General features: G+C 39.6%; 1 protein-coding gene and 1 long non-coding RNA gene across 3 annotated transcripts; both read right to left on the bottom strand.

Moving 5' to 3' along the window:
• Positions 1-24,936: 24,936 nt before the first annotated feature.
• On the bottom strand, positions 24,937-59,236 carry CTDSP2 (CTD small phosphatase 2). 2 transcript variants are annotated; one of them, XM_075199326.1, is made up of 8 exons: positions 58,707-59,235; positions 35,271-35,419; positions 34,830-34,868; positions 31,639-31,740; positions 31,294-31,350; positions 30,547-30,639; positions 29,720-29,905; positions 24,937-27,174 (listed from the first exon to the last, which is right to left on the bottom strand). In XM_075199326.1, exons 1-8 carry the CDS (start codon positions 58,768-58,770, stop codon positions 27,049-27,051), a joined length of 816 nt encoding a protein of 271 aa, XP_075055427.1. In that variant the 5' UTR covers positions 58,771-59,235; the 3' UTR covers positions 24,937-27,048. The 2 variants fall into 2 exon arrangements, with proteins under 2 accessions (XP_075055427.1, XP_075055428.1); XM_075199327.1 differs by lacking the exon at positions 34,830-34,868 and having other exon boundaries at positions 58,707-59,236.
• Positions 54,719-55,807, bottom strand: LOC142140158 (uncharacterized). Its single transcript, XR_012688308.1, has 3 exons — positions 55,525-55,807; positions 55,181-55,223; positions 54,719-55,008 (listed from the first exon to the last, which is right to left on the bottom strand). It is a non-coding gene; the product is annotated as an uncharacterized LOC142140158 (long non-coding RNA).
• Positions 59,237-72,089: the final 12,853 nt, after the last annotated feature.

Genomic DNA, 72,089 nt, shown 5'->3' with positions numbered 1-72,089 from the left:
TGGCCCAAGAATCAGTGCAATCCTTTAACTCTCTTAAGCAGGCTTTCTCTTCTGCTCCTGTCTTCATCATCATCATCATCATTTATTTATATAGCGCCAACATATTCCGTAGCGCTTTACAATTGGGGACAAACATAATAAACGAATAAACAAACTGGGTAAAACAGACAAAGAGGTGAGAAGGCCCTGCTCGCAAGCTTACAGTCTATGGGACAATGGGAGATTGACACATGAGGTTAAGAATACATTTTGCATCTTGGCCCAGCCAGACTGCAAAGGTAAAAGTGACTCATAAGCTAAATGATCCTGTCACACAACAGTGTTGGTCAGGGGGTAGTTGTCTTGTGTGAAATTGTGTAACAGGCAGTAACAGGCTAAAGGTAGTGAGGTTAAGAGGGTGGTTGAGGAATATTATAAGCTTGTCTGAATAGGTAGGTTTTCAGAGAACGCTTGAAAGTTTGTAGACCAGAGGAGAGTCTTATTGTGCGAGGGAGAGAGTTCCATAGAGTGGGTGCAGCCCGAAAAAAGTCCTGTAACCGGGAATGGGAGGATGTAATGAGGGTGGATGAGAGACGCAGATCTTTTGCAGAACCGAGTTGCCGAGTTGGGAGATATTTTGAGACAAGAGAGGAGATGTATGTTGGTACAGCTTTGTTGATGGCCTTGTAGGTTAGTAAAAGTATTTTATATTGGATTAAGGTAGAAGACAGGCAGCCAGTGTAGAGACATACAGAGTGATTCAACAGAGGAATAGCGAGTTGCAAGGAAAATCAGTCTTGCCGCAGCATGCAAAATAGATTGTAGGGGTTTGAGTCTGTTTTTGGGAAGACCAGTAAGGAGGGAATTGCAATAGTCAATGCGGGAGATGATAAGTGCATGAATTAAGGTTTTAGCAGTGTCTTGCATTGATATGTGCGGATTCTGGAAATGTTCTTTAGATGTATGTAACATGATTTAGATATAGAGTCAATGTGGGGAACAAAGGATAGGTGTGAATCAAGGATTACACCTAGACAGCGAGCTTGTGGGGTGGGATTTATGGTCATGTTATCAATTCTTATTGCAACCCAATGTCTTATTGCAACCCAATGTTTAGCGTCCTTTATTTCTTGAGGTGGACACATCGTCTTACAGGACTGCTGCTGTCCTTACTCAACGTAACTCTTTTCGGTAATTGCACCCCTATGTTTTTTTCTCACACAAACGTCTACCTGTCGAAAAAAAAAATTGCCATAGCAGGTAAGGAGCTTCTAGTAATCAAACTGGCTCTCTCTGAGTGGAGACATCTTCTGGAAGGTGATGTGTTCCTGGTAACCATTTACACTGATAACAAGAATCTCTTGTATTTACAGTAAGCTCAGTGCCTGAATCCCTGCCAGACAAGATGGTCTCTGTTTTTCTCCCAGTTCAATCTCATACTCACTTATCACCCAGGCTCAAACAGAATATTTTTTTTTTGTACCCTGGAAGTTTGGTGGCCTTAACTCCCGAAAGATCAACCTTCTGTCCCCCAGGTAAGATCTCCATTACCCCGAAATTACATATACAATTATTATGACCCTCTCCAATCTGGATACCGTTCCCTCCACTCCACTGAAACTGCCCTGGCCAAAGTTACCAACGACCTCCTTTCGGCCAAATCTAAGGGTCACTTCTCCTTACTCATCCTCCTTGACCTCTCCGCGGCCTTTAACACTGTGGACCACCCCCTCCTTCTGCAAACTCTTCTCTCTCTCGGCCTCTCCGGTTCCGCCCCACGCCTGGTTCTGCTCCTACCTCGCTAACCGCACCTTCTCTGTCTCCACGTCTGGCTCTTCCTCCACCCCCTCCCCACTCCCAGTAGGTGTCCCCCAGGGCTCTGTCCTCGGCCCTTTACTTCTTTCGCTATACACTTCCTCCCTCGGTGCGCTCATCTCCTCCTTTGGTCTTCAGTATCACCTGTATGCTGACGACATTCAACTCTACATCTCTTCTCCTGATCTCTCTCCCTCCCTCATCTCTCGTGTATCTGACTGCCTCTCTGCCATCTCCTCCTGGATGTCCTCCCGCTTTCTCAAAATTAACATTTCCAAAACTGAATTCATTGTCTTTCCTCCCCCGAGACTCCCCTCCCACCACAACCTCTCTATCGTTGTTAACAACACCACCATCTCCTCTGTTACCGAGCTCCGTTGCCTGGGTGTCACCCTTGACTCCTCTCTCTCTTTTGCTCCCCATGTCCAATCCCTTGCCCAAGCCTGTAGATTCCAACTTCACAACATAGCCCGCATCCGACCCTTCCTCTCACAAGACGCCACTAAAAAACATCATCCATGCACTCATCATCTCCCGCCTCGACTACTGCAACCTTCTCCTCACTGGCCTCCCCCTCTCTCATCTCGCCCCCCTCCGCTCTGTACTCAATGCGGCTGCTCGACTCATCTTTCTCTCACGCCGCTCCTCCTCTGCTTCCCTCTCTGCCTTGCCCTTCACTGGCTCCCCATCCCCTACAGAATCCTCTTCAAACTCCTTACCACCACTTACAAAGCTCTCTCCCAGTCTACTGCCCCCTACATCTCCTACCTCCTCACCATTCACACTCCAGCCCGATCCCTGCGCTCTGCTACTGACAGTCGCCTCTCTTCCACTCTCATTACCACTTCCCACTCCAGAATCCAAGACTTCTCCCGAGCTGCCCCCCTACACTGGAATGACCTCCCTCGCTCCATCCATCTCGCTCCCAATCTGTGCTCCTTCAAATGAGCACTTAAAACTCACCTGTTTCTTAAAGCCTACCAATCATCCACCTAACCCATCACCTACTCTGCTCACTCTTCCCTCTCTCCTCTACCGCTCCCTCTCGTGTCTGTTTCGTCCACCCTCCCTTAGGATGTAAGCTCGTTTGAGCAGGGCACTTCTTCCCTCGTGTCTCCACACCAGTTCTTCTGCTCCGTCCTTACTCCATTTATCTGTCCCGGAGTTTCTGAAGCATTGGTACTTTGTGTTTACTGTTCTGTACTGTTTAACCCTGTATGGTTACTGTTTGTACTATGAACGGCGTTGCGGACACCTTGTGGCGCCTAACAAATAAATGATAATAATAATAATAATAATAATAATGTTGGGCCCATACTTCGCGCTCTCTGGCCATGCTGGCTTTAGGACAATCTGGGAGTTACTCATTCAGAGTTACTGATGTCCATTTCTTGATGTCAAGCAATCTTTTTGCCACAAGTCCCATTTGTGCCCAACACAAAGTGCTTTGTCAAAGTTTATATGGACCTTTGAGTTTGTTACCTGTTCCTAATCATTCTTGGTCTCACCTGGCTAGGGATTTCATCACAGATCTGCCACTTTTCAAATCCTGTACAGTCATATGGGTCATTGTAAATTTCTTTTCCAGAGCTGCTCATTTTGTACTCCTTAACGGTCTTCCCTCTGCTTCTCCCTTAGCTGATAAACTTGGAACTGGAGGTAGAGGATGGCACCTCAGAGCCGGAAGCAAAGACTGACACCTCTTGACAAAGCAGCAGGAGCTGGCACCTTGGGACAGGCAGACAAAACTGGCACCTCGATACAAGTGACTAGAATTGGCACCTCTGGACAGGCAGCTGAAACTGGCACCTCGGGACTGGCAACAGAGACCGGCACCTCGAGACAAGCAGCTGAATCCTCCAGACAAGTGGCCGAAACTGGAAACCTCCAGATAAGCGGGCGGAACTGGAGCCTTCAGATAAGCGGGCAGGAACTGGAGCCTCCAGACATGTGGCTTAAACTGGCACCTCCAGACAAGCGGGCAGGAACTTGAGCCTCCAGACAAGCGGGCAGGAACTGGAGCCTCCAGACAAGCGGCAGGAACTGGAGCCTCCAGACAAGTGGGCAGGAACTGGATCCTCCAGACAAGCGGGCAGGAACTGGAGCCTCCAGACAAGCGGGCAGGAACTGGAGCCTCCAGACAAGTGGCTGGAACTGGCGCCTCAGGACAGGCGAATGGAACGGGCGCCTCAGGACAGGCGAATGGAACGGGCGCCTCAGGACAGGCGGATGAAATAGGTGGGCTAGGCCTCATCCCAGGGAGCAGAACAGGCTGTCCTCTGGGAACATGAAGTGAAGTGCAAACAAATCTATAATGAAGAGGGGAATAAATAGAAGACGGTTCTGTAGGCTGTCGTGGTCTGCGGAGAGGACAGTCTTGCAAAAAGTGTATATTACTGGCACAGTAGAGACATAATTTATTAGTTTTTCTGTGCCACCGCTCCTCTTCGGTCAGATGGGGGCGTGAACCACCTGTGAACCTTGAGTTTGTTACATGGTATGTTATTGGACTTTCCTTATACATTGTGAATTTGTACGTCACTACTGCCAGTGTACCAGTCCTAGGCTAGCTGACATGCTCTCGGATTTCCCTTTCTCTTTACTGTGTTACGCCTTCTGGCTGATCAGAGGTCCGTGACCTATGTGTTCCCGGTCGCAAAAGTCCATTCCATTGTGCTGGTTCTTGGTGAAGACCGGGGAACCCATTAGATTCCAATTCCTTCTTGAAGTTCTCACTGCTTGGTGTGAAAGTAGGTCTCTTTTGAATTCTCAGACCTGTGTGTACTTATGGTAAAAGTACTTGCTTAATGTGGAGTGGTCCCACCATAGTTTAAGTTCTGTAATAAGTAACTTTTCTAGTTTGAGAAATTTTGTACAGAAATTATCTTCTAAAAAGAGCAACAAACAGTATTAGCTATAAACATTGTGTACCACAAACAACAACACCGCCTGCTATAAACATCATTACAAACTTTATTACATCACGAGCTACAGATATTGTGCAAAAATCTACAAGCATGACTATAACTATTAGGGCAGCACAGACCACCAGCTATAAACATTCTGTGCTACACACAACCACACTGTCCACTAGAAACATTACTAAGGTACAACCTTATACATTGTGTAAAAGTGTCATAAACATTGCCAGCTACAAATAGCACAAGCTATAATCTACCAGCTATAAACATTATGAGCTATACATGCAAAAAAGAGCTATAAACCTAGAAAATGGTTTAAAACATTCACGCAAAAAGAAGATTGTGACTACAAGGGCAACAGATACAATTTTTCTGAAAAATATCAAAAAGATGTTTCTACGAGGATAACCAATACATTTTCCACAAACCACAGATCCCAACAAGGGATCCCTCCCTCTCCTCTCTTCACAGAACTCTACAAAGAAGAATCATAAGAACCATCACCAAGGACTATCAAAAATGACCACCACCACCACATCCAGACAACAACCAAGAACAACACACCACCAGTTAAGTAGACAGCCCAGACCCCTTCTTCTCTCAGTCTATACAGACACACCAACTACACCCCTCCAAAATCACTGCGTCATGTAAATATTTTCTAACTAATAACAATTGACTGTTTTTGTCACTCACCGGACTGTTAGTGCCTCTAGGTTGGGACATGGGTCTCTCTCGCTCCTGCCGGCGCCTCTCCTGAGCCGCAGCCATCCGCCATCTTGACTAAGATTGCGCATGTGCAGAAACCTTGAACTGTTAATACCTCGCCTCTAGTCTCATTGGTTAGTTAATCACCTCTCAGTACTTAAGGCACCTGTTGCCCTATTACCTTTGCCTGTTCTTGGTTCTCATTCCTTGAGACTCTGAGGTGTTTCCTGTTTCTGCTCGTGTTATCCGTTTGCTCTGGACAAGTCTCCTCTCCACATCGGTAGTAGAACTTACCCGCTGCAGACTACTCTCGCTACCTCCGTTACCTGCCTGCTTCTGGACAAGTCTTCTCTCCACATCGGTAGTAGAACTTACCCGCTGCAGACTACTCTCGCTACCTCCGTTACCTGCCTGCTTCTGGACAAGTCTTCTCTCCACATCGGTAGTAGAACTTACCTGCTGCAGACTACTCTCGCTACCTCCGTTACCTGCCTGCTTCTGGACAAGTCTTCTCTCCACATCGGTAGTAGAACTTACCCGCTGCAGACTACTCTCGCTACCTCCGTTACCTGCTTGCTTCTGGACAAGTCTCCTCTCCACATCGGTAGTAGAACTTACCCGCTGCAGACTACTCTCGCTACCTCCGTTACCTGCCTGCTCCTGGACAAGTCTCCTCTATACATCAGTGGTACAACTTGCCTATTGTAGACCACTCACGTTGCTCCGTTACATGCCTGCACCTGGACAAGTCTTCCCTTCACATCAGTGGTACAACTTGCCTATTGCAGACCATTCACGTTACTCCGTTCCACGCCTGCACCTGGACAAGTCTTCCCTTCACATCAGTGGTACAACTTGCAAATTGCAGACCACTCATGCTATTCTGTTACACACCTGCGCTGGACAAGTCTTCTCTACATATCGGTGGTGAAACTTACCAGCTGTAGACCATTCATGTTTCCTTGTGATATAGCTACTACTCTGTATGGTACCTATTAGCTGGACTAAAGTCTACAAGTGCCTCTGTATTGTAGCTGCAAGTCGCTGACTCTTCTACTATATTGTTGATTGGTTTTTGCCTAACGTTATCCAGTTATCAAGTACTGGCCTGCTATATGCTACCTGCGTGCTAAGGCACTTGGACTCTTTCCTCATTTTATCCTGTTTACTAAACTGCTGTACCATCACAGTTCCACGGTGCCAAGACTCAGCATTTATACTATTGACATTCCTTTTCTCTATTCTACTGTATGGTTCCACTGATTCACCACACTACCCAGAGGTCCGCACTTCTGGTAAGTGTAGCTACACCTGGTGAATTCTGGGTAAAACTCCTAGTGCCCGTGACAGTTTTATAGTTTTATTACAAAAATGCTACTTAAATTAACGTTTGGTTTATTAAACTATTTCAGGTTTTTTTTTAGTATATCTGCATGTAAAGTATTCTACGATCCTGCAAACATAAATGTTTCTACTGGTTATATTAAAATCATATTAAAAGGTTTACTCACAGGCAAAAGCTCAAGTTAAAGTGAAGTGCAACTTCTTGGAACTCTAGTGTCCAGACAGATTTATTTTCATTGCCCTTCCATACAACTGATAAGCTCGGGTCTCTGCATAGGATAACACTGGATCTACACAGCATAGATTTTCTTGTAGCTAAGGGCAAGGAAAATAAACAAATACAATTGTGCAAGGTTGTACTTTCCCTTAATGTGATTTAGCAAATGTAAAAGGAAATTGAAGATGATGGGATGTTGGCATCTGGCTTTGCGGGGAGATGGTGGTAGTGATGAAACACCAGATACACTCCCCAGAACTATTAACAGAAAACATGCTTTCATGTCCGTAACACGTTTGTTGTGTTTTATATGTTTTGGGGGGTTTGGGGGGGGGGGTGCTATAAAACTGAAGTGTGTGTGGGCATAGGTGACTGGAGTGGATTTACTAAACCAGGATTTTACTCTCACAAATTCTCTTCAGCGACAATAGTTTTACAGACAGTTAAGTGATGATACTGAAGGTAGAAGGGATCTGAGCCTTTCTCCGAGTATAAAAGAATACCACTATTGAATTTGAGAAAGTAAAATGTGTGTTTGATTTACATAGTCTACAAGAGCTGCATTTGCATGAGGGGAATTTTTTATTTTTATTTATTTAAGTAGATCTATTTTTAAGAGTAAGAGCAGTAAAATGGGACAAATTGCAGCAAAGACAGCAGCTAATATAAGACTTAGAAGTTAGAATCTACTATGAATTACATTAGGACCCAATCGTGAAAGGCCATACACACAGTTAATTCACATTACAGATGTAGAAGAGGCGAGATGGGTGATTGGTACTTCACTTCTTTATGCTGCCTGTGTGTTTTACACTAATACTACAGCATGACTGAGGAAGCTATGAGTTGGCATCTGGTGTGTCTAAGTGCATTGCTTGATGCCTCAAAAGAATTATCTTGCTATATACGTGTTGTACTAAAAATGTGGTAGATGACTCAAAAGGCATGTAAACACATCCCAAATGTACATTTCATAGAAGTATTTAAGTAATAGAGGCTCTTATTTCATTTTTTCATTTTGCCTTTAGAGATGGGGAGTGGTAGTGAGAGATGGGCGGAGCTTCCTGCTGTGCTGCAGTCCCAGCATATTGTGACTGCATGGCTGTTTTCTTGGTGACAATGGCCCATATAGCTGCAGTCTCACAATAGGTTTGCCCACATACTTTACGAGAAGAAAAAGATATAGCGATATTTGTCTTGCATCTGCAAAGAATAGGGCTAATGGCTAACTATTGGTTCTTACAATGTTATTCCTTTCCATAATCAGGGGCTGAGAGCGATTGGTGGGGTGGGTACAAAGTACCCAGATTGTGGCAGATTATGGTGGTGGGCTATCCATGACCCCTTCTGAGCCACATTAAAGGTTGGATAAAGTCAGAGTGTGCACCAATAGCTTCCTATTGGTTTGCATGGCCACATCCCTCTTAGGCCACATGCACAGCATCTGCTTCTGGAGGAGGTCTGGGGAGCATCCCAAGGAGTGGCAGCACGGTGGTCCCAGATTACTCTCAGTAGTCATGTCCATAAGAGCCTGTTATTGTAAACCTATTGGGTCGGATTCATCTTTGGACGTAAGTTAATTTTCATAGCGTATCTCGCGTGAAATAGCTCTGCGCATTGCCGTTTTATTAAAGTTTTTTTGGATTTGGTCGCGCCCATCACTGCATTAAGCTGGAAAGCATCTAATGCAAAGTAATGGCCCAAGAATCAGTGCAATCCTTTAACTCTCTTAAGCAGGCTTTCTCTTCTGCTCCTGTCTTCATCATCATCATCATCATCATTTATTTATATAGCGCCAACATATTCCGTAGCGCTTTACAATTGGGGACAAACATAATAAACTAATAAACAAACTGGGTAAAACAGACAAAGAGGTGAGAAGGCCCTGCTCGCAAGCTTACAATCTATGGGACAATGGGAGATTGACACACGAGGTTACGTCTACATTTTGCATTTTGGCCCAACCAGACTGCAAAGGTAAAAGTGATTCATAAGCTTAATGAATCCGTCACACAACAATGTTGGTCAGGGGGCAGCCGTCCCGCGTGAAACTGTGTAACAGGCTAAAGGTAGCGAGGTTAAGAGGGTGGCCGAGGAATATTATAAGCTTGTCTGAAGAGGTAGGTTTTCAGAGAACGCTTGAAAGTTTGTAGACCTGAGGAGAGTCTTACTGTGCGAGGGAGAGATTTCCATAGAGTGGGTGCAGCCCGAAAAAAGTCCTGTAACCGGGAATGGGAGGATGTAATGAGGGTGGATGAGAGACGCAGATCTTGTGTAGAACGGAGTTGCCGAGTTGGGAGATATTTTGAGACAAGAGAGGAGATGTATGTTGGTGCAGCTTTGTTGATGGCCTTGTAGGTTAGTAAAAGTATTTTATAAATGGACCTTACACTAATGAACACAATTGCATGCAATTCCTGTCTGAATGCAAATGACACTCATTACTGCTACAACATGAAAAGCAAAATGAGGGAAGGGGCGGGCTGATGTAGATAATGTCCTGTGAGGTCGAGCAGACAGATGCAGCCCATTGAAGTCCTTTGTTTCTCGCAAGTGTGATTGGTTTCAGTGGTAGAATTTACACCACCTACAGGGCGGGTGATAGTGATGAATGTCACGGCACAGTCTTTGTTTTAAAAAGTACATGTATTTGTGCCACTAGCTAGCACAGATCATGCGTCTGCAATTAAGATAGACTATAAAAATGCATTGAATGTACAGTACACATTAAAAGGATATTTATGTATTTAGTGTAAAAACAAATATATGTGTTCTGATATGACCTTATATTGCACATACGCTTTGTGTATACACTGCAATCTGTTGTATATGTGTACGCACTACAAGTACTGTATAGACAGAGAGTACTTACATTCGATTCAAATTGAAACGCATCTTGAGGTCCCCTTTGATTTCAATATGGTCAGAACTATATTCAAGTTCCATGGTATCATTTAAACGTGACGCGCGTGCAAGTTGCATTCAGACTTGTACCAGGCCCCTTGTGTTTAGCTGATGTTCCATGGGGGGAATTTAATTGGCCGCGTTACTGCTGAAAGTAACGCGACCTGTGCACTATTACCGTTACTACGGTAACAGTGCGCTCTATTACCGTTAGTACGAAATCCAGGTTAAAATGACTGTATTAACGCTAATAGAGTGCAGACCGCGTTACTTTCGACAAAATGAAATCCCCCCCATATGTTACAAACATGTACTTGTCTCCCAGGCCGAACATTGCCAGCCCTCATATACCTTGCACTAGTGTATACAGTATATCAATGTATTTTGTACTGTTGCCAAATGAAACAAAGTATGACAGCCTACTAAAGCATAGATCTCCTAAAATAACAGTATTATCTGTATGCAAATAAGTTAAGAAGTGGACTTTCTTTTTGCATAACTAACCTCAGATATTAGCTCACTGAAATATGCTGGCTGAAATGTATATAGAGGGACTTATTTTAGACACCCAATTAGTTTATAAGCTACACTTAAATCTGTAAATTATGTTTAACTAATGTGTTACTTCTTCTGAACTTTCTTTCTGTGAAACTGGGTGCTCCATCATAAGTTTATATCAGTAACATTTCTAACATAATAAGAATGGGAAGAAGATTAGCTATGGTTGTTCTGAACATCATGTTTATCATTAGTCCACTTAATAGAATCTAGGTTTACACTATAGTTTAAACACATCTAAAGGCGCGAAAACCACCGTCCTCATACCACGGCCAACTCTGACTCATATCAGTCAATTAAGAACAGGACTTAAAGCCACAACAGAATCTAGTGTATATAGTCTATAGATTCACACAACATACAGGTCCAAGTTACTTTCAAATGCATATACATCTAAGACAAATCTTTTTTTAAAACACAGAAGAACATCCCTATTGTTTATAAAATGCCCTATCAGTGCTCAATTGGGGGATTGGTAAGGGTGACAACCCATCATGTCATTCTCAATCATTAAGGTTTATATCTCACTGTACTATCATTGTTAAATTCTGTCATACTACCGTGTGTACAATAATGTTTAATTTACCCACACAATAGTTTCCTTGAGGAGGACTTTATTTAAAGACATTAATTCAACATGTATTCTCTCCAGCACCCATGCCATTTGTGTAAAGATTCATATATTGCCATCCTACCAATATTAATGAACATTGACCAACAGCATGTTAATTTTGAACATGAATGACTTAATTCTCATGTCTGCTGAACAGACAAATAAGTTAGACATTAGGATGAATGTGGACCAATCACGATGGGTTAAGGAGTACATAAGAGCGACTAGAAGGACTCGAACCCTATGCAAACAGCCCTGAAGAAGTCACATGTATGTGACAAAATGTGTCGGCCAGGCAAAGGACACATCACACCCAGGAAGTAGCCACATGCGCTCCACGCTGGAGCACTCGTGGTTCACCGATCACCCCACAGACAATGCAACCGCACTCATCGCTAGCTACGGGAAACAAACCTAAGGAATCGGTCATGGAACACCACTCCTCCACTAACAGTAAGTATTGGGGACCTATTCCATCAAGTTTCGTCGATCTATTGGAACATTTATCTTCTATTTGTAGACTTTATAGAGAACAGCATTATGGTCATGGAGACCTTTTGCTAGTAATCCTACTCCAATGTTCTACACAGAGATGCATATCTGTATGTCTAACCTCCAGCAATCTCCTAACCACCCTTTGCGCATACATATAAAGGCACATTTTGTACAGGAGAGAAAAAAAAAACAGATATGCAATCTATAAAACATGAATCGTATTTCCACAACAGAACCTTTCTGCTTAAAATTAGCAGCTTCTATACATATAAAACAAACCCCTAACTGTTTCTGTGACTTATGTCAATCTAGTGTGTATATCCCTGAGTCCGTCTTATGTCACAAATGTCTTAGCCCCATGAATGAGACGGTGTCTACGTCTTTTTGTACCTCTATACAAGAGAATAGAAAGATACTAACAGGGATGTAAATAATGAAGAATAGAAGAGCAACAAATAATAAGAATACAAAGATTTGAATACAAGGATTTGAAAACAAACAGAAAGGCAGAAAGAGAGATTTTACAGCAAACATGACAGCTGGATTGGACACTATGGGAAAATGGCTCTATTTTATTTCATCCACTAATCCCCTTAGCTGTTTTGCTAAACTATGACCCCTCCCCATACTTGACTAGGGGATCTTACGTCAACCGTGCAATCCAGTGTCGTCTGTTATTTGTTCATTAAGAACTCGATATCACCATAACTATATACCTTTGTGAAGGACTTCCTGACTTATAATAGAGAAATGAAAAATTAACTCTTAGTGACTCATACTTATCTGAAATACATAAAACTATATTTTAGAGCAAAGTATGTACATACTTCATTTTTGAATAATGATTCTCAGCCAAACAAATTATCATGAGCCACTGCAGCCTAAAACAAAGAGTGTTGCAATGATCCATTGTTAATTTGTCTTTCAAGAGTAATGTTTCTACTTCTCTATCCCACCCCCTTAATCACTAAGTCTATATTTCTTTTGTCTACCTTTATCTGTGAGAAGAAAATACAAGATTGTTATCTTTAAACAACAAATGAAACAAACATTTTCATTCCTTACCATCGGCCAGCGATCAGGAAAGCAAACACAAGACAACATAAAACACACAAGCACTAACAACAAACTATACTTTTAAATCAGTTTCTTTCTAAATCTGCACACTGATACCTACCACAGATTAACATTTACCCTGCCTGGTTGTAGGACTACAGGTATGACCTGACTTCTAGAGTTTACTATAGTTCTTCCTCAAAACATTTGCTGCTGTGGTCATGTGTGCAGTCCCTCTAGTGCTGGGATACTTACCATCATTACCCTATCACTTAGTGTCTCTTTTTGTTTATTTATTCTTCTATCGTGTCCTATAGCTGACTCCTGAGAACATTTACAGTGATTCCTTTCCAGTGTGGTAATGAAGTTTGCAGCCTGCTTTTCAAATCTTCCCTGAGGCCATCCATTAAGACTAAAACAGCAACCTCTCTGTAGCGTACATAATCTTTTATGTCTGATACCCCAGAGTATTTGGCCATCGCTATCAGAGCCCTGGAAAAATAGTCTGCTGCATTTTCACTATCTTTTTGTGAAAATTTTTCCCCATTCCACTATCACTGGAAAATATATGGCCAACTGTGTGATTATACGTCTAATATTGTCCTGATTATCATCCTCGGTTAAGGATTTATCCTCCTCCAACATACAATCCTTAATGAACTTTTGTGTGTCAGTATCGGGAGGAAAACAGGCTCTAAACACCACTCGCCAATCTTTATTAGTAGGCTCATATGCATTACCTAAATGTCTAATAAATTTCTAACACTTGGGCAAATCTTTTCTAGGATCAGGGAAATAATTGTAAACAGTTCCGTCCTAATACATGGAAAATGCGTTACTACATGTTTTATGGGAACTACATCATCTCTGTCCGCCTTCCCATTGTGAACTGCCGTTGTGCGCACAGGATGCAGACCTACCAAATCACTACATTCTAAACTAGTTGCTGGAATTGCTGTTGCAGTATAATGGATGTCTCCCCCTCTGTTAACCTTTACATTATTCTCACCAATTTCAGCCGCTGCCCCTGCTGGTGGGATCGTTCCTTTTCCTTGTCCGTGTGGTGCCCCTTTCACATTACCAGCATGAGCAATGGCCGAAATGACGGTGGGTACATTTTCTTCTTTTGAAACATTACTCTTAACACGACTTAATACAACATACAAGTTACTGGTTACAGTTTTTAAATTTTTGGTATTGGCTGTAGTTACCGCCGCGACCACATTTGTTGGGGGTGCGCTTGCACTCAGTTCTCCACGCTTTGCAACGCTCACTTCCGTTGTGCACGCGCTTTGCCACGTGTACCCTTCTTGTTGCCACAATTTTAAACAGTCATCATGTTCAATTCTCGTTTTTGTTGATTTAATCAACCACACTTTATCTCTAACATTATTTAGCACCTCTGAGTCAAAACTACCGATGTTTGGGAAAGGTTTCACACACTCCCGGGTAATCTTGACACATTTGTCACAGTAGGCCATTGCATACACACCATATTTATTATGCATAACATACTTTGCCGAACCAACCAGCCATTTCTTAGGCAGCACACAATGTTATGTGGCATACTGATCGCAATCGCATGGCAAAACAATATTAACCTTATATGCTTTCCTTCATCCAATTATACGTCTTCAAAACTAGTCAATCACCAATCTGACTTGTACTATCTGGAAGGTTGATAGACTGGAACATTGATCTCTGTTTAGTACATATTTGAAGGCACTGCGTATGCCAACGTTTCATTGTACAATTTAGATGACTATTGTTATGCCAAGGCTTATTACTACATGTTGATAAATCTTTTAGTTTTACTTCCATTTTATCCATTGCTGGGAGTGAAAGAGCAGACAATACCACACCACCAACAACTCAGCGGCGGATCCAGGGGGGTGAGCGATTAGGGCGATCGCCCCCCTAGCACACTGCTGCCTCCAGAGGTTTGACAAAAATCCTGAGAAAAGTGAAAAAAAGCGGAAAGGTACAAAGCGGAAGTGACATCAATCTAAAAACCCTCTATACAACTAATAGAGGTCAGTTGTGATACTAGAAACAAAGCTTGAAAAGAGAACTGAAAGGCACCTCTTTTCAAACTTTGTAATTTGTGTGGGTGCACCTATTTCCAGATGTGAAATCAATACATATAAAATGTGACATTAAGATATTAATGATTTTTTATATCTGGAGTATGTAGGATTATCCTGGTGCGATAGGGTGGTTCTTAATAAAGTGATACTAGAAACAGCAGTCAGACAATACAAATGACATACTTTTGTTTAGTTTTATCACCACAATTAGCTTGTGTTGCTTGCACACCTAACAATAACTTTGGACAGGTGCAAACATTTTATATATGGATAATTGGATTTCTGTTTTTAAGGAAAATTTCCCAGAGAAAAATATTGCCATTCATTTTGATTAAAGAAATTGTAAGCATTTGTCCTTTTATTAGTTTTTAAATAAACTTAAGAAATCCTATAGTAGTACAAGTTTACAACAAAAAAAATACAATTAAATGTACAATATGAAAATAATGTATTAGATATACATCATTTTCATGTATCCACAGTGCTTTTTCAATCTAGCACATAGATTTTAACTTGCATTTGACCTATTTGAAATAAAAATTTGATGCATTAGTAACGCATTGAGAGCACATTTTCAGTGCATTCGATGAGACCCATGTAACTTTGGTGTGACCTGCAGATCTTGGCTGCTTATTACCAGAGAGAGCAGAAATACAGCTCCTGGATTTGACTTGCCTTAATTGCAATATTTAATAGCCAAATAGGCATCAATAATAGTTGTTCTTCATCTATATATTGTTAAAGAAAAGGCAATATTGGGTCCATCCACTTCTGCCGCTAAGCCCCAGCAAGGGTCACTTTAAGCTCATTTATGGGTGGTTAAGGAATTGGTAATGGAAATTTATGGATTATACCTGGATCATCATCATCATCTGTTTATATAGCGCCACTAATTCCGCAGCGCTTTACAGAGACTCACTCACATCAGTCCCTGCCCCGTTGGAGCTTACAGTCTAAATTCCCTAACATACACACACAGACAGACATAGAGAGAGAGACTAGGGTCAATTTGAAAGCAGCCAATTAACCTACTAGTATGTTTTTGGAGTGTGGGTGGAAACACCAGTGTGATGAAGGTGGGAGCAGTATGATGAAGATGGCGCCGTGTTATGAAGGTGGGAGCAGTGTGATGAAGATGGCGCCGTGTTATGAAGGTGGGAGCAGTGTGATGAAGATGGCGCCGTGTTATGAAGGTGGGAGCAGTGTGATGAAGATAGCGCCGTGTTATGAAGGTGGGAGCAGTGTGATGAGGGGAGCAGTTTGATGAAAGGAACAGTGATGTGATGTGATGAAGGTGGGAGCAGTGTGATGATGGGGAATACATATCTGTTATTTGTTGCTCTTATTGTTGGGATTTTATAGCTATATAGTGTTTTATTTTAAAAAAAAAAAGCAATTAAGAAAAACATAGGCTTATCTAAGATCCCCTGGAGGATGAGTTCATTGAAATATCCACAGCACATCCAAGGTATCACAGTCAGTAGTATCAATAAGTAGCAGCGGTCTCAACATGTTTCATTTTTAATCAGTAAAGGCTTCATCAGGAGTCTGTATTTCAACCTTTAGAGTAGTTCTTCTGTCCATTGTGGCCATGATCAAACAATGTGGAAAAATCTGCATGTCCCTCCTGAATCATTAACTCATTAAACTGACTGCTTAATTGAGCCATCTTCTAAGACACCATATACATATGCTAAAGCTAAATAAATACTAAATCAGACATCCTTTCAACTAGACATTTCCACGCCCCCCCCACCCCCCAAAAATTTTTTGTTAGAAATCCTTTTATTAAGAAAAACACTTAAATATAAACCTATATGTCTCATAGCACTATATAACTTTTCACACCACCCTCTTCATAACAGAAAAGTTCACTTTCCCTATCTCCTACCACTAACTCATGTGTTCCCTCACAAACTCCCAGTCATCAAAATGTCTTTAAATATTATATCAACCCACAAGAGATTCTGCATTGGCTTATATATGCGTCACATTTGTTCAAAATGTAATCGTCAAAGGCCAACTTCTACCACTGTCTCTGGGACTGTGCCAAAATGATGTAGCCACCTGCCTAATTTCTTGCCCCTGTCTCCTGTCCTGTGAATCACTCCAACAGCTTGCAAAAACACCACACTGCCACCCACACCAACACCATCACACTGGTCAGAGAGAGAATCTGTTCCACAGCTTCAGAATGGATTGGCTGAAAATATATATCCAAAAAGAAACAGACCCAAAAGTCCTTTTAAATTTGGGAGAGCTTTATTCACAGCCTTCCAGGGTCAGATCCAGAGATGTTTTCAGTGTATGCACATGATACGATTTACACCTACATGCCCAATCCCCCCCCCCCCCGTACTATTATAACATTACTGCAACTAGATCTAATTTAGATTACTTATCACAGCATCATCCTTATCGCACTTTTGGGATACAGGAAGGCCCTCTTGTGTTGGGCTCCCATGCGATGCCAATTCATAGCATACAATATATTAACAATAATTGCTATAATTATTTTCTTGCTATTTCTCTTTATCCCATATTATGTAACAACATTTAACATTTCTGTCAAAAGTAGTTCTGGAACTGTGTACCTGTAAGCTCCAGCGGAAATAAAGCTCTGTGTATACTATATATATTTTCAGAATGTGTAGCAAAATAAAAAAAAAATGTTTTATTGCAGAACCATGTCAGCCAGAAAAATCTATGTGATGTTGAATACGTTTGTGTCAAAAAAGACAAAAGTATTATAGGAGTCATACCTTTATTGGCTAACCAAAAGAAATGTATATTTTCTAGCTTTCAGAGCACCGTGGTCCCTTCCTCAGGCAAACTAGCAAATATAAAAATGTATTTTGGTTAGCCAATAAAGCCATCACTCCTATAATACTTTTGTCTTTTTTGACACGAAAGTATTCAACATCACAAGTATATTTTCAAGATTTATATTTTGCCGTCATTGGGAGACAAAAAGGCTAAGCAACAGTGCCATCTTGTGGTGTCTATAAAAGGTTTCTGGTTAATTCTACTTAATGTTCTTGCACAGCTACACCTATAGCTTATCACATGCTAGCCAGAACAACCAGTCCTTGCACCGACAAGCCAAATGTGGCTGAAGATCTGTCTCCAGGTGATGTGTTGTGTAACTATAGGGGGTGCAGCTGCTAAGGGCCCCAGAAGTGAGTGTTGCCTGGGCCTGTAATTACAAAGGGTCCACCATAACATTTCATACTAGTGATGCCTGGAGATAGCAGGCCATAATGGCTATACAGGAACTTCTATATCAGTTCCTAGGTGTCCTAAAAAGACAAGAGACCCCTTGTTTCAATTGGAAGCTTCTTATCTTTGAAGCGAGTTTTTGCTTGACTAAGATGATTCTAACATCTCCTGGGTCAAATTAAAAATAACTTAATACAAATAATTACATTTAGTATTACAATATTATACATTATATAATACATTTAGTATTATAATATTATCACTTAGTTGCCTACTCTCCTGGAATGTCCGGGAGACCCCTAAATTTTTAGGAGTTCTCCCGGACTACAGAGAAAGTAGGCAAACATCCCAGATCCAGCCATCTCCGTTGTTGATGAGGGTGGGGGTGGGGTTAAACGTGCCATCGTGGCCCCGCCCCCACTGCAATTGGCTGAAATTGTCTAAGGTTGACAGGGGCGGAGCCTAACGGCGCACCGTGTGTGGCCACACTCCCTTGACGGACCCCCTCCCGGACATCTGCCTTCAAAAGTGGGCAAGTATGTATCTATGTTCAATGTAATTTTTTTAACGCTCATAAATGTACTTTAACACTGATAGTACAAAAAATAATGTAAGCATATGGACCTGTACACAGACACTGTCTGACAAGCGTTTGCTTGCTTGACGTTAATTTCAACATTACCTGCAGCGTTCATAAGCATTAACACTTGGTACAATATAATGGTATCTCTAATTAACTGCACACTTTCTTGCAGGGAGGCTTTGAGAACACACTTGAATGCTTTCTTTAAAAGCAAGAACAAATGACAATGGGGTATATTTACTATGCGATGGTTCTGTAGAACCGCCGATTCCCAGCGTTTTAAAGTCATTTATTAAAATAGGATTTTTATTAAAGACAAAGCCCATTGAGTTTTGTCTTTTTAGTCATTTTCTTGAACCATCACTTTTGTTTAAGTCCCGTGAATTGGCGGTTCTACGGAACCGGCGCATAGTAAATATACCACATAGATTTGATTATGCTTTTAACAGGCACTTTAATACCCATATCTATGAGCCTTTAGCCATAAGTTAACATGTTTTAGGCAAATCCTTACTGCTCCATAATATTAGTTCAAACACTATCTCAAGTTGCAACACTAGATATAACATCCTAGTGGTTAGCACTTCTGACTCACAGCACTGGGGTTATGAGTTCAATTCCTGACAATGGCCTTATCTGTGTGGAGTTTGTATGTTCTCCCTGTGTTTGTGTGGGTTTCCTCCGGGTGCTCCGGTTTCCTCCCACACTCCAAAAACAGGTTAATTGGCCGCTATCAAAATTGACCCTAGTCTCTGTCTGTGTCAGTGTGTGTCTATATTAGGGACTTTAGACTGTAAGCTCCAATGAGGCAGGGACTGATGTGAATGAGTTCTCTGTACAGCGCTGTGGAATTAGTGGCGCTATATAAATAAATGATGATAATGATCCTAACCACAAATCTCAAGCACTAAAACTATTCAAAAAATATCTCATCTAGCGTGTCAGATGTGCGACCTTATATGTTACAAACATGAATGTTGGCAACTGTGGGAATAGGAAAGGGTTCTTCCAGTGATCTAAATATAGACATCATTATCATGAAAATAAATAATTACATTAATATCAACAACTTTGGTTATAGGAATAATATGAATTTAATCATCGTCAACTACTGATGTGGAGAAATTCACAATATTTATTGTAACTGATTAAAACTAAAAATGAGCTAGTTTACCTTAGGGATGAAAGTGTTTCATGCATATTACAAATGTGTAAACAATGATTTTAATTCTAACATGGATTACTGGAGACCAGTGTTTAAAGGAGCTTACCTTAGACTGTGACACAGAAATAAAACAGTGGAAATATATAGTACACACTACTCACATACAGCTGATTACTGACTGTTCTGTGTCCAGTACTAACTCTTATACCCAGGCTGAGTGACATCACAAAACCTATTTATGATGTAAGTCAGTGACATGATCATCCTACTGAAAGCTGTGGAATCTCAACCTACTGGTATTTTGTATCTGAATGGAGAAAATAGCATGGTTGCCAGGACATGTTGGCACTTGTGGTTCCCCTGGCTGCCATGGGTATGCTGGCACTTGTAGTACATGCCCGAATGCTAAATGGCAGCCTGGGCATGTTGGAACCTGTAGCGCACCAGGGACAAACTTCTTTTGTACAAAATAAGACTATTGTTACCATCCAGGGGTGTGATAAGAGCACTAGTGCCATCAGCACAGGGCTGGGTACATCTAGGGGGGTGGTCTGCATTTTTGGCATTATGACAGTGGGTAGTGTCACCAGTCCAGGCTAGCAAAGCCTAGTGCTAGTAACAGTAAAATCTGGGAGGGCCCCACGCTTTTCACTGTTTGGGTATCTGGGGGCATGCAGTTTTGTTTTTTTACATTTCAATTTTGTTTACCAGACAGTGAGGGGTGGCATAGGGTTGCCCAACTCTACTGATCTACTTCCTGGTAGCTGACATCACCCCAAGGACCAGCCATAAAAGCAATACACCATGGATTAAGTTCTGCCCTTCCCCTCAACTGTACTCCCCTTTCTCTGCCACTTCATTGACTCTTCTTTCCTCCGCTCTGCCAACAGAGACCAGAGCATTTTCTTCATGACTAGGTAAATATCTGGGTAAGGAGTGTTTTTATTGTTATCTGGGGGTGAATTTATTGTATTAATGTTACCTTTGGGGGATAGTGTATTAATATTACTTGGAGTTAAGTAATTTTGTGGCTGATGTGGGAGGTGTAGCGATGTTATGTGGGGGTATTTTAATAATTACATGTGAGGGTGTATTAATGTTATATATAAATGTAACTCCCACCCCCATCCGGCATTGTTATTAACACCTCCCAGTGACTGTGTGGCCCTGGCTCTAGAATCCAGAAGAGAGACACAAGGAACTGTTGCTTAGCAACGGAGGGCTTGGGTGAGCAAATACCTCCTGGATATGAGGGACAAACAACATTATGACAGAGCAAATATGAGTGAAATGAGACAGAATAGACAGCAGGAGTGAGAGGCTGACAGATAAATGTAATACTACAGATTACCTCAGAATATAACTGTATAATACAGAGGAGAGCTTAGTCAGGGTGGGATATACTGCATTACCTCAGGATATAACTGTGTATAATACAGAGGAGAGCTCAGTCCGGGTGGGATATACTGAATTACCTCAGGATATAATGGTATATAATATAGAGGAGAGTTCAGTCAGGGTGGGATATACTGCATTACCTCAGGATATAACTCTGTATACTACAGAGGAGAGCTCAGTCAGGGTGGGATATACTGTATTACCTCAGGATATAACTGTATAATACAGAGGAGAGCTCAGTCAGGGAGGGATATACTGTATTACCTCAGGATATAACTGTATAATACAGAGGAGAGCTCAGTCAGGGTGGGATATACTGAATTACCTCAGGATATAACTGTGTATAATAGAGGAGAGCTCAGTCAGGGTGGGATATACTGCATTACCTCAGGATATAACTCTGTATACTACAGAGGAGAGCTCAGTCGGGGTGGGATATACTGCATTACCTCAGGATATAACTGTATAATACAGAGGAGAGCTCAGTCAGGGTGGGATATACTGAATTACCTCAGGATATAACTGTGTATAATAGAGGAGAGCTCAGTCAGGGTGGGATATACTGCATTACCTCAGGATATAACTCTGTATACTACAGAGGAGAGCTCAGTCGGGGTGGGATATACTGCATTACCTCAGGATATAACTGTATAATACAGAGGAGAGCTCAGTCGGGGTGGGATATACTGCATTACCTCAGGATATAACTGTATAATACAGAGGAGAGCTCAGTCAGGGTGGGATATACTGAATTACCTCAGGATATAACTGTGTATAATAGAGGAGAGCTCAGTCAGGGTGGGATATACTGCATTACCTCAGGATATAACTGTATAATACAGAGGAGAGCTCAGTCAGGGTGGGATATACTGAATTACCTCAGGATATAACTGTGTATAATAGAGGAGAGCTCAGTCAGGGTGGGATATACTTTTTGTCTCAGAACAGTTGAAGAAAAAATACTGATAGGCTAATTGGGTGCTAACAAATTGACCCGTGTGTGTGTGTGTGTTAGGGAATTTAGACTGTAAGCCCCAATGGGTCAGGGACTGATGTGAGCGAGTTCTCTGTACAGCGCTGCAGAATAAACGGTGATGGCGATGATGATGATCATTCTAGTAAAGACCAAATAAAATTTAAGAGTCGTTAATAGGAAGCAAATATAACCTAATAGTAAGCTTTCATACTTTCAAATGTTGATAGTTCATGACTTGTTGTATCATGTGATTAAAAAAAAAATGAGGAAAACATTGTGGAACAACTAGTAGTTCCTAAGCCCTGTAAGAGAACGGTGTTAGACCTGGCTCATGGTCACACAATGGAAGTACATTTAAGGAAAAACCATCTCAGCAAATTCTAGTTTTTCTTGCCATGGATCCATAAAAACGTGTTTTAATATTGTACATCCTGCCCTGAGTGCAAATATAATGCTCCCAGGCCATATTTTAGATGTTCTTTGGTCCCGTTACCTATTATGAACAAATAGCCATGGAGCTAGTTGGGCCTCTAATAAAAATCTGCCCAAGGTCATCAGTGTATTCTAGTTATATTGGACTATGCTCTCCAGTACCCAGAAGGAATACCGTTAAGTAATACTTCAACCAAGACGATAACTTCAATATTAGTCAGTGGCTATGGGGACCGAGGGGCCAGAAATGCTGCTCCCCCCAATCTGCACTCTAAAGAGCAGAGTGGAGGCCTTTCATGAGCACCACATGCACAATGGGAGCATGCTCTTAAAAGGACCCCCAGTCTACTCTCAATAGAGAGCCCAGGAGGTGTGCACAGTATCGCTAGACCCCTAACCAAATTTTGCTATGGGGCCCAGTGATACTGTTCTGTCCCTAACAAGCTTGTCTCCTGCACTAAAGACCCAGAGGGTGGTGCAGGGACTCGAAGAGCTGCTATGTGCTTTACCATAAGTCCTTTCTCTTTTTGAAGAGGACCATTTATATATTTTACTGATGAGTATAACTTGAGATTCTCATTAGCTTTGCATATTCCTAGAAAATGGCATATTTCATTCTGCCATAAATCACTGTAGCAGTTTTTTGGAGGCAGTACTTGGAAATGTTATTAGCTAAATCTATGGAACAATAAAAACAAAACAAAGAAAAGCTTGGTGTGGTTATTCTTACACTGAGCATGAGCATTATCCAAAATAGAATCTTTCTCACACGTATTAAGGCAGCTCTAGTTGACAGGACTCATGTCTAACAATGAGACACTGAAGACATGATCCAAGAAGAGGTCCCATTAATCAGCAGTTGTCCACACTCTGCTCCTGCTGCTTGGTGTGAGTGTCGTGCGACAGGACCAATGTAAGCAGCTGGATTACTTCAGACATGACACACACTTGATCAGAAGATGACCGCATACAGCACTGATGTACAGTCGTCTTCCTATGGTATTTACCAATATTGGAATCAACTAATCGACTTAATATGATGTTTGTTTCTGGGTCGTCTGTTTTCATGACACTAAACTCTATGCCTGGACTAATGGCTGAACTTTACAATAAACACAGATTTAAAGGAGCATTCCCAGTAAAACATTGAAGTTTAACAGAGATGCTCCTTCCCCTTGGAACCACGCGAACAGCACTCAAAGCTTTTCTCAGCCTACGGGGATGTGGCTGAACAGACAAGTAGAGAGCTTATGTCTGGACCACAGAGTCACATCCCAACTGGCAAACATAATCGCCTGCTTAACACTTTAAAACAGTGGAATAAGATGAGACCCATTTCACAGAAACAGGATACCCAGGACATACTGCTTCAGTGGGCCGTTCCCGATGCTCTGGTAAGGGGAAGGAGCTGCTCAGTTAAACTTGATCATAATCTGGGTAGGCCTATAAGTATACTGCACCAGTACAGCAGTAATACCACAGTGCAAAATAAAACTGCATAGCTGCCAGTCATGTTCAAAACAAATTATAAGTAATGATGCAGCATTATACCTAAAGGTGGTTATAAATAGGTGAGGGATGCGCAATACATAATTTTTATCTGTAGGACCCGTTTAAGGTTGTAACTCAGAGTCCTCCCCTCAAAAAGTCAACTAATTTTAGAACTAAATTTTAAAATCAATTTTAACATTCTGACCATGATCTGCTTCACCTGGGACAGTGTTCGGCTTGTTTTTTCCACTTAATTTAGCCCGTTAATTCAACAAAGAAAAAAAGTGACCGATACTTTAAAATACAGCTTTTAGCATAAATTATGTAGTCCACGTTAAATCAGTAAAATTAATCTCTGCTAAGAGGGTAAGGAAACTCCCTTCCTCTGAGCAGGACAAGTGGCATACAGCAAAGAAGGAAGTACACGATAAGGGGAGAGAAGCCTAGAAATCTTGGGTCTCTTTAAAATGTTGGTATGGGCCCCCCTAAGTTCTAGTTACATCCATGTGTTAAAGTATTATCTTTTCTGAGTACATATAATAATTAGAGGCTTCTCTAATGTGTTTATTTATGTAGTGAGTTTTTAAACTGTAAACCTGGTATGCATCAGAAAACCCACCTAAATATTACCATAGGAAATTAATTTCTCCTATTATGACGGATATCACGCTGTTACTTTCATGTAGCCCATGTACTGTAATGTAAACATGGCAGAGCAGTACAATCATACTACAAGGATGATTATGCTGGTCTCTGACACACACATTCTGATTGAAGAAAACTCCTATCATCTTGCTGGGGACATCACACTGTGTATTCACTGTAAATCTACAGCTGTGAAAAGGGAAATGAAAGCCATTATGGCTGTTTGGAAACATGGCAGTTCTCCACCCAGGATGCTTTACGTTCCTATAGAACCTATCCGGTTGCCACAGCTGTGCTGTTGCTTTCTTCCCAGTGCAAACACAAAAAACGTAGGGCATAAAAATAGATTTTATTACATGCTCTGTTAGAGGGATTACATATTTTAATAATTAAAATTCATTCAGTCAGTCTGGTAGAACCTTAAATACAGCAATGTGCTGAAAGTCCATCCAACAGCTGCTCGACGTACAATGAAGAATAAACCTAATACTTTTTGCAGACCCTCATTGAAGAAGGTCAGATGCCGAATGCACATCCTGACACCTTAGAAAGAGACACACAGGAATGTACGTTTTTCTGTCTGTATATGAGCAGGATAGCAACATTTCAGAACAGTAGGTTTAAAAGAATGGCTGAAACGTGACGCCACTGCGCCATATAATGGATCATTTTTATATGTGCATTTCCCCTGAGGTCCACTTAGCATCTTGTAACAGTCCTGCAGATTGCAAACTTCTTAAGAGGCAGCAAACGGCAGGCCAGGAGATGAGAGCTACATATTGTAATAAAATAAGGGATGGAATTACCAAAGCAAAAAAAACATAACAGCTCAGTATCTATAGATTTTTACATTTCAGAGCTCGGCTTTTAATAAATGTGTTTGTAATAGCCAAAAAGGCACTGCATGGTTTTACTTTATTACCTGCTCAGTGACCTAGTACTGACATAAATAGGCCAAAGCCAGTATTACAGCTTGGTTACCATTGGAATTACGCAGGACACACTAGAATGTTTGAATTTCCCTTGCTATAATAAGGCACTGCCTTTGTAGTGTATGGTCATTAACAGGTTTAAACTAGCAAACGGCCACTATCCACAGTCTTAAAAAAATACAATATTCAAACTGTCAACAGTGACCTCAAAGTAAAGCTGTTCAGACCCCCCCAAAGGAGGCAGTGGACAATTATCTTTGTTTCAAGTCAACTATAAAAAAATAAAAATAAAAAAATCTTGGAGTGGCTGAAGAACATTAAAAATTACTATAAATCCCTTTGGCTTTAACATTTTTGGACTAATTAAAGCATTCTGTTTTAGGATAAAAAGTGAATGGAGAGAGGTTTTGTTGCTAAAGGCACTGAGGCACAGAATATATATGGCGGTAATCAGTGACAGGTAGCCCTATTATCAATATGCTAATTGCACATGACGCATGATATTTCCCATACATGGTCCTAGTAAGAACAGTAACCTATATATCATTGGCTTTGACTTTCAAGTTGGAGTGTGCTGTCCCTCTTACAACTCCCTGCACCACGTTTAAGCTGAATGTGGAGCATCCACCTTGGATGATTCCAGTGTTAGAAATCATAATACAAATAAAATAGGCAATTTGAACTGGCAGTTCTAGGATCATTAATGTTACATGTACATCTCTGTACAGATGTGTTGGAATAATCTTGTTACATAAATAGGATAAAAAAATTCATGGCCATGTAGCATCTTCCCATAATAAGAGCCCGGTTATAAAAAGGCACTAAATGCCAGTGTGTGCCGCCACATGAAACATGAACTGTTATCAAGTCAAGTGCATGGAGCTAAGAATATGCATAGAACAGACATTGTCATGTGGTGATCACTGGGATCAGAGAAGATGGGTTGAGAAAAAAAATGTGCTCAAATATCAGAGCTGTTGCACCCTCTTGTGTCTCAGAGATGTGTTCCCTACATAAACCTCTATTTAAGGTGTCTGATCCCCTATGTGCAGCAAGATATTAAGCTAAAAGTACCTGTGTGTGTCCTTTAATTTATCAGTATCATGGCCTTACACCCTCCTTGTACATGTTACAGCTTGACAAATTCAATGATATGCAGACTAAACAGCAGTGGAGAACTAGAAAAGACAGGTACATGGTACCATTATTAAAAAGGACACTTTCTCCTACTAGTGCACCAACTTAATGGCATTTATAGATCCCTGCATTCACTGCCAACACGCCATCTGGCATGCAAGCCGGAAGGCGTGTGAGCTGTAGCCAGTTTGCTTGGTAAGGGCAGATGAATTTCCCAAGAAATCCTCAATCCGCCCAATCGTGAATTTCCATTTTGTTCCTCTTCCTCTGAGGCCAAAGGCACTGCGAGTGTGAGAAATTTTAAGAGAAAAAAAAATAAAGAGTATTTTAGATATAAAATGTCCCCTGAAAAATCAAGACAAGATGAGGAGCCTCAAGGAGCCCTCAACTGCCCAAGACTTGTATAAATGTCCTCAGAGTAACTGAGCTCCTCGAAGATTGGGATGAGACTCAAAAGTTCTGTGTCTCCCATGTCATCAAACCACGACTGCACGGGTACCTGTAAGAAAAAGCCACTGTGTATTACTCAATAGTGTAACAGTGCCACAAGAAAGAAATATTCAAGTTATTAAAGTAAAAAACTTAAGCCACAGCAACAAGTTGTATCTTTTTGGACCATAAGACCTATTGGAACAGCCATGAACCAAAAAAGGAATATTGCCTTTACTAATAAGTGGGATAAGGCACTCCGCCTACACCTTCCATGGACCACTGCATTCATTTACTAACAGCTGGGAAATCCAAACTTCTGGTGCCTCACATAAGCAGCAAGGATGGCGTGTGTCTATACTCGAGACAGCCCCCAGCTAGACACTACTGTTATTGGAGCACAGTGCAGTTCCAAGGAAGGGAGGTGAAGAGATATATTCACTAGTACAGGCAAGGTGGTCTCCTATCTCATACTGTCGGGCTTGTTTTAATGGAGGTGTAACATATTAGCATTTCATTCAATACAAAGCACTATACATTTTTGAGACCAAAAAATACAGTAATTATGAACCTGCACTTACTTATTTCCATGAGCATTACTACAATTATTTTTCTTCATCAACAGAAGCGTATGGCATAATATTTTGTTTGTGATCTGTTCAATATACAGTGTGTAAAGCACTTTATAAAAAGAATAAAGAAACGCTGACTATTTAGACTCATTGTAAGTGATACCTCTGCTATTTCCTTTTCAATATGTGTATAGCATATTGATGGGATTTATCAAATGCAGTAATTGTGGTTAAATAAAAAGCAAGCCTCCATTGTTGGTAATATACGGGTAAAAACAAGAAATGTACCAACGTCCATGTGGCAGAAATAACTTTTAATCAATGTTCTAAAGCAGCTCTAGACATCTGGTATTGTTAATGGTTTCCTAGCAACTGGCTCTTATTGCTTCTCAATACAATCTGTCAGCAATATTATTGTGCACAATAATTAAAAAGGGAGAGCTTGGAAAATAACACAGACCTGTGCTTTCACAAGTGAAAAACCTTTGCATTTGCAATGCTGGCTGAAAATAATGTTATATACCATACGTTCAAGGTTTAAATGAAGGTGGGGAAAAAAATGCAAGACACAAAGTAGATAAATCAATAGTCTAGATCAGTGTTTCCCAACTCCAGTCCTCATGCACCCCCAACAGCTCATGTTTTCAGGATTCTGTTAGTCATGCACAGGTGACTTAGTCTACTTGGCTGGGTCAGTAGTTATCCCACCTGTTTCCACCAACAGAAATCCTCAAACATGAGCTGTTGGGGGTGCATGAGGACTGGAGCTGGGAAACACTGGACTAGATGTACAGTCAGTGGGCTTTATTCATTAAGGAGCATAAATGGCGATAGGTTGCGTATAATGCGCAGAATTACTCTGTGAATGCCCAGAACTCGACCATACGCCATAAAACGCAGCAACATTTAATCCATCTTCGAGCGCACAGGACCCTTACTACAGCCTGCGATTTCAGGAACAGGAAAGGGAATGGACGTATGCACGTAGTCAATGTACAGTAAGAACACGCCAAACTCAAGCGCACACAGCAGCGTCCGATTCAAGCTTTGGGCATCTCTAAGGTACATGATTGTCAGTCAAATCAATAGCACCAGCTACCGGTCTGGTCTAAGTGCTGATTACTAGTGATGATGGCTTAGTATCTATGCTAGAACATGTGTCTGCAATCAGAAGCAACTGTAAAAATGTATTTTATGTACAGTGGACATTAACAACATCCTAATAAATGTATTTTATGTACAGTGGACATTAATAACATCCTAATAAATGTTTATCATGGGAAAAAAAACACTTTTTTTTATATTTTATCATTAATGACTATTAAATGAATACGTTTTTTTAGTTCTGTGACTCTTTTGTGACTTTATATTCCACATAGGTACTGGATGTATCCTGCAGTGTCCTGTCTAGTAGAGCAGGGCAGACCTATACCCGAATTCATCACCAGACGTATCTTGACATCTGTTCCTTGATGAATACAGACGTGCATATGCCCATTTCACGTGCAGGTTTTTTGTTTTGTTTTGTTTTCTTAAAGCATATTACGTTCGTTTTGTGTGTTTTAACGAATCAGGCCCAGCGTGTCCATTCAGAATACCAGCAATTATGCAACAGAAATAACCCAAGGCTTTTAGAGGATCCAACAATGACACCCATTCCTAGAACAGAGTGCACAATTACTCAAATTGTCTGGTAACAATAAACATCAATGAAAGTTTGTTCTGCACAAGACAAGTCCTGTTATATTTAGGTTGGCAGAGACATAGAAAGAGACTGCCACTGCTAACTTGACAGACACAACTATCACCTTCTCTGGGGGCTGTAGCAGTAATTAATGGGTCAATATTTAAAATCCCTTCCTCTTTATCCCTCACTATATGTTTATGCAATAGGCAATTGAACCAGAAGGCATGTACCGATACAGGTAATGGTATATACAGTGTCCTTAAGGGCTAATTCAGATAACAGACCAGAATGGGACTGTGCGGTTTGATCATACAGACGGTGTTCACTACAGTGTGAACATAGGTGTAAACACTTACTGCATTTTCTGGATGGAAGATATAGGATGCAGGCGAGTTGTCTAAAATGATAGTTTTCTTCAGGTCTCTCCCCAAACGGCTCAAGTCTTTGACATAACAGCCCTGGTGGAAGACACAAGCTTCCCTGAAGAGACGGGAGCGGAAGACCCCTTCCTTGTCTAGAAGATCTGTCACCGGATCAGCGTACTACCAAGAAATATACATGTTAGAATGTTATGTCTATTTGTCACCATAACAACCTAAACCTTATTATTAAAGTACATGATGCAAACTTTAATGACAAATGGTTAAACAGGCTTGTAAACTGCATAGAAAGCAATGGTGCATAGCTGAAGAGTGCCCATGGACAAATTGAGAGAGTCCGTACGGATGATAATCAGTTTAGAATTAAAAACGACAGAGTTGGTATCAGACTTACATATAGGATGTATTGTATTGTAAAACACTAAATTACTAATCAACTGCTTGACACAACTAACTTTCCCAGTTTTACAGGATACTTACATCACTGCTCTGCGCTCTTGCAGTACCCTGCTGCTCCTGCCTATCCTACGCTCAGTCTGTGGCTGAGGCAGTAGAATCGCAACACCTCCATAATCAAAACAAGATCTGCCCTCATACAATGACACAAAATGACAGGTCATTCATTGTCTCCCTCAAGGTCAGCACACTCATCTCCTGAAATGATCTATGCTCCTTTGAACACTCTGGTTACCCAATTAGCTACAGGATGTTATAACTCAAAACTTGGTTACTGAAAAAATGGTTAACAGAATGAACGGACATGGCATTGAAGCATGAGGATCATAAACCGGTTTTCTCCTTACCTTGGCAAGACTAGCAGTAAACAGAACACATTCGTAGAGCTCTCCCATTCTCTCCAGAAACTCATCCACATAAGGCCTCTTAAGAACGTACACCTGATGAGGGTGGAAAAGGTATAACAGAGAGGGGCTTCTTACTATTGCAGCACCTTGTACCAAAACCAGCAATATGGGTTCATCCAGATTTCAAACATACAGATATTGTATTCCCATGCCACTCATGCGGTTAATCTACTGTTCTATTAATAAATGTATGGCAGTCTTATCATTAGATGTTGTGTTGTACATAATAAATAAAAAGTTACCTTTATCATGATCATTCAGTATAACCCAACATAATAAAATGAACTATAAAGTTGTATCCCCACTATTAATAAAATATAGTCTACAAGTCAACATAAATGGTGGTTAGCCCAAGGTGGGTGGGCAGGACTATACGAAGGGACACCTTATATACATTAGATCTCAATTTTACACTGACTCTTACAGTGCTTCTTCAGGCTGTAAAACGCTCTTCCGTTGATACGATTGATGCCTAAATAATTTCAAAATTGAATTTACCAGGAGGGTTCGGTGCAAATTAAACTGCTTCCTGAAACAAGTAATCAAGAGTAGGCCGCGCTGTGAGGAAACAGCCTATCCTGGATTACTTGAACCGGGCTGCAGCCATGTTTTCCCAACACCATCTATCAGCAAGGCAAAAAGAGAATTTATTAACAAAATACAAGACAAAAACTAGTGCTCTCTTACCTGATGTATAGTCCCCTCAATCTCCACCGGTACTATAAAATCTGCATTGCTGATTGGCTAAGTAAATAAATAAGAATCAATGCATTAAAAGAACAATTACAGACAGACATTCTAAATCTATCCTGATTAAGATAATCCATTGAAAAATGCTTCTCTTCAGTAGCAAAGCCCTGTTAACTGGGCCAAAGTGTAGTATATGTGATCTGATCAAACGACTGAGTTTCATGATGTGCATGACGTCATTTCTATGCTGATAACACACAAAGTGGTTACTAGCTTGTAAATGATCTACAACTTTCATTTTAGCTATACAGTAATGCAGTGCACAGCTTGCGTAAGCCTTACCTTAAAAGAGCTATGGACCAAGGTTTCATCCAAATCTATCACCATGCATATTTTTCCAGTATCTTTTGGCGTTACCTCAGGGAGCAAAGAGGTGCCTGGAATCTGAAAAATACACAATATATTAACTTTTCCCTGTTATTTACAAACATTTCATACAAAGACTTGCTCAAATACAGTACATGACTCAGCACAATACTAGTATAATAATACTAATCAGTTTAAAGCAGTGGTTCCCAAAGTGTGCGCTGTGGCTCCTTGGGGTGCTGTGGAAATCTCACAGGGGTGCCAGGGCCGAGGGGTAAGCAAGTCGGGGGACTACTTGGTAATTATTTTGGCTTAGGGGTGCCTTGAAATAATTATGGAGACCCTAAGGGTGCCTCGAACTGAGAAAGTTTGGGATCCACTGGTTTAAAGTAAATAACGAGAGGGAAGAAAGACAATAGCAGAACAGGCTGTACTAAAAGGACCTTTAAAGCGACTATCATTCCTGTTCCACTTGCACGAAACATGCAACAAAAACTGGTCTGAAAACAGCAATATGTTTGTTTGTGAAAACAAGAAGCATAAATTCAGATGAGTAAGGCTAGGCACACACTACAGGTTTTTCGGCCAATCATTGGGCCAAACACCCCATAAACGACTGGCCCAATATCACATTAGTACTGACAGTCGTTTCATTTGGCTGTTCATTCTATATAAAAAAATCTCGTTCCAACCGCCTTCCAAACCTGTAGCGTGTATGCACTCACATGACTGTCTGCCCAGAGAGAGAGAGATAGGGAACTTAGAGGGAACCTGTCACTGTGTCTGTGCTGTTAAATGGAGAGTGCTGGAGGTGGATTAATTTGTCCATTAGTTCTGAGACTGAATATTTTGTCTCAGAGCCACAGAAGCTAACAAAATTTATAAGGACATTATAATCTAAATGCATAGTGTGTACACATGAACTGGCAGACTGATTGGAACTTCAGTCATTTGTAAAATCGTTAGGGATAAACAAATTGGTCGAAAGTTTTTGCAGTGTGTCTCTAGCCTAACTATGGTGAAAATTGGTGCACTTCTTATATTTAAACTGGGCTAGCCACAAAAGAAAAGAAATCAGAATTAGTGCCATAAACACCTCATTTGTTACCTACGACAAAATAAATGTATGGATTTCACATAGATGACGCAAATCAGTGTTACTAGCCTTGGTCCTTATATTGTTAAAGTATTTCCTAAAAATGTACTGTATATACACAACTGTAAAGGCATTTGTAGTAAATAAAATGCTTTGCTTTTGATCACAGTCACAAATGATTTAACAATACTGCCTATTTTTGTGCATGTTTCATTGAAGAGGTATGTGCTACTTAATAAACCAGCAGGACTTAAATATTTACAAATAGGAAGCGATTCCTTTATAAAAGGTATGCTCACTCTAACTTTCTGATACACAGGGAATTTTTTTCTATTATTAAACAGTCCTAATTCATCCTTATAGATAAAAAATGGTTTTACAAATACAGGAAGACAGCACTTCAATTATCATTGGTCTTCATTTTATCTACCTGGAAAGGATGAAAGAGTGGGCAGAGCTAGCCGGGATTAGATCCTGCGACCTGCAGGTCACACAGATGCTTCCAGGCAGGAGTCTCAGCTGGCTGAGCCACCTCTTCGGTCCCATTGGCTGAAGCATTAAAAGTGCAGGTGGAAGAAGCTTATTGGTGAAGGTGCATTTCACAAATTAGTTTCTTGAGATTTACGAACTATGCATAGAACATGAAAATGAGAACAATAATCCAGGGACAGGATTGAGAGTTAAAATAAATGGAATATTACAAATATAAGAAACTTCTAACTCTTTGCGAGCTTCAGTTTTACCATGTCAACATGCAATGCTTACAGTAAAAGAAATACATGTTTTGGGGCAATTTGGCTGACTGCATTATAATGGAGGATAGACAGTTTTCAAAAACCCTGAGACTGACAAGAGGAGAAAATGCAACTTGCCCCAGCTGTTAGAGAGCTCCTTTGAAATCACAGTCTGTTCTCAGTAATCAGCTTATAACCCACAGCTGTTTTCACAAAAAGCATCCGCTAAAGTCTCACGTTCTACCCAGGAGTCTCCGTTACGCCACTTTAACCTTTGTCTTCTGGGACAGGTAGAGCAAAACTGCAAAACCTGGAGATCCACTTAGTGTTCCTCAGAGTGTCACAGGCGTTAAAAAACCCTGCTAGTTATGGCACACAACAAACAATGTAGAACGTTAGAATTGTGTTGCCTTCCCTGTAGCATGGTATACTTAGAGTAGTCTTCCCATATAATTCCTTCCAGTTTCACTAAGTGTGAACACTTGTAAACACTTAAGGCAGCTCCAAAACTGACGCAAAACAAAGTGAGTAGGCACTTGTCAGAAACGTTGTGTACAGGTCCTTTTGCTTACGTTACTGTTTAGATTATCAGGGGCAAAACAATTACAAATTATTGCCCACGTGTACAAGTCACAGCCTGAGCATCAGAATCCGTAAGTCAGGATTAAGGTTTTTCCAGTGCTAAACAGTTTACCCATCATTTAAGCAACGTCTGTCACGTGTCTGTCAGTACTATAAACAGAGCACCACATTATGGTGCCTGACCAGAAAGCCAACAATGATAATAAACTATGACGATATGTAATTAGAATATTCAGGGTCGCTCAGGACCTGCAGAGCTGCTGTAAAAACCCAGCATCACCTGGCAAGATCGGGGCTTATGAAGATCTAGGGCTCATTCACTCCAGACAGCTTTTAGTGTTGGAAATACTGTTACTCTGAAAATCAGTCTGCTTACGTAACATAGCTTCAGCAGATGAGCTGAAAGTGTAATTAGATTCAGGATTGTTTGCGCTATTCTTATTTAGAAATACTATACAAATGAGCCAATTAAGAAGACCCCTTTTCCATTAATTATTTTGTAAATCAATGTAGCATAGCATCATTTATAAGTTTTAGCTTTACTATTCAAAAAGCCTAATCTCCGGGAACCTTGTCTGTGTCGGACACTTACTTAAAATTCAACCAATCCTCAACCCCTGAAATCACATGAAGGATATGTCACTTCTAACAATCAGGTAGCACGGGACTCTACCTCCAGGTCAGTTACTTTACCCCATGGGCATTAAATGATGTGTGAATAAGAACACCATGACACAAAGAAAAAGGATACGTACCTGGTAAAACTGATACTGGAGACACTGGAGCAAATCCGACTGAAAGAAAGGGTGACATTTCAGAAATAAGCTATCCATGTTTGCTTAGGATGCACCACTAACTAGTCCCAAAGTCTACCACAGCACAGGTACAGGTGTGTGGGAATGCTGGTCAGATAGGTCAACTCACATAATAGAAGCTGGATGGCACGGTTGACTAGATAAATACATGAGAAGAAAATAAATATTTTGGGTTGCAAAATGGGTGACAGATGACACTTATCCTACTAATGCAACCAAAATGAAATATGGAAAATGAGAAAAAAAAACTCCCTAGAAATAACAGTACAGCCAGAAAAACAGTGCATCGCATCTATATCATTATGGGTGATAAAATTACTGCTTTGTTCAACTACAACTTCATGAATGCTATAGGATGCCTGGGTCCTTCTTTGAACATACCTTTGGAGTGGATTGTGCTTCCTCCTTTTGGGTGGGAGGATCACCGGAGCCCCCTGGTCGGTTAACATTCTGTGCACTTAGGCAACAGAAAAGCGCCTTGAAGATGCTCCGACTTCTAGGCTTCTTTGGTGAGGACCTGGACACCAGTCCTGCAAGAAAAGAACAACCAGATGAATATTATTTCACCAGTGAACCATTACAACCTTTGTTACTTTCCTTTGTGTACACTAGAGGGCGCTTTACTGCATATCATCAATGTTCACTTTCTAGATAGCCGATTGCAACCTTCAGAACTTTGGTTTAGAAGACTGAGCTAAATTTCTAACAATGTTCAGCCAACCAATGTTCTTCAAAACCTGGAGATCTGACTAATGTATATTCCTGTTAAAGAGACTCATTCACCTTGTTTCAAATAAACTCTCACAAAAATAAGTAGTGACTCCCATTTTGTGCTATGTGCTGATAACCTGCAACTCATTTGTAGCACAGCGTCTTGGAGGCATTACTGTATGCACTGGAATAACGAGTGTATTTATGACATAGCATCCATGGACCACGACAGTAAACATTCCCATAAATTGAAGAACCTCACATGTATAGTTATAATAAATACCACCATATGACCACTTGGGGGCATCTGAGCACTGATTTTATGTTCCTCCATTTTATCACCTGTAATCGCAAGGAGGACAGGATATTCTAATATAACACATTTAAACTCAGTAACCTCACTTGAAATGATCTTATAATAAATTTCCAGCACTTCAGGAACTCAAAGCTGTATAATAAAACTCCCAGCTTACATTATATATAGAATAATGAGTAACAATGTTACCCACAGTATCTGTCTGCAAGAGTGGAATCAAATTCGGCTGTTCGTTGAATAAATTGGAAAATGAATTAAAAGCCCATATTTCCATGTGGGTTTCTGGAAAAACAGGGTCAATGCAGCTAGACATAACAAGCAGTACATTCCATAGACTTACATTATCGCTGTGTATATGATATTGTACAACAGTACAATATACCTGAACAGTTGGGAAATGTATGAAGCGATAAAACTTGTGCATACTAGCCAAACGTCAGCCCAATCTTTGTGTAATCACTATTCTTAGTCTTAAGCAGGGTACACACTACAGGGTTTTCACTCAATTATTGTGTCAATAACACAATAAGCGACTTTTAGATCCGATATCGCATTAGTGTGTATGCTTCCACAATCATGTTTCAAAGCACATCGTATCGTTTCATCTGAATTTACTAACAAATACTATCAATGAAGGAACGATGTTGGGCAAATGTGGAAGTGTGTGCACTCACGAGCAGTAGTTAGATAGCGTGTGCTTAGTCACCATCTATTCAGCTTCAGCAGATGGTTATGACAGATCTGAAGATAAATCAAGTAGGTGCGTACACATAAATCGGCATGCTCATTGGGACTTTGTCAGTAAAATGGATACAGAAATCGCTTATGCAGTAATTTTATATAGTGTGTACCCAGCTTTAGGTAGTATACCTGTGAATTGTAGTGACTGACTACACAGTTTAATAAACAAATCTCTCTGTGCTTTAGCAGACATTGTTAAACAGGAGTAAAGCTGGGTACACATCTATGCAATTATCGTGTAGATCACACGATTCACAAATGTTTGTTGAGATATTGCAAGATTGTGCATCATACCAAAAGTAAGATAGCATGTGTGTACCCAGATTAACAATACAAATGTTTGCCACAGTAACTGGATTTAAATAAACCAGGATATTTGGGCAGCTTCTTTGCACTTTTGTGTTAATAGGAGACTATGCTATTTGGCTAAGTACTTGTCACGCTTTATCACCACCACTGCCCGGGCCGTATACCATGAGCTGCAGAAGTCAATCTGCTGTTGTGACCATTTCCAGATATCCAATACAACAGAAGCCACATTATGGAGAATAAGATCGCACAAAATAAAAAGCGTATCTCATGTCAGTAAACTCCTTCACATTAACAATCAGATATTTAGGTCATCCTCATAGGTCATACGTATACATATATATTAAAGCATCTAGTGGAATAGTTCTGTTAATAACCCTGGTTGCTGTCCCCAGATATTTAAGGCATTTTAAGCTCAAAAATGAATTTGCTGAGCAGTGTCTAGAAAAGAGTAATCCACAAACCGGACACTGATTTATAGCTTCTGTGTACAGGTTTGAGCACATTTATGAGCTCTCAGTTTGCTATCTAACATTTTTCCAAGTCTCTTTTGGACCGCTCCCCTTATGTCATCAGACCAGGCCCATGATAACATCAAACCTACCGCTGGCACCAGATCATTCCCTCACACCACTATACTGGGAGACAATATCACACTCGGATAAGAATGCCATAGAAGGAGATATTGGGATTGTGATCTTTCTAGGAACTAGATAAAGCCTAACATTAGTAACATTTTTTATATTCTTTTCTATATATTTACATTATGCACATGTAAAAGGTTAATGCAGTTAATACTAATTTTGTCACGGAAAATGAACTATCGAAACAAAGTTATTGAAGATGGTCAAAGATCAAAAGAGGTGAGAAAACATAGATTTGTACGAGGGCTCGGCCAGCTTCCAAGATGAAGAACATTCGTTAAAAGAGAAGCGTCATGTCTCCACCTTGCAAGTAGAGTCTTAGAGAAATTATAGCCTCTCACAAAACGCCGTATGTCTTTCAAATGAACCATTCAATTACAATTATATGAATTGCATTTTTTTATTATTATTATTATTATTATTATTATTATTAAAGGGAGTTTAATGTTTAGTTAGAGCAGATTCTCATTATGGAGAAATGAAAAGCATTATTATATTCAATAGCACTAATGAATATTGTGTTGTAAATTTATAATGCAGACAATGTGGGCAGCTTTGATTCAAACTGAAACAGCTGAAGTTCAAAATCTATGGTGTAGTGGTGCCTTCCACTCTTTCAATAGGGTTAATGCCCATAAAACCTCTGCTGGTCACTGCCATTATTACACACAATGCTGAAATTGCCCCAACCCCCCATGAATACCAGAGGAATTTTTTCTGAACAGAAAAAATAAAATGTAATACTATGTGCAAAGTGTGGAAATTGACAAAACATGCCCTACAAACTTTGCAGCCTAATTGTGAAGCATATGAAAACAAATCTGAATATTTAGAGGAAAGGCACCAAGCTCAGGCTTGTAGAGTTACAACCAGAACGGTAGAATATGGGATTACATGGTGACATCTGGGGCCTTGCTCTCAGTAAACACGTACAGAGCAGTTGTGGAATTACCCAATATTTCCAATGAACTGTACTGTGCCCAGAAGCTAAAAGGGGTTCACCGGTTGTCCTTCCTTGAACCACTTTTGGTAGGTACTAACCACTGCATACCGGGAACACCCCACATGACCTGCCTTTCTGGAGATGCTCTGACCTAGTCTAGCCATCACAATTTGGCCCTTGTCAAAATCGCTCAGATCCTTACACTTGTCCATTTTTCCTGCTTCCATCACATCAACTTCAAGAACGGACTGTTCGTTTGCTGCCTAAAATAACCCACCCCTTGACAGGTGCCGTTGTAATGAGATAATCAATATTATTCACATCACTTGTCAGTGGTTTTAATGTTGTGGCTGATCGGTGAATGTATCCACATAGGCACTGTATAATTAGGGTACTGCTAAGTGCACCAAGTGCAACACTGAAGGAAGCCTCTTAGCTATCCGTCACTCCCTGTGAGAACAAACTACCCTTCTGCCACCCTCGTTAGCCCTTCTAATAATGGACCCTGTTATTTTCTCTTTGGCTTACTTATCCAGAACACCCACAAAGCTCGATGGCCTTAGGACTCGTAAATACGCGCATTAATATCATGCATTCAATCCGCATTCTTGAAGAACGCTAAATATGTTTTAACTCTGACAGCCCCATTTGAGTACACTAAGCTCCAGGGGGCTCGGAGACCAAGTATAAGATTTTGTATACACTTTAAACAGGAACAGATTTTAACGCCCATGTCAATGGAGCCTTACAGGAATTTGTTTCCTACGAACCATGATACCTGTGCGATTTAATAGCAACAGTAGTGCATACAATTTATGTGCATTTTCTTTCATATCTAGTGCTTACAGTATAAACAAACAGGAATTTTCTTTGTTCTTGCCAAGACAGGCGGTATATAGTCACCATTAAATGACTAACAAAGACACACAGAAAGCATAGGGAGTAACAGCTTCAAACCTGACTAATTACTTGATATACTATATATATCTCCATTGTAGTAAGACCCTAATTATAGGCCACAGCTTCCGTTTTTGGGAGTTTCTACCTTGTAAGTTCTTCTGAACAATGTTCTTTTCACTAATAAATAATTCCTGGCCTGCTCCAATCCTTTTTATTTTATTTAATATCTTGCATCCATTCATTCTGTACATTAACCGACGCAGGGCAAATTCATTCCACTTCTATATGTTTAATAAATTTTAACTTTATGGTCAATTTCCTTGTAGGAACATGAGCTGCTGTCCAGTATATAGTAAAACAAGCGGTAAATTGCGTATGCTTCCGTAGTACAAGCCAGAACGTAAAGCGTTAACGGATACCTAGTGATGTTTCAAACAGCAGAACACTTACATGTTTTTTGTATTTAATTGTAAATGTATGAGCCATTTATGACCCATTAGAGGAGTTTAACAATACAGATATATAGAGGAGAGGGACAATTTTGCAGGATACAGGGTTACAGGCAGTGGTTGAAGTGGACATTTAGAAGAAGTTGTGGTATGAAAAATGTAAAAGAAATGTAAGTGAATGGAATTTAATAGATTTACAATGAAGGTGTAGGAGAAGTGGCGATAAGGCATACCACTGTATACACCCCTACTTCCACCACTGTATATATGTATAATGTAAGTGACTAGAATGTGATAGTGTTACAGTGAAGGCAGTAGGAGAAGTGGTGGTATGGCATACTACTGTATACACCTCCACTTCCACCACTGTATATATGTATAATGTAAGTGACTAGAATGTGATAGTGTTACAGTGAAGGCAGTAGGAGAAGTGGCGGTATGGCATACCACTGTATACACCCCCACTTCCACCACTGTATATATGTATAATGTAAGTGACTAGAATGTGATAGTGTTACAGTGAAGGCAGTAGGAGAAGTGGTGGTATGACATACTACTGTATACACCTCCACTTCTACCACTGTATATATGTATAATGTAAGTGACTGGAATGTGATAATGTTACAGTGAAGGCAGTAGGAGAAGTGGTGGTATGGCATACCACTGTATACACCCCCACTTCCACCACTGTATATATGTATAATGTAAGTGACTAGAATGTGATAGTGTTACAATGAAGGCAGTAGGAGAAGTGGTGGTATGGCATACTACTGTATACACCTCCACTTCTACCACTGTATATAGGTATAATGTAAGTGACTAGAATGTGATAGTGTTACAGTGAAGGCAGTAGGAGAAGTGGCGGTATGACATACCACCATATACACCTCCACTTCTACCACTGTATATAGGTATAATGTAAGTGACTAGAATGTGATAGTGTTACAATGAAGGCAGTAGGAGAAGTGGCGGTATGGCATACTACTGTATACACCTCCACTTCTACCACTGTATATAGGTATAATGTAAGTGACTAGAATGTGATAGTGTTACAGTGAAGGCAGTAGGAGAAGTGGTGGTATGGCATACTACTGTATACACCTCCACTTCTACCACTGTATATATGTATAATGTAAGTGACTAGAATGTGATAGTGTTACAGTGAAGGCAGTAGGAGAAGTGGCGGTATGGCATACCACTGTATACACCCCTACTTCCACCACTGTATATATGTATAATGTAAGTGACTAGAATGTGATAGTGTTACAGTGAAGGCAGTAGGAGAAGTGGCGATAAGGCATACTACTGTATACACCTCCACTTCCACCACTGTATATATGTATAATGTAAGTGACTAGAATGTAATGTTACAATGAAGGTAGTAGGAGAAGTGGCGATAAGGCATACCACTGTATACACCTCCACTTCTACCACTGTATATAGGTATAATGTAAGTGACTAGAATGTGATAGTGTTACAATGAAGGCAGTAGGAGAAGTGGCGGTATGGCATACTACTGTATACACCTCCACTTCTACCACTGTATATATGTATAATGTAAGTGACTAGAATGTGATAGTGTTACAGTGAAGGCAGTAGGAGAAGTGGCGGTATGGCATACCATCGTATACACCCCCACTTCTACCACTGTATATATGTATAATGTAAGTGACTAGAATGTGATAGTGTTACAATGAAGGCAGTAGGAGAAGTGGCGGTATGGCATACTACTGTATACACCTCCACTTCTACCACTGTATATATGTATAATGTAAGGGACTAGAATGTGATAGTGTTACAGTGAAGGCAGTAAGAGAAGTGGCGGTATGGCATACTACTGTATACACCTCCACTTCCACCACTGTATATATGTATAATGTAAGTGACTAGAATGTAATGTTACAATGAAGGTAGTAGGAGAAGTGGCGGTATGACATACTACTGTATACACCTCCACTTCCACCACTGTATATATGTATAATGTAAGTGACTAGAATGTAATGTTACAATGAAGGTAGTAGGGGAAGTGGCGATAAGGCATACCACTGTATACACCCCCACTTTCACCACTGTATATATGTATAATGTAAGTGACTAGAATGTGATGTTACAATGAAGGTAGTAGGGGAAGTGGCGATAAGGCATACCACTGTATACACCCCCACTTTCACCACTGTATATATGTATAATGTAAGTGACTAGAATGTGATGTTACAATGAAGGTAGTAGGAGAAGTGGCGGTATGGCATACCACTGTATACACCCCCACTTTCACCACTGTATATAGGTATAATGTAAGTGACTAGAATGTAATGTTACAATGAAGGTAGTAGGAGAAGTGGCGATAAGGCATACCACTGTATACACCTCCACTTCTACCACTGTATATATGTATAATGTAAGTGACTAGAATGTAATGTTACAATGAAGGTAGTAGGAGAAGTGGCGATAAGGCATACTACTGTATACACCTCCACTTCCACCACTGGTCACAGGTTTCTGATTGCAAAAGTGACATTCCAAGGAGACACAGTATCCTACTTTACTGCGTTGTTTGCTATACATACACTAGCATATTAACTTACTAGCCTCTATCAAAGCATAATGTATCTTCTAGAGGGAAAGTATACCTTAAAATCCTATAACTGCTAACGACAAGACAGCTCGGACATGATAATGTAGCAATAACTAGAATAGAAAAGAAAAAAAACTCCCTGCATTTTCTTCATAACAAGAAGCATTACCCTGAAGGGGGACAAGACTAATCAGGCAGGTATGGAATGTTCTCACACACACGCACAGATATTATTGGCAAAACAACCACAAAGAGCAGCTGGAAAACAATAACACCATATTTGATTATCCATCTACAGAGCATTGCACCAGCAGGTCAGCCGCTCCATGCTCCGTTTAGCACCTTATCAGGAAGAGACGCAGCGTCTTCCTACATCTTACTGCTGCTGCATGGAACAGACAACCAGTGATTTCTCAAAAGCAGAGAGGAAGGAACCAGTAATATACACGAAAACACATGTGAAAGCTAATTCTAATAGTAAAACACAATAAAATATGCCAGAGTTTCATGGGCTATAAATATGGTAAATCCTCGTTATTTATACCCGTGAAACACTTTATATCCAATGATGGTGTGTAAGTGAGCCAAACATGTTTATCCGTACATATACATTTATGTAAACTGGTACACTGGTCGCTGCCTAAGAAAAGGTGCTGTAAGCCATGACAACCAGACGTTAGCTATCATTTCCTAAACTATACTACAAAACTGACAATCTGATTGGTTGGTCAATGTTACAGCTTATGTCCAGAGCCCCATTTTCAAACGTCCCCCAAAGTTTTCTTTTTGCATCTAGAAACTTTTTCTCTTTTTGTTTTACTTCTTTGGCTTTTGAGCTGCATTTAAAGTTACTATAGCTCTACTTTTTCATTTTGTATTTCTCTATGTAAATATTAAGGGATAACTGTATAAAATATTTTGTTATATGACTTTTACCTAGTTTATACGTTAGTCATACTTGCCAACTCTCCCGGAAAGTCCGGGAGACTCCCGAAATTCGGGTCAGTCTCCCGGGCTCCCGCGAGAGCTGGCATTTCTCCCGCAACCCGGATTTCCAGTGTTAAAATGGCGCGATTCACCGAGAATCACATCAAATGATGCGATTCTCAGTGAATCACGCCATTTTGGCCCCGCCCCGCTTCCTCCCGTCCTCCAGTCACACCCCTTTCCTGGAAACAAGTTTCTGGGAGTAGGCAAGTATGATGTTAGTGTGCGTATAGAGTTCCTTATTCAGTACAGTGACCATTATTTAGTTTCTCTTCCCTATAATCTCTTTATCTTCTTCCTGTACCTCTCCTGCTATGGTGTTTCCAATCTATGGTGTGCTCATCCTCTAACAATACAACAGTTCAGAGATGTTTCCCAGTGACAAGGAATGAGAGTGGGGTACGACAACATCACATAGTAAGTTTAGGCTAGGAAAGGATGGAAAATATGATAGAGCAGCCAGTGAGGTAGCAGGAACAACCTTCTATGTATCGTTTCTTTTGTCACAGAGGGATAAATGACCTGTCACATGGCATTGTGCAAACCCTGCAGCATTACAAATAAGTAATGACAGTCTGAAGAAACAAACCTAGGAAATTGGTAATTACCAAGATTATATAGCCTGCCATCGAGATTTATATAAAAAACAAAACAAAAAAACCCAACAACTATTTTTTTCATGGGATTGCCGCTTTAAGGAGAGGTCACCATAATCCATTGCATTTTCATATCACCAGCAGCTTTCAGAATGGATTAACCCTGCATGTTTCTTCAACAGACCTATTGATCTGTATTTGAAGCTGGCATTATAAAGGTGAAATACAATGGAATATCTTTTAATTAATATTTGCATTGCTCCGCACTGTTCCAATTTAGGCGGGACATGAGCGCTCTGTCCCATCATCCTGATTGGGGCAGGTTTGTTCACTGCTTCCAACACATGTATCACTGTATCTGCATGGCAGAGCAGCGGTGAGCGGGTTTGACAAGCAATGAAAGGGTTTGGAGAAGAGGGGAGAATAGGCCACACCCACATCTTGACATACAACGCCCCCCATCCCAATGCTGCCTTGGGAGGTACGCACTTGTCAAGAAATTATGTCTGATACCAAGTCTGTATCAAAAAACAAAACACTGAGCAATAGGTTAATTGGACTGTATTAATGTAACTGCTAATTAAATTCACCAGTCATGCAAACAGTAATAGTAAAGCCAGATTGCAATGTACTGTTGCCAACATTCATACCATTCTTCAGAAGATCATTTATAAAGTAGCCACGTCCTCTATGCCCTGTACTTCCTGCTAAAATGTCTTCACAATGATTTAAATTAACTGTTTGTCTGGGATGAAGATCCTGCGACAATGATGTTATGTCAACACTCATGAGCCAGGTAGTTCCTCAGCAGTACGGTGAGCATGCTTCTGCGGGATCCTGGAATGTTCACTCTTTGATATGCAGGGATGTTACATACCTGCCCACGTGTAACATGTTTATATCTCATCTATCCTGGGATCTGTTTAACGGGTTACTGTTTACAGATAACAGGTTCTCTAATGTTATGAATAAGGGAAATGAAAACAGACAAACCAGTCAAATTACTATGAAGAAGTAGCACTGATGATTCATATGTTTATACATCTTCTTAAATCAGTTTTGTTTATTCTACAGTTTTAGAACACAAATGGATCTTCTGCCACATTTATGGACTCACAGGCAAAGGCTTAGTAGCAAGGGGCAGGAGGTGTAGCTGCTACAGGGCCCTAAGCTGAGGAGGGTCCCATGTATATATATATATTCACATTTTCACCATTGGGTAGTACATTGGAGACCTGGCAAAACTTTGCGCAGAAGTAGTTTTGAACACTTGGGGCTAGATTTACTAAGCTGCGGGTTTGAAAAAGTGGGGATTCTGCCTATAGCAACCAATCAGATTCTAGCTTTCATTTATTTAGTACCTTCTACAAAATGATAGCTAGAATCTGATTGGTTGCTATAGGCAGCATCCCCACTTTTTCAAACCCACAGCTTAGTAAATCTAGCCCTTAGTGTCATTCATACTGGTTACCGAAATGTTGCATTTTTACACCATATGCATTTTGCTAGATAAAAGTCATATAGCCATTAAGAAAACCACAATTCACCCTATAGAATGATCTCTGTACATTATGGAGAACTTTTATTTTCCAGCCGTTTTTGATTCCAAGCAGTGTTTGCGGGAGACTTTTAGTTCAACTGAAAGAGCTGTAGAGCCACAGGTTGGTGGCAGTCAGCATATCGATGCTGGTACTCGGCATTGACATGCCGTAACCCACCCCCAACTGCGGAAATGAGTGGAGAAAACATAGCATACCATACACAATACCTCACCACTGTACTGCAGTCATTTACTGAATGCTAAATTTAATACTGCACATAATGATTTGTTTAATACTGGTCTAATGCTATATTCCTGAAATACTGCTGCAGTGAGATGACAATACTAGAAACATTCACACATTCTGAAAATAGAACCACATTTTGTTGCACATTGGAATGTATTACCATACATTGGCCCTGTCATGCTGCTTGTTCAGCCAAGATACAATGAGAGACCCTCTAATGATTTCATTCCCCACAGTCCCTTATTTATCACTGAACTGGCAGAATATTCGCTTGGATTTGTCAAAGCTATAAACTTAGAATAAAACACCCTTTTGTCACGGGGGTGCCCTTGTTTTATTCAGTAAGTGGGGTCTGCTTACATTTTTACTTTTCTGCTTGAAAACAAAATCTTCCAATCTCATCCTATGTGTAAAACGCTACTGACCACACAGCGGAACAGCATACCTCTGTTAACACAGTTTGACAAATACATTCACAGAGATAATTTGTACAAACATTAATGTGGCGAGGAAAGGAGAAAGACATGGACAGTACCACTAAGTGTAATAGTATTATACAGGGGAATCCATCGCACAGTATAAATGAGGAGCTATTATCAGGCTGCAATGCCTCCAGGTGTCCTCCTTATTCATACCACCAGATCAATCCACCAATTTAATTCTATTCCAGTCCGGGGAAGACTCAATTCGGAGCGTTGTGCCTCCGAAGCCGTCCGCGGAGACACTCTGAGGTGATGCCAGGCTGAAAAATTTGCCATTTTTCCTCGCACCCTGACGAGGTGCACAGGAGAATGCGCGGAGGCTGCTTACCATGATATCATATTGATGTCCGCCGACACGTCGCTCTGAATTTAATCCCCCGCTTAGTGGTACATTCCTGGTTTTCTTCCATTCCACTGTACATTGGTTTAACATTTTGTTTTTTTACCAAATCTGAAAAAAGTCATCTGTCCACATCAGGATCTGTACTAGCACCTGCTAATGCTCTGTACACTAAGGTGACAAATGACACTAAAGTAGGGGATACAATCGGTATTAAAGTTGCACTGCTATCTAGTAAAAGATTTTAATATAGTTCCCACTTTCCCATTGCTACAGGTAGCCGTTTTCCCCTGGGCTCTGCAGGTTCTGTAATGCAGAACCAACAAGGCAGCTTAGCTGACAAACTAAAATGGCGCATGAGAAGGGGTGGCAAGTGGGACAACCAATCACAAGCTGTGGTCAATATTATAGATATTATATATATATATATATATATATATATATATATATATATATATATATATATATATATATATATATATATATATATATACATATATACACACACACACACACACACACACACACACAGGGTGAGTCAAAAGTCGCAGTACACCCTTTTATTTCAAAAATAGTATATAGGAATTGGGAAACCTGAATACTCCAGTAAGGTATGGGTGACGTGGTCTATCTTTTACGGTATGTACCAAACATGAGCGCCATCTTGAAATCGGCCCAATTCCTGTAGAGTTTTTGAAATAAAAGGTTGTACTGCGACTTTGACTCACCGTGTATATATATTTGTTTGTATATACACAGCCATCTTGGACACACTTACTACTATTATATGGAATCATTCACATTAGTACCTGCCTCACACTACAGTCTAAAATCCCTATGACACATACACACATTAGGGTCATTTTCTTGTTATATACATAGGGAACAAAAAAATGGGGTTACGGTACCTTTAAGCAAAACAGAAAGAAACATATCAAACATTGTCCATGCTTACACAAAGTATGCATAATTTATTGACAAAGATGGAAACAGAGCTGGCAATGCTTTTATCCAGCATTTAGAAGGCAGATGGTGCTTCAATCTGTCTTACAGATCCTATGTCAGAGAGTAGGGAGGAACAGGGTGCTTCTCAAGCTGTACACTGGAGAGGCCACAGACAGAGAAGACCCTCCAGTCACATTTGCCAAAGATCAAGCTGGGGTGAAACAGAATATATTTCCTGTCACCCGAAAGATAAAACACTGGGTTATTTAAAGGTACCAGGAATTGTTCCTTAGCCATAACAATAAATTAGGATCAAAATAAAACAATGCTATTAGCAGGTTTTTATGGCCCAAGAACAAGGACTGGAACATCTTTGTACAAAATGTACACAGCCCTGTGAATAGATTACTCAAATCTAATTAATGCACAAATGGGTATTTGTGGCTAAAAAATTACTACACTCGCGTAAGATGTATTGATGTCCAAAAAAAAGAAACAGGTTAGGTTCGCAAAATACAAAAATAAACAAAGGCCTGTAGACCTGGGATGATTGCATCTCATCAGACAGCCAATCCATGCAGAGTACAAACAGAAGAGTCTATATGCAGAAAGAAACCATATAATGACTCCTATTCTAAGCTTGTATCAGGTGATCCTAATATCTAGGTGTGTTCTGCCTCCAGTGAGTGTTATGCATTGCATCATGGAACACTTTAAAAAGGAGGTATGTGACAAATGGTCTGACGCATTTCATAAGAAGGAAGAGGTGAATGTAAAAGGTCATTATTTGGCAAAATGTATCCAAGGCTGGGTACACACTGCAGTGTTTTCAGCCAATTATCAGGCCAATCACCCAATAAACAACCATTCAGCCCGATATCGCACTACTGTGTACACTTAGACGATGAACGATAGTCGTTCCAAAGCACCGACCATCATTTGCTTTGATTGTGCAGCAGAACTATAAATCTTATTCAGCTATGAAATGTCCTTCCAACCCTGCAGTGTGTATCACTCACTATCAAGATCTCCATAGAGTTTACAGAGTCATGATCTTTTCAGCCGAAGGTTATGACAGCTGAAGAGCACAGATCTGAGGGTAAATGTTTCAAAACATGTTTTCTCCTAAAATGCTGCTTGTTGGAGATTAAATATTAAATATGTCATAAGAGTTAGCCTCCTCCGTGCAGTATTACAGAAAAAAAATCACTGAAAGCTAAAAAAAATAAAAATATCCTGTCACCTTGGTGTCTTCATAACTCTTTACTTTAAAAATAATAATAATTCTGGTGTGTGAAGTTGTGCTCCTATAAACTATTTGATACAGTGGGAATTAAATTAACCTCTACACTTAACATTCTAGTTGCCTTTTTATAAAAATAGCTCTAGTATTATGAACAAATATAGGAACAAATATTTCAGCCACAGATATTTGAAATATGTGGTGTATTCTTCCTAGCCACAGCAGAGTTTCTGTTAACAAACTTAGTTTAGAAATCACATGAAGCCTTTAGGTGCCTAAAACAGCACAGAACAATGCAGAATATTAGATTTTAACCTGCGCTATATATGTAAGTGCATAATGTTCAGATTGTGATTTAGATATATTCGTAATGTATTAGCCACTAGTTCTGTCTGTCTGGGTCTGAAAGAAGCCATCTTTAGGGCTCATTCATACCAATCCGCTGTTAAAGGAGTTCTCAGTTGCTAACAGATGCCTGAAAATCACATTGCGCTCTCTTAAAAAAAAAAAGCACAAGACATTTTTTCTGCCCCATTCCTTCCCCCTATTTCTATGATTTATTTTTTTTTGATTTTTTTTTTTCCATCAGTAAAACCAATAAAAAAGATTTTTTTGGTCAAAACAAGCACAAGGCATGTAAAGTGCACATTAATTTTAATGCATTTTTACCCATTCCAGTGCATGTGTGTGGACCAGCTCATTATACTGGATGTTTACGTTTCTTGATAAGAACTGCCAATGTTATTAATGAGTGGTAAAAAAAAAAAAAACACTTTTTGTTGTCAGCCTTAACTAGGTCTTATTTCTGCATTTCTCTACCAAACTTTACAATTGTTTTAAAAGCAGATGGAGTGAGTGTTTTCTGTGTCCACCAGAGGACACTCTTAGAAACAGACCAGCTATAGACACAGCAATAGAAATAATGCATAGTTGGATTATTTAGGACCAAGAGAATAATGGTCACATATACATAAGACATGTCTTATTACTTAATTTTACCCAGCTATATTATTATACAGTATGATATTTATAAAATGTATGCATTAATAACACTATGTAAAAAACAAAACAAAACAGAGCATCTGTCAGATGTTGGTGAAAAACAAAAGCATTCAACTAGCTCTCTTGCTTGAGTTGAAGCTCTGGGGGTAAATGTATCAAGCCGACAGTGTTTTCCGGCGGGTTTGAAAAACCAATCAGATTCTAGCTACCATTTATTTAGTACATTCTACAAAATGATAGCTAGAATCTGATTGGTTGCTATAGGCAACATCTCCACTTTTCAAACCCGCCGGAAAACTCTCAGCTTGATACATTTACCCCCTGGAGTGTGTTACTATAGATGCCCACAGGGTGTCTGTTGCTAGGGGCAGGAGCCGCTGTGTTGCTAAGGACTGCGGCGTCGGCAGTAATACCCCTTATAAGAACTGTTTACAGTTGGATTACATACATATATAGGTGAGATTTACAGCATATGCCCTAAAGTGATAGTTGTATACTGGGTAGATTGGTCTTCATGTGTGCAGTATTCATGTACGGGAAGCGAGTTTGTATATGGTTTATTCATACGAGGAAGCTTAAGTGGTGTCAGAAGACTTGTGTGCTTCCTTCGTGGCCAACTTAGCAGAGACTTAAATGAGGGTTCACTTTGTAATCTGTAAAACTGTCTACATGGGTGACTCATGTATGTGAATAAGTTAATAGTTTGGCATTTAAACATGTTAGTGTTGAGTATATATATATATGGGATATGTGTTTTTGAAGTATTAAAGTACTCATATATGCGTGCAAATAAATACCCCTTAACATGCTAAGTCATTTTACAAATGTAGCATAGCCGCTGGGTTGAACCCACAAAATAGCTGGCAAGAGACTGGTACAATATGAAGAACAGATTGGTGCATACAATGTACTTGTGTAAATATACGTTATTTCAAAGCAAAATAAACATTTAAATGAAAATCAAGAAACAGGGCATTTGTAAGCACTTCACGTTATGCCAGCAATACTAATGAAATGTATTATAGTTCAGTAAAAAGATGGGAAGTTCCATTTGGACAGTAAACATCTCACTATGCTACGGAAAGTAAACATTACACCAGGCTACCAGAAGCACAGACCACTGTGCTATGTGTGCACTGCTGAGCAGCTCTATTTATACACCCCAAGTCCAACCAAAAATAAAACCAGTGTTGTCTTCAAAGGAAACCAAACGGTCATAAATGAGGACTATTCATGATGTCATAAGAGGCCCTGAGACAGATGAAGTGACTGTATTGTTGACATAATGACTCTCCTGGTTGTACTGGGTTAGACAGAACCTTATGTTTTATACCAATATTTGGGTGCTTTTTCCTGATATAATCCATGTTTCTGTCTACAAACCACAGGCTTTAGAGACATGGGGCATTATGTTGGCCATTCACATGGGAGTCATCTCTGACAATTTGACCATTTTATTCCAACTTGCTCCAAAGTCATCACTATTATGGGTCCAGGAGTCCAAAATAATTGCTTTCTGTCTCATGGACACACTGAAACCGATCAGAGTGAATTTACACTAATCGGCCAATGACAGAATTTCCATGTATGTGGTCATCAGCATGGAACCCCTTGTGAGTCGTCTGATCAGCCCAACACCATGAAGTATGGTCCACCACGCCTGGCCACTTGAGCACAGATATGGCCGGTTGGAGGTTACACCCAATGAACGGACTGCTGGGTGTGGCCACCATTAGAGAGAAAGAAAGCACAGAAATCATCTTATCAGTTAATCTGTGAGATACAAATATTCCTTCTCATTGAATACCAAGCAGCATACTGAAAACCTTGGTATCTACTCAGAGGGGAGACAGACATTTTCTGGGTTATCCATTATTGATTAGTTATATAGTGCCAAATATATTAGACAGAACTGTACTGAGAATATGTAGTCACTCACATCAGTCCCTGCCCATTGGAGCTTACAATCTAAATTCCCTACCACACAGACATAGACACACACGCTAGGGTCCATTTGTCAGAAGCCAATTAACCTTCTGTGTGTAAGTTAACTGGAGGAAACCTATGCAAACGCGGGGAGAGCATGCAAACGCCACAGATAGTACCCTGGTTGGAATCAAACTCATAACTCAAGCAAATGCTAGCCACTGTGCTCCTCATATTCTGCCCATCATTTCACTTATCCTTCATGCCTTGGAGAGGACACTAGTCCTAGTGAACCGGTAGTCTACAATCTCAAGAAAATGACTTCAGCATACAAACAGGAAAGCCGGCTTTGTATACAGAGGACAGGTGAACTAATACATGTCGTAGACAGAAAGAAAATGGTAAACCCAGAAAATAAAACATTCAAAGGCTTCTCCTAGGGACACATTGTGGTGTTGACAGAGTCACATTTGTGTGGTCTTATTTAGGCAGACTGTTCTGGATCCAGAAATTATTTTCAAATTTAAATGGCAAATAAGACAACTATAACTCTGCTGCCAAGATCTAGTCATGTGGCAATATTACCCGAATAAGCCATCTGTAACTCATAGATCACCTTTCATTTTAACTTCTGCTGTTTATTTTATCCAAGCCATATGAACACATGTAGACTCACAAAAAATGGACGGAATGTATTCCAGCAGGAAGACTTCATTAAAAGAATTATGAGCGATTAGTTCATAAATTGTAAGCCATTGTAGATGGCGCATAAAAAGATATGGCCAAAAGTTTAATTTTCTCCTTTTCGTTGTGTACTATACAAGCTCTTTATCCAGCGATTGGCAACAGCCGGCCATCCGAGCTCTCATCTGTGGCCCCTAGATCCTCCTAACTTTATCGCCAGATTTGTTAGTTAGTAGCATCTGTTTAAAATGTCTGCTGATGTTACTACAGATAGTTGCCTCTTTCTATGATTAAATGTATTGTTTTTAATTTAGTACTGTGATTAAGGGTCACGTGTGGCTCTTTCAAAGGTTACAGGTCCACCTATGTGGCCCCTGCTCCTTTGTACATAAAAAGTTTGCCTGTAAATTCCACCAAGGGAACTATTTTTCCAACGTGTCCAGTCACCCTAGCCAGACCCCTAGTTGCTTTGTTCAGGGCTCCTCTGTTTCTCTCACGGCTCAGTCCAATCCCGCCATTTATAGATGGCAAATTTATTGATCTGCTTCTGTTATTCCAACTAAGGGGGGAGGATAGTGCACTTTACAAAAATATTTTCCTAGGTGGTAATACAGCTTTAAAAAGACTGTCCACTTATCGACAGCCCATTCTTCACCTAATCCCTACCATACATATATTCATGAACCTTCCTCTTATCGGAGCCATGAAGCACTGAATAGCACGGCTTTCGCTGCAGGGAAAATGAGCGCCAGCAGACCATAGTGCTACAACAGAGATGTATGGAGGCGCTTAGAGAGAGCGCTATTGTGAGCTACGGCCACACTCAGTGCGCTAGCACTCAGAGTTGTGATTGAGCATCAACAAATACAGCAGCCTTTTAACTGGAGAACATGAAGAGATGGGGCAACAAGCTACCTGTCATTAACAAATACATGTGATGCAATGAATAATCAGCTACTGAATAAGAAACAAAAAAACAAGCTACCACGATTTATAAATCATCATGGCAGTAGTCATCTTCAATCCGCACATCAATTTTCTTCATAAGGACAAGATCGGTACTTCAGCTTTGATTGTTTAAATCGTTAATAGCTCAAACTACCACAGTCAGAGCGTAATCAAGAGAAAATAGAAGTAAATGGCAACACCTAGTCTTTCTTATCCATTCTAAATATATTTAATGCCAATTTGAAATAAATATGACACTCAAAGTGCTAATTCAACTAGTACATTCATAGCAGCCTAAGAATTCAGCGAGCAGATTACTATTAAATAAGATAAGACGCCAACATGTAAGTTGCAGAGAACACCTAATATAAGAAATTTAAAAAAAAAAAAAAAGTTTAAAGTAAAAAATAAGTCTGGGGGGATAAAACATGAACAATTGGATTCATGTTGACACTAAAGATGACCAAAAGATAAAAAGACTAATAATTAGAGACTGACTAGAACTGCTTTCGAGAAACAGTTGTTTGGCTTAGCCAGAACGGAGACGCCAGTGAGCCTTGCTCAGAGCATCAAATGTCTTCAGCCCCACGGTTATGAAGTTAACCCCTTAGATAACAGCCTAATACAGTCTCAAGTTCAAGAGTAAATCATAATCCAGAACCACAAAGTATACAGCTCTCATGACAAAAAAAAAAAAAAGAAAAAACCTACAACAAAACACAAAACAAACATATTTTGTAGCAATGAGTCCCCTTCTATATTTGAACATGTGATGCAATGGTGTTACTCCTCGCTCTGAATGCACCCTCTATGGACGGTTAGAATGTTGTATGAATATAATTACACTAGACTGCACAATCCCATGGGATATACACCCACATTGTATGGTCTTAACTTTGGGGCTAACACTTATAAATCTCAATAGTTGCATACAGAATTGCTATAACTCCCAGCTGTCTCTTATTGGCTACCTTCTGAATTCTATGCTATTTTGTTCCCCCATATATTAAAAGTTTTGACATTTCCAAGTCAAGAGGTGGATGTTTGTAGTAATGTATTAAATATTTAGGTCAATTACTGAATGCATAAAATACCAAGTGAATGAAACATAGTTATTAGAAGAAGAAAAGAAAAAGGACACGTTCATCAAGTTCAATGTTTCATGAATTTTTATTTGTTGATCAATAAACAAAACAAACTCTCTGGTGTGACAGTTGCCAATTTAGCCCTACAGGGGAGAAAAAATACTCTGACACCAAAACTGGTATTTGGGTAATTCCACTGGAACCATCTATAACCGTCCACTACTTTTGCACAAGTTGTGTAGGTTCTCATAAGCATATAGGGTGGGAAGACATTAAATGGCACATCCGTTTATCTAATGGTAATCATTTTACTCCATCTAGACTAATTAAATAATTACAGCCAGTAATGTTACGGCATATGTCAGTATAGCCCTCACACCAGGAAATGAGCGAGCTAGCAGCAATTATCTATTTTATGTGTAAGAAGGCACTCAGCTATCTACTTCCACCCCTGGAGTAAGTGATGCTGGCACGTGGTACTTTATTTCACTTCATGGCTGACATACCTGTGCTATGATACTGCTATACCCTTGTGCTGTTCCTGTATACCTGTGGCATGAGACAGCTATACCCTTGTGCTGTTGCTGTATACCTGTGGCATGAGACAGCTATACCCTTGTGCTGTTGCTGTATACCTGTGGCATGAGACAGCTATACCCTTGTGCTGTTGCTGTATACCTGTGGCATGAGACAGCTATACCCTTGTGCTGTTGCTGTATACCTGTGGCATGAGACAGCTATACCCTTGTGCTGTTCCTGTATACCTGTGGCATGAGACAGCTATACCCTTGTGCTGTTCCTGTATACCTGTGGCATGAGACAGCTATACCCTTGTGCTGTTCCTGTATACCTGTGGCATGAGACAGCTATACCCTTGTGCTGTTGCTGTATACCTGTGGCATGAGACAGCTATACCCTTGTGCTGTTGCTGTATACCTGTGGCATAAGACAGCTATACCCTTGTGCTGTTGCTGTATACCTGTGGCATGAGACTGCTATACCCTTGTGCTGTTGCTGTATACCTGTGGCATGAGATTTTTAAGTGATGGATAAGACATAAATATGTTTTGTTTTTTAACAATCCTGAACACCAGTGACTGTTGTCCTTTATTTTACCGTTATTAGTGTAAGAATTAGATCTATGTTGGAGTCAGAATAATACAGCTAAAACCCAACCCTATGTCCAACTTAACTCGGGCTCTATAGAGGTTTATGACATACCACTAAATCATACTGGCATTTAAAGTGGACCCTCCCCTACACACAGTGGAGGCAGCCATTTTGTAACTTGAACTTATGTTAAGTCTGCCTCACTTTGTGCATCATGGCTCTGTGTTTAAAGCATTTTAGGAAACAGATATAGAATATTACAGAGTTTGTTTGCATTGTTGTTTTTTTTCATTTTTAAACAGATCTTTTGATAATTTATTTAAAGAATTATAAAAAAAAACTTTATGTTGAGAACAAGGTGGATTGAGCTCAACTATGCCGTACAATATTTTAGCCAAAAAAAGTTTATTTTATTAAAGAGGTCCACCTATCGCCCACCTTGTCCCCAATATGATATTCCCCCTAAATGAGAGGCTGCCATTTCACAATGACAGTGGGCAACCAGAAACAGCTGGATTCCAATGACTGCTGAAGCCGAGTGCTAGCTGCTATGTGCCTGCAGATACATACGCCAGCGGACTATTAATCAATACGAGTGTCAATCATTATGGCTTCTACAGCTTGTGCATACACAACTTCTAACTCAGGGGAATGTCAGGTGAAAGCCTATGGAACTTGTAAACAAAGTAAGTTTTCTGGTCAAAGAAAAATATTTCCACAAAAAATTAGAACTGCAAAGTGCAGTATATATCAATACACAAAATTGTGCCATGTTCTTACAGCCTATTTGACAGGCATATTTATAAATGTGAGGTAACTGAGGGTCTGGCTCTGAAGAAAATTCAGGCTCCAGTTCTATTAATGGAGGATGTTTGTTTACAGATAACATTGAAGCTAGCACAAGGAAGCCCTTTCCAGTCAGCTACAGCTCAAATACTACTCTAGTCCTTTCTGACTGCTGTGTCGGCTATTAGAACTTTTGTTGCAAGTGCAACATTGGCAAATACATGTAAAGAACTAGAAAAAAAACAAAACAAAAAAAACCAACAAAAATGAACGATAACCAAAGGTCACATGGTGCAGACTGAAAAGGACCAGTAAGAATTAGAAAACAGCACAGATGGCTATTGGTACTACATTAATCTGATCAAACAGCAGCACCTGATAAGTGCACATCAAACACTATTTGAACATCAATCTGCAAATAACATGGACTCTTTGGCACAGATAGGTTACTAATTTGTGTTTTAACCCTTTCATTGTCAGACTCATGTGTACAAGACTCACTTGTCCTCATTAAATACAGAATTTAGGCTGTAGCGTATTCTGCCAGTACGTTCAGTAGGCATATAGCGGCTATATGAAGAGAACCATCACACATAAACAAAATAAGTGGCACAAAGGATCCATTTTGCTCATACCATAATAAAACATTTTTTTTTTTATTCAAATACAATGTTTTCACCATTAACCACTTCACAGAAATTCACTAAGAAAAGGAAAAAACCAAGGCATGAAAACATATAACACACTCCCTACAGTAAATAATATAGCTATCAGAAGTCACTGAGGGGTTGTGGCCATATTAAAGGCTGTAGGCCTTTTCTTTTATACAGGTCAAAGAAATCCGATGGTAATTCTATTATCTTTAATAATTAACAGGAGGTGGTGCATTATCTTTTATAACGCATATTCATAATGAAGACTGAAGAGATGACACCAAAACTCACGGCTTATATTTTTATTATTTACAGAACTTTATACATATATTAAACCTTGCTCATCTTTCATGAACCTAGAAGATACCTGATACTACTCCATAGGTTGTAGTTTACAATAGACAATTATTCAGTCTGGCTGAATTTCCCAATAAATAGTAAATCAACCCCCTTACTGTCAGAAATACAGACACACACTATTGACAGAACAGTGATCACTGGCTTCCCAAATGCAAAACAAAAACTATACTTAGCTGTTGCGACTTAAGACATTAATCGCTTATGTGACACAATGTGACTTTCAGAGATTTTATTCAATTAGCCTTGTGAGATTAATCGATCCAAAAGGGGGAAAATATAACACTTTATGGTGTGTTCTATTTAAATAAGCATTTCCTGGCCAAAAACTCCTGTAACAGCTCATCACATTGAATTTTATAGTGGCCATTAATGACCAGAACTTCATTGTAGGCGATTAAAATTGTAGCATTGTAGGATTGAAGGAGATCATCATAACACAAAGCTGTTACAAAATGAGCGCTCTCTAGTCCTAGATTAATCTCTGGAGATCACGCGACTAAGAATCGCTGGTGTAGCCAAGTCCTTAATCATCTAAAAATAAGTGATGATATCTTCAGAACCTATTACATAAAATAATATCTGCATGTCAGATCTGTAAAGAGGGAGCCAAAACGACCAAATATAAAAAGGTCACTACCCAGTCTGAAAACAGTGGATTTATAAAAACAAAAAAATAATAAACAGCCCACTTGTCATGAACCTAGTAAAGCACTAACCTATACACCATAAATACAAGAATACCCTATTCCAGGAAATACCACAATAAAAACAGTGACAGAAAGATAATAAAACACAGGTTGGTGCTTCACATGCAAAGATCATTAGGAAGCAGCTTCAGTTGAGAGCATTATTTAAAATGTGTACTGAACACACCCCTATTTAATAGGAGGGGGACTACACCGAGTTGTTTTCCTTTTCTATAGATTTATAACTAAAGGTAATGGGATTTAACCATGAAGGTATTGTTATAAAAAAAAACAATAAAACATAGATGAAATGGAAAGAAAGCTGTTGACATAGGAGTCTGGCAGGGTGCACACTCTGCATTTTGTTTCACTTTAGAGCAAAGTGAAAATAGATTACAGCAAAGGAAATATAAAAAGTGTTAATGAGGGGAATAAAGGAAGAAAACATATATATGATGACTCTGACTGTAAAGAAATGATTCTGTGCAAAGATGAAGCAAGCATGGGGGAGATGCATTAAAACAAGTGACAGCAATTGACAGACAGAAGTGCTGAGCCCAGGGTAATGTTGCCTTATATCAGCAGATGCATCCGTTGGGGTGTCCTTACCTTGCTTTGGATGCACAAGCGCCTCTTCTCTCTGCACTTGGGCGATGATACAGCTGCTTTCCATCTAACACTTGCACGGATCCAGTGCTGATCTTGTCTTTCCAGATTTGATCTGCAGCTCTCCGCCCCGCTGATCTCGCTTGCAAACCCCTGATTCTCTCACTCTCACTACTGCAATCCTATTCTTTTCAACGTCTAGGGCTATACCACTTGCAACCGAAAATAAAAAACATATACATACATACATAGGCAGGTCCCAGCCCAAATCTCAGAATTGGTTCAACATGGAGAATCCAGACTAAGAGAAGCAAAACAACAGAGGAAATGGGACATCGGCTGTTTCAAGGTCCCCCCAATACTATAGATAAACAACCTCCCCAGATCAGCCTCTTCTGCCCTGCGATCGTCTTTAGAGCTGCACCCCGGGGCTTTCACTTGGCTGGCAATTAAAAGCTATGATCTTCAGAGGCGGGAAAATAAAAGATTTCGTGGAAATTAAGCTTTGTTTTCCTAGAGCAGGGCAGTGTGATCGGGGAGCCTTGAAACCGCGCGAGCCTGTGATTGGCTGGCAGGTCTGTGGGCAGTATAAAAAGGGAGGTATTTTACTATGCAGTGTTTATCTAACTACATTCCAGTGCATAAGCTGTGTGCATCTAATGGGCTGGGTGCATTTCATCTAATGCAGCTAGGGACGCTGCTATGTGCATAACACTGACAGGCATGTTCCTCAACTGAACATTCTAGTGTGCTTTAGGAAGGGAGAGTAAGACTATACATTAATATGAACACACCTAATTTACACAATGTCAGAAAGGTAAACTGGTCACGAGGCTGAAGTTAGCTTCTTATTAGTTTCTTAATCATGCTCCAGCTTCTTATTCAGAAAAGCTTATTTTTAAAGGATTAAATCAATTTGGATCACCGATTTCACATCAACTTAACACTAAAGGGGCTCCCTTATACAAAATGCATTAGTAATTCGCCTGACCCAACAAGGTTATGGGCATGAAATCAGGGGGCAAAGTCACCATATTTTATCATTTTGAATAAGTAGCTGCAGTTTTTCAAGGGTTAAATGCCATTGGGCCAGCAATTTGTCAGTGGAAATCAACACAGAGTGGTCAATTACATATAAAACATCTGTCTTTTGCATGGCCCAACGCTGTTTTAGGCATGCAATCAGGTGGCAAAGTGGGCACAGATAGCATTTTGAATAAGTAGCTGCAGTTTTTCAAGGGTTTATGTTTTTATTGAAAAATTTCAACAAAAATAAATCCAATATCACTTTGTCCAAGATAAAATAGATTATATACATTATCCAATGGGTAAAAAGGACCAGTATGAGAAAAACTTCAAACACCCAATTTTACTACAATCCCTCCACGAAACAACTAAAACACCACTTCACAAATATAAAAAACAAACAAAAAAAACACAAAACAAACCAAAACTTAACACGAGAGAAACATGCCAACCCCTAGCACAATACTCTGCATTACCACAACCCCGCCACCAATCTATAATACCACCCACACATCATTTACGGTCAGGTAATGAAAGCAAACTTTAAATGTATGTAAACCTTACTATAAAAAAAGGGATTTCCACAAAATCTAATAGTGAAAGAACAGGATAGATAGTCAAGAATCGAGAGACTGCCAGATGTTAGCTACCACTTAGGAAGATCTCAACCCCCGCCAGAGTCTACCCCAGCTTGCAGCATCCATCCGGCCCCTCTCCATTTGCCTTATTTTCCAAACCTCGTGCAGAATACTATCCACCACCTCACTACAGGGAAGGATTTTGCCCCTAATGGACACTTAACACCGTGCGCTCCACGTGTAAAACCTAACAACTACGCTAACTAAAAAACGAGTGCTCAAATCAAAATCCCCACACCTTTTGAGCACTCCATACACCCACTCAGGGTAACTAAGCCCCGAAAGACACGGAAGGCCTAAGGTGTGTGACACTCCCTTGTAAACCTCTATATTAAAAGGACACTGAAGCAAGAAGTGGTCCATTGTTTCCACCACCCCGTGACATTCCTCTCGTGGACAACCACGATCATCGACACCCCTATGCTTCAGGTTCCCCTTAACGAAGAGACTCCCGTGAAATGCAAGCCAAGTGAGATCTCTAAACTTCGGAGAAATCCGAATTTTTTTTTTTTTTTTTGAAAAGCTTTGTTTATAAAACACAAACACATATTTTCCACAAAGTAAGGACCGAAACAGGCCATAGAAAATTACACTGTATAAATCCAGCAAAGACTGTGCACTTATGGCTGCACAGTGTTTTGTGCAGCCATATTTAAATGGACTGCGGCATCGGGAGAGTGAATACACCGGTGGTGCCACTTGCATAAATTATTAATTTTCAATGTATATATTAAAAAGAAATGTGCTTTAAATGTGCATTGCAGTGTCGGTAGTGTAACATCCAGCGCCGCAGCATTGAATAGGTGAGAGTATAAAAACATGTAGGTAATTAATAAATGACTATTTAATGTATGGGCACTACGGCGAGCAGGAGCAGCCCTGGAGCCTTCACCATCCAACCCCCGGCAGCCAGCTTGTAGTGGCTAATGGAGAGTTTTACAGAAGCCGCCTACTGGTTTTCAGGTAGGGGCGGTTGGGGACTGCTGCCCTGGGATCTGGCTGCCTTCCCCCTGGAACTATTTCCAGGACAAGGGGGAGAGCCAGACCCTGATGCAGGGTCCCTGGAAGTGGTTTTAGGCGGGAGATTTAAAGATACATCTCCCATTGTAGACTCTCTGGCACCAGGGGAGGAGAGGAGACTGAGCCACCCTTTCCCTGGCAGCTGTCGACAGGGGAGAAGTACACTCCCCCTTACACTAGCAACCATGTACAACGGTGTTAATCCCTCCAGGTTGATTTACATGCAGGCTGCATGAATCAGACTGGATTGGTTAAAGGGGCAGGAGGCTGGATTACCTCCTGTCAGGTTGTGTGTCCAAAACTGTATAAAAAGAGCCCTGTTGTCCATGTAAAATGTAGTATTCCTTCTGTACTTCTGGATGATCTCTATTACCTCAAACTACTATTGAAAGGTCCTTGTCAGGACTCTTGAGCAATAAAACATCACTCTCTGAAAATTCTGCCTGAGGCCTATTACCTGCTGTATTCTGTGACCAACAGATAAGAGCTTACACTCTAATCCACTCCCCAGCTGTCCTGTGTTGAACCCAGCGTCTCTGTGTCAACGCTCTACCACTACCCAGCAGTCATGATACATAGCAGTCAGGAGATACCAGCCAGCCCACAGCAAGAGCCTAGTGGTGGCAGCCGTATTCTCCTACAACTATTGCGCAGTTGGCATTCACAGTCCGCGAGTGTCTGGTGGCAAGGTGACGCTAGTAGGAGTGGTCGCACAAGATGACTAAATACAGTGTAATCTCCAAGATGAACCTCGAGATCCTGTGCCAAGCAAAGAACATTGCAATTTCTTACTCAGCAACAAGGAGAGAAATTAAAAGGACGCTGATGGCCTGAGCCAGAGAGCAGCACTGGTCAGCGGATGAGGAAGCTGATTGCCACAGTGACCAAGATGAGACGCAAATACCAAACCTATAGGTACCTGCAGTAACCTCCCAGATCCCAGCACCTGGTCCCAGCGGCAGCCCTCTCCCACAAGGTGAACCAGTGACGCAAGTTCAACATCCTGATGAAGACAACTTTTCCGTACTAGTGTAGCAGCTGGAGTACCTGGGAGACAGAACAACTGAGGCGGCGTAGGGGGACCTGGGCACTACATTTTATGTCACGTTCCCAATTATTTGTCTTTTGTGAATTTTCAATGATGGTGACTAATTTACCTCAGTTTTTCTCTTACAGCTCACCAGGCATGGCCATTATATCAACTACGCAGATTATTCTATGCAGGAATTTCCACCAAAATTCAACTATTAAGTTAGCAATTTTATTGCAGTCTATAATCCACCTGATTATTATGTGGTAAAGTAGAGGTGCCTTTGTGCTACTAAATGTGAACAAGAAAGAAGTTGGTGTTTATTGTCAAATTAATATTAGGCTAATATAAGGACTATATTATTGTTATATTTTGTAGGTTACTATTGCTTTACAAGTTCCTAAAGAACTCTTGAACACTGGGAAAATGTGTAAAACAAAAAAGGACATAATTAGAGTGGACAGTTTACAGACAAAGGACAATCAACAGTGTTCCCAAGTAACATTTATGTGTTCATATAAAAATACATTTACCGTGCCTATCTAGCGCCTGCTACAGCCTGTTTACCTGGGATTGTTTTGTATTGTTAAAAAGTTTAAATTGTGCAAGATTAACAGCAATACCTGCCACTCCTTTGCTTTTTCGGGGCGCCAAATTGTCAAACAGTTTAACTATTTATTCGCTTTTCACTAATCATGTTAATCTATATCCTTAAGAACATATTTCTTTACAAACGCTACGGATTTTGCTGGCACTATATAAATCAATGATGATGCTGAAGTATGTCACACCTAGTGTACAACAGTTTTGCACAATTATCAAGGCCTTTATCCGACACCTATAATGTTCCTCATAACCTGTGAGGTGCCTTTTATTGCCTCATGGGAATGACACAGTCTTCTGAAACTATATTAACACATGGGGCTTTTTATGGATAATGTGTTGAATCACTTCATAATAGTCATGCTTAAAACCTAGACTTACGCCAAAGAACGCAATTCATGTTCACACGTAAATCACACTTCCGACCACCTACAATTTGAAGGGCAGAATAGGGAGGGGAAGAGGAAGACTAGCATAGGCAATGTACAGTAAGGGCATGTAACGATATATATACCCTTTCTATGAAGTCCTGCAATCCCACCATCCCCTGGGTCTACAGCTGAACCCCCTATCACAGGGCTAATCCCTTTCACAGGGCGTGGAAGTCATTAACTTTGAAGTGAGTAGAACATAGAGAATTTCAGGAACTCTGTTCAAAGATGATGACATTGGCATAATGGTGTGGCTTTGGGGCACGCCATAGAACAGTCACATATAAGATAAGGGTTATTTTTTGGAATTTAGACTCCTTATAGCTATTTTGCACATGTAGGGATGAATGAAACTTATCAATCCTCATCGCATAGATGCAGATTGAAAAGTTTCTCATATATATTGAAAGATCAACACAGGAACAGCCGTTCCGATAAACGGCTGTTCCTGTGAAGATTATCACTTACCTTTCACTTGAGTCTTCTCTTCTCCTCCCTGTGCGGGGCTGCTTGCCCTTCTTTCAATCCCTGTGTGCATGCGCCGACTGGTAACCTCGGGCATGCACACAGAGATCCCAGAATGAAGGAACCTGAGGCATGTGATGGAGGGATCACATGATCCCTCCACACATGCGCTGTGCAGCTCTGCTCTTCGGAGCAGAGCTGTTTTCAATCGTGGTAATGTACGCCAGCTTCAGATAGCGCCAGCTTCAGATGGCGCCAGCTTCAGATGGCGTACATTAACATGATTGAAAACTTAGTTTCGGCCATTAGTACATAGCGTTACTGAGCACTTCCCATACACTGTTATGAGGAGTGCTCAGTAAAATGAGAGAAGCAAAGCAGCAGATATCTGAGATATGCTAGAATGCTAGAATAATACATAGTAATTTAGTGGTAAATTTACCTCTAAATTACAGGGGAGACATCTTTGATAAATAAGCCCCTATAACCCTTAGAAAGTTGTCAAAAGTGGATATCATTTAGCATTCATGCTGCAAATATCTAAACAAGTCCCTTGCTGGTCACTGTATCCATGATTAAAGTATCTATATTTGGCTTGTATATGGGGTGGCAAAAGTGCTAGCTCACCGCTGGCTGCAGAGTGCTTAGAGACACCAATGACTATAGAAATAACTGCTTACTCTGCCCATATCAGTAGAATAGAATGCCCCTTGTGTTTCAATGAAACTATCAAGGAAAGAGAAGAAAGGTACACACAGCCAGGAAATAAATAGAAGGCATTCCACATCCAGATTTAGGGGTATATTTACTAAACTGCGGGTTTGAAAAAGTGGAGATGTTGCCTATAGCAACCATTCAGATTCTAGCTTTCATTTATTTAGTGCATTCTACAAAATGACAGCTAGTATTTGATTGGGTGCTATAGGCAACATCTCCACTTTTTCAAACCCGCAGTTTAGTAAATCTAGCTCTTAGTCTTGTGTCTTCTTCAGAACCTGAAAATTACCCTCCACAACAACACACACACACACCCTGGCATTCATACAGAATGATGTCCTTCTGCTAATGGTGTCCTCTGCACTTGTGCAGGGTGTGCACTCTAAAAGTCAACTCCTGATAAGCTAACCAGGACTGTATTATATCAAACATTTGGAGATTCTGATGAACAGTACATGCTTCTGCCCCAAAAGTGTGTCCAAAATAAAACCAACATTCATATGCTAATATTACATTAATCCTGTAGAAAATGGTATAAACTTGGTATAATAAAACAGCACAATTAATCAGCTTGTGATAAGGTGTCAATATATTTTTTCTTCATATCTTTATGTGGTAAAGGAAGGGTATAGAGGGGGAATATGATAGAAGCATTTTATAGAATGCTTTTTTTGCATAACAGGGTAATTCTTATCTAAAGACAAGAATCATTGAGCTTTAGGACACACACCTGCTAGCCCCAATGCTTGTCTATGACTAAAGTTTAATTTGCCTCTAAAACTTTTAAACAGTTGGGTATAGTGATAACGTATATGAGCTACTCTGTGCTGATTCCCAACACTTTTGACTGTGACACTTGCTAAAACACTTTACAAATGGTTATTTTTTTGTGACACACCAACATTAATTTTGAAATAAATGAAAAAAAAGTTATAAAATCATGAATAAGTGTAAACAATAAATTGAATCTTTCTCTGAAGTATATTTTCATATAACCCTATTGCGATTATTACTTCTTATAAATACTTTTGTTCAAAAACCCCTACATTTTTGTGATTCTTTTATACCCTTAAGGTAACAGAGAAATGTGTTGTAACACACTGGTCATCAATCACTAATCATTTCTTTATTTAAAGTCCAGAGACAATGTGCACTCTGAAAAAAATCTATGGTTCCTAATTCCACTCAGTAACAAAATACCTAATCACATATTTTATATTGTATATCAGAGACAGATTATTCGTGGCTCTCCAGCTGTCGTTGTCACACAATCACTGTAGACCCACGCAACTCACAAAGAAACATATATTGGTTTATTAAAATCTATAAATCTATATATGGGTTTTTTTTGCTAGACAATAATTATATTCCACTATAATAAAAGTTGTACAGTATGACAATACATTTAATTGATGATACCTCTTCTGATTTAATAGCGAATAAAAACTTTTGATATATTATGCTAGCTATTAGCTCCAAAAAGTCTTACTTTTTGAATATTACCCTTTTTTAATCTCCTTTTATTTCATATTTGTCTTCCCCACATAATGTAATTTAATGAAATGAGAAGTAGAAAGATGGCCTCTGTAACTAGCTACTTTTGGAGTACACATGGCAGGAATATGGCTCACACAAGTCAAGAACATCCATGCTCAAGAGCATTTGGAGAAAATAATTTAAAAGGTAATAGCAGAAGCTTATTTTTTCCATCTAGACATACCTTTATGTGATATTTCAAGACACTATTACTGTTTTAAAAGTGGGTGACATGTTTACTTTAGCAATCAAGGCAACACAAAGTCATGCTTCACAGTATGTATTTGCCATAAGTGCCCAACCTACTACATGGAAAAACCTGTCAATCTGGCCACATCAGCATAGAGTATTGAGTGAAAAGACATACCTAGTGTCTATCAAACACAAGCATACCAGTGATTTCAAAAGAAAACGGATTTTGCCTCGTGATCCATATATCCCCTTGAGATTTCTGCAGTTTAAAGACAAGCTTGTTTTTCATGGTTGTTCTGTAGGAAAGTCTAGAACATGAGACAGGGTACAGTATGTTTCACATTTAATAAAGAGGAGATTTCTGTGTACAGAAAGTTATATCCCACGTAACAGGTCGGTCTCACAGTGTTATTTAGAAGCAGACTAACTCTTACAAGAATGTTTCTTTCCTCTTGATGCCTCACAAAGATATAATTTTCTGCCCCCTAAAATCACCTAACGTATTCCGATAAGTGTGCAATAACATGATTCACTGTTACACTTTCTCAAGATTTTAGAAACGTATATACAGCACCCCTATTGTAATTTCTTTATTTCTTCTTCATTAAACTTTATAACAATTATTATACTGAAATTATTCTGCCAAAACCATATACGTTTCATGTTTGCATTTAAAAGGAATGTTCCATGTGCAATTCATTTTTCTTAGACTTAACAGATATAAAGCTCACATAGGGTATACTGTTTTTTCTTCTATGCAGTTGCAGTTTATTTTGTACTAGCTTCTCTAGGGTTATTGCCCCTCCCACCCATAAGAATGAAACTATCTCTAACACTTGGCAGCTGTTGCAAACAGTTATATACAGATCAACTTTTTGTACAGTAGTCAGGAGGTAGAAAGGTGGGAAAATCATGCAGACTGTAAATTTACATATTATATCTATATTAATTATTTTGTTTAGGAGAAATAGAAGTTACGATTATACAAATGTGTTTTTTAAATTAAAGATTGTTATTTATTACTATAATATTCATTTAGCACATTTAAGTATTCAAAATAATCTCTAAGGTAATTTTATAACTGTTATCACTTATATTTTTGAATCAAGCAAGATGGAAATATTTTATTGTTTAATTTGTTCTCTTTAAATGAGATACTTTGGTCAGGGGAATAAGTGATAGTTATGTTTTGTTTGTAACCAATAAACTTTATTTTCACACTAAAGAACTAGACTGTTGCCATGAATAAATTATCAGAGCAATTAACTCACATAAAAAAGTTAAATACACTGTTAAATATATTTATCACATCTGTTCATCTGCTGATAACCATTTATAAAATTTAATTTCTTTAATTTATTCCTTGATTATTCTGCCCAGTCCACAAAATGTGTAATTAAGAGGAATATTTAATTGCAATCTCTTAGATTTATAAATACAAAAAAAAGTGTATTTTTTCATTCTTGTTTTTAGTCTTTCATTTTTGTCTAAGCTGTTATATAAACTGTTTCCATACAAGTTAAATCCCCTGTCCTTTAGAATTAAGTCTATAAATGAAGAACTTTATTCATATTTTCATACAGTGCCTGGGAATATGGTAAATGAGTATTTTATACCTGGTAAGGTCAGTTCTACAGTCTAAACTTTTGCTGATTGGAAGCTGCCATTATGACATTTGTCAACATGGGTGGTGATTAGCGGTGTATGTAGAGTGAAAAGAATTTAAAATTGAAAACGTTTTGCTTTGAATGTTTAATTTTTAACTATGATAAGAAAATAGATTAAGTTTGTTTTAACATGCATTGTTGCTAGCAAGGCAGTTTATTTATTTGTCTTATCAGTGAATTAGGGAGTGACATGGGCTTGTACAGAAATATTACACTGCAAAGTTTAAGTTTTCTTCCTAACTATCATGAAAAAATAAGGCTTTACAGTTTACCCAAATTTACACATTTAGAATGTGTTATTAGGTTTGGTTTTACTTACATTTATGTTTGCCAGCTGCTATACACGTTGTACACCGTCGCCATCCCATTTATATGGTTATTGACACATGTAGTCTCAAAACATTTGTCCTGTGTAATCAAAATCTGATACAATTGGTTACAATTTAGGTTTGATAAGATGGTGATCAGCACACAGGACTGAGTTGTTCACCCCACCAACTCAATGTCTTGATTTATGACAATTTGGAATCCAGTTTTTGTAGTTGTGTTTAATGAAAAAACAGTATATCTTCCTCTATAGACATTCACACCTATTATTCAAAATGTTCATTGTTTTTTTTCCTTTACTCTTAATAGAAGAATGACCTTCTCAGCAAACCTACATCAAACAGTGCACTCAAAAATGTGTCATTTATCACTAGTTATCCTTGTTGAATCACCTGCTAGAGAAATACTGTATTGTCATGGAGCAAATTATTAGTTCACTTCCTTCATTAAAGTTACAAGCTGTAACACAATTTCCCCATTCAGCTTTTTTTTGGTCAAACAAAACATTTCAATTTTATTTTTAATTATTTAACTGATAATTAGATTCCTTCCACTTAGTGGTAAAACAAAATCTTTGTTTTAACAAAAATTCTAAAGCCTAATTGTGTAATTCACTGGTGTCAATAATAGGACACAAGCTGACAATATTATGTTACTATGGATACACTAAACAATGCCTCTTTAAATATATGTTTTTCAGATTACACAAGTGCAGTCAACCATACGAAACATATTTAAAAATGAAAAAACTATTTTGGTTCTTTACTGCTGTATATAGTGGTTATCCAGCAAACTTATCTATCATTATTATGCCTAGCAGGCAACTGGACATCAGTATGTAATGACTTTTACCCCCCACCCTACCTTTGTCATTAGACATTAAGGCACAAGCAACATTATCTTCATTTGCCCGTAAATAACAGAGCATTTCTATGATGCCTCTAAGCTAAACAAATTCTACCATATCCCAACAAAATAAGAAAAACACCAAGAAGATATGTTACTGATGAAAGAAATTCCATTAATCAAGCGTATTACTCAAGTCAATATGTGGAAAATAAAAAAGTGTTGAATATAAATACTTGAAATATGCTGTTACCAACAGAGAAACTGGATGTTTCTTACTTAAAACAGTTTCCTGAAAAAAGTAACAGAAATAATTTCAAAATAAGATAACCCTGCACCCTATTATATTGGCAGCTAATTAGGCTGTTTTAGACCTAACTGGGTAGAAATGTCATCATGTTTGGGACCCAATAGACTACTGATCCAGATTAACATCTGATAATGACCTAGCAAGTGCCGGTCAGGATGGAAGGTTAATGCGGTCATACAGCAACTGCATTGGACTGTGTATGCGGCTGTTTTTGGACCGTGCTAATGGCAAATCTGACAGACATACAGCCAAAGTTTGGATAAGCAGTGGACAACTCTTTGTATGAGTATCTTTAGATAAAAATGCGTTGGGTTGGCCTGTGTGTCTCGCACCACTGTCTGTGTAAAAGTTGGGGTTAAAAAGTGAACATATGTATTCAGGAAAAAAGGTGATGGGCCTTCTGTTTATATTGGTTCATAGTAATAAAATAGTGCATAGCTAAATAGTACCCTCTGCCTTGTAGCAATTATGGGAATCCCCCACCTGTTACTCGAAGCCAGGAGCCGGATCGACTTCAGAATCTCTAATTTTCCCCATTTGGTACATGGGGATGAGGTGAGAGAAGGTGGGAGAAGGGACTGGTTATATTAAGGGAGACAAACTCTTTCTCTGTCACTCAGTTTTGAAAAACCTTACACTAATAATATAGAACAACCTGAGTAAAAGCCCAATTGCAAGCTTAATAAACATACTATTGAGAAAAACAAAACAAAACTGTGCCCCTAATTCCTCTCTTATTCATCAATGCCTTAAACATTCCATGAATTATCTCTTGGTGTGGGCAGAAGTTCTTGTAACACTGAGTTCATGTGATCATTCAGAGCCAATGCATTGAAAGCTGGTAGCTTGATGATGTAGCAGGATGTTTCTGAAGAGCACAGTGAGCATGCTCCTTTCTGTACATGGGCAGTTCATTGGCTCATTAATATTTATGAACAATCCTAGATGCCCAGAAGGTGACTTACTACATGTGGTCTTAAAATATAATTCATAAAACAATTTCTGTAGTCAGATAAAACCATTCCAGGGTTTTTGTATGTTTTTTTTTAGGTAAGACCATGACTCATAAATTAATTTTACTAATATTAATGGGAAAAACCAATAGGAGACTTTTCTTTACATTTCCATATGACATATCAAATGTAGTGTATTACATCCTTAATACCATCTTCCATTCCAGTTTGGATTAGAACATTGTTTACACAGTGTCTCTACTACAACTCTTCCTCTCTCCATTGGTGTTCCCCAAGGGTCTGTTCCTGGCCCTCTACTGTTCTCTATCTACACTTAGTGCTAGCTCATGACTATCCACGCATGTGTTATTATGCTGAATTGTATTCATGTATCTGTTATCATGTTTATTATATTTATGTTTGTCATATTTGTGAGATAAGGAACCCTATAAATAAACAATTATGATGCAGTTACGCGCTCAACATGTTAACTTTTAATTTGTCTAAATATCAAATTCCATTTATAATGTTGCCATGAACAAATTAGGTAAAATTAGATATATCTCACCATTTTAACATCAGAGAGAACCCTGGTTTCAAAAGGGCACATAAATAGGACAATATGAAGAGATGTGTACTGAAATGAGAAGACCTATGTAGTTTAAAGAGAACCTTGCCTACCTCATGCTCAGTCTGTTCAGGAGTGAGAGCTCTTTCACTTTTGAAATGAGGTTGGCTGGAGAGCACTTTACATACTGAACAGAAAACCCACGAGCCCAAACAGTGTAAACAATCTGTGCATTTAGTTTATTTAAAGAAACCATAACCAGAAAATGTTAAGTCCCAGGCATTTATATATATATATATATATATATATATATATATATATAAAGCATTTATTTAGTGTATGGAAACATCTCAAATTCTCAACAAACTTCAGCTGCAGTGACTACATCACTACTAAGTTCTTAGTATCTGTTCTGCCGTCTGATATCGGTCATAAAGTCAATGTTTAAATTAAGTGACTCATATACAACAGTATCAATAATGTTTGAAAATTGGTTGTGGAAATGTTTTTTTAATTATTTGCTAAGTCGGCAGTGATATATACATATATTTGTTTTATCATTCTCCTTAAATGCCCTTAAACATATTCACAGACATGCTAAGTTGACCCAACTCATCAGGTAAGCATTTGTTTCCCAATTAATTTGTGACTGCATCAGCCTGAACACAGGTAAACATGGGCAAATAGTTAGTAGGAAAAGCCATAGCAGACACAATATGTGGAAACTCCCAATATTTACTATATATTACATTTGCCAAACAAAGGCAGGTATCGATAGCAAAGTAATTAACAACAGGTATTGAATTATTCAGTACATGTTATCATAATCCCCGCCTCCTCTGGCTAATATAAATTACTTAGTTTTCAATTCCTGCCTTCATTCAGCATGTGTAATAAAAATCTCCAGGTCAGAAGTTCCCACCTATGGACATGTCTGGGTTCAGTGGCCACAAATGTGTAATATCCCTGACTTACCAACTGGGAAAGGATATTCTGCACAATGGTGGAGAAACTGGAGTAGGAACTGCCACAGACCAGGGGGAAGGATGAGTCTTGT

This window comes from Mixophyes fleayi, chromosome 2, assembly GCF_038048845.1.
Source record: "Mixophyes fleayi isolate aMixFle1 chromosome 2, aMixFle1.hap1, whole genome shotgun sequence".
Taxonomy (NCBI): domain Eukaryota; kingdom Metazoa; phylum Chordata; class Amphibia; order Anura; family Limnodynastidae; genus Mixophyes; species Mixophyes fleayi.
This window is presented reverse-complemented; position numbering and strand designations above follow the sequence as displayed.

Coding starts and splice junctions, on each gene's coding strand:
- CTDSP2 (XM_075199326.1), bottom strand. CDS start 58,770: ATGGAAAGCAGCTGTATCATCGCCCAAGTGCAGAGAGAAGAGGCGCTT. Junction 34,869..35,270: donor AAGCACAATCCACTCCAAAG/GTATGTTCAAAG, acceptor CCTTTCTTTCAG/TCGGATTTGCTCCAGTGTCT. Junction 30,640..31,293: donor TTGAGGGGACTATACATCAG/GTAAGAGAGCAC, acceptor CACCCTCATCAG/GTGTACGTTCTTAAGAGGCC.